This window comes from Micrasema longulum, unplaced genomic scaffold (assembly GCF_059751315.1).
Source record: "Micrasema longulum isolate JH-2025_06_02 unplaced genomic scaffold, ASM5975131v1 h1tg001589l, whole genome shotgun sequence".
Lineage (NCBI taxonomy): Eukaryota > Metazoa > Arthropoda > Insecta > Trichoptera > Brachycentridae > Micrasema > Micrasema longulum.
The window spans coordinates 38,399-106,192 of record NW_028278771.1 but is presented as its reverse complement, the minus strand read 5'-3'; the positions used below and the strand labels follow the sequence as shown (position 1 = coordinate 106,192).

Sequence of the window (67,794 nt, the reverse complement as noted above, 5' to 3'; positions counted from 1 at the left end):
TTGCGTTCAATGGGTGAAGGCTTAAAATATTATAATGCTGAAGAAATTAATGAAATATGTAAAATTAACATTAAATGTATTAAAACTAAACAAAGATAAGTCAGACATTTTGCAAATGTAACCAAACACTAGAATATCTATATTATAACTTTTTTATTCAACGAAGCCTGTTCACAAAAAAGGTGACACGTATTCAAAAGGTCATAAGCACAAATCAGCAATATCAGATTTTAGATGTGCATCTAAATGTTCCTTTTTTTTCATTGGGTGTCTCTTAATTGTTATTCAGAAATCTCTGTCTAATAAATCTGACGATCGATATTTAAGCTAAGATTGAGTTATTGACAGAAATAAGGATAATTTGCTACTTAAGATGCCATAATTTAGTACATGTGTTTTGATAAGGCTTCACGGCATTTTTAAAGCTCAAATTCCTAACATCGTACTGAAGCGTAAATGTATCAAATTACAAGCGGAACATTTAAAAATAATACATGATTAAATTTGACGTTTTTAAATTTTCCACAAAGAAAAAATCTCAAATTCTTTAACAAAAAAAAGTTGTATTTTCATCATCATTCCCTTTCCGCCCTTAATGGTGCATATGGCACTGCGTTGGTACACTAATCGCAGCGTATCTTGATCTTATTTTTGTTAGATGAATGTAAGATGATCAGTCTTACGCTTCAGGTACCAGTCCAGGGACTGAAATGTACTATTGTATAAACACATTTAAATAAACATTTTATGTCATCCATGTCTGGAATCGAACCCGAAACCACTTGCATGGCAGGCAAACGCACTGAACATTATACCACGGGCCGATACAGGTATAAGACACGATGGAAAAAATAAGACTAATAATTACAGATTTATATCAATTATTTTATTTTATTTTATTCGAAATCTTTACAGGTGTTGCATAAAAAATAAGTAGAAATGAATAAACAATATTATAGCCAATTAAAAAAATCCACTGTTATATATATACATAAATTATAAGAAAATAGCGGACCCGACAGACGTTGTCCTGCCCGAACGTTGGCTTGCCTGCTATCATCTTGGAGAAATACTTTTCATCTAGGTACTTGTTTGTGATTAAATTCCAAAACTAAAAATTGTTGATATTCAAAAAAATATTGAATTTAAGTAGGTTCTTGTTTGTGGTTGAATTCCAAAACATAAAATAAATATTTTTTTCAAATATGGCATTATTTTACAAACGTCAAACTCCGTTTCACCAACAAAGTGGTGTACTTATGTCGGAATACGATTTTAAAAAATGTTTTGAATTTAATATTATTTTAGTGTTACTAAAAATCCAATGAAAAGAAATAAAAAAAAAAATTATAAGGAATTTAAGGAAAGAATTTGATTGAGATCCACAAAAAACAAATGCTGTTTGTAAACATTCAAAAAAAACTTTTTTTATACACAAAAAAACAACATCTTTCCATTTTTTTGCAAATGCATTCTCCTCGAATGCAACCCTGGTAGATCGATGAATAAAACATTTATGCTCCTAACTTTTTTTTACATATTCGATTGAAGACTTTAATATCTACGAACACGCACAGCGCAAAAATCTATATTTCTTTGAAAACCGCACGTAAATCGGTTAAGCCGTTTAGGAGGAGTATGGTGACATCACACGTACAGAGAAATAATATATAAAAAGATGAGTTTACACAATTGTATGTGGGCGATGTGTGTATTCATGTGTGTATATGAATGTGAATTATGAAAGAAGAAGAGTAAAAAATCATCAGAAAAAATCCAGTGCTCGTAATATGCTCATACACATAAGTATTATTATGTTTTTTTTAAATAAAATAATGAAACACTACTAGCAACACTCACATTTCCCGTCGAATGGCAGATCTTAATTCAAAGCTAAAAACATAATGCCTTGTAAAAGGGTTTGACCTAAAATACATTTTTTAAACATGATTAAGACATAATTTTACTTCAGCTAAAACTTTTTGAAATACGGCATATTTAAAATGCTTGCTTGCTTGTTAAAAAAAAAAAAAAAATGCGTTTTTATTTAATGACATTCTTGTTCAATTCAAGTAATTAGAGCAAATTATTGTTGGAGAACCACTGAATGTGCCGTACCTATGTTCAGTCTAAATATCAAGAGGCATTATCGAAAAGTTCGGTTTTATATTTTACTTTTATTTTTTTATTTTCATTTTCATTTTTTTTGCACCATAACAGGCCAGGAGGCCCAATCACAGTGGTGAATTACATCACAGAATATCCAGACTTGAAATAAATAACATTTTTTTTGGTGTTCTCACCGGGGATTGAACCCGGAACCTTCTGTGTGTGAGTCAAGCGTCTTGACCTCTACGCCACGGAAGCCGCCAATATAAGACTATAAGACTATGAGAGTATATTTATAAAATTGCGCTATAAAAAATATCGTAAATAAACACTTTCGAAAAAGGTTCTTTAAGGCTATTCCTTAATAAATACCTTTGAGAAAATAATTGTTTTTATCTAATGTTTATTTACGGGGCGATTAAAAAAAAAGTTTAAAAAATGCGCACATATTATGTAGGTATGCATTGGTGTCAATTATTGTCGCAATCTCTACATCCGATGTACCTACAGTACAGCATTGCCTACCCTACCTCAGTATTCCTTCGCAACCCGCAACAACCAGACCACCAGTGTCCATCCGCAACATTATTTGTCAATCGCCGCGCCGCTTTGCATGTTTATTCTCCATCCAATCGCGCCAGTGTAATGCCAGAAGCTCGTTGCAGCAGGCCTTCCGCGTTACGCGTTTTTGGTACCGCATCTTTAGTGTCAAGGTCTGGACCTAACCACCGTAGGAACAAGAAACGTCTGGAACAGGTAAGTGGCCTTCTTTCCAGTCCATCTTCCTAGTTAGAGGTTGTGATTGACGATTGACATTGCATACCGCATCGCTACTAGGATACTTAACTATTTTTATTAAATTTAATTATGGTTCACTTGGCTCAATAATATCGTAGAAGCCTTAGGGCTTCGCCCCCGCTATTTCGCACCCCGCACCCGCTGAGAAAGTTCGTTTTCCCCACCACATGTAATTTCGTTACTTTCTATCATTTCAACTCAATTCATTTCAATTTCACTTTATTTCAATTGATTTATTCAATACGTTTATGTAGGTTACAAAAATATATTCAAGGCATACATAACATGAGAAAAAAAATTCGCTGTACAATTTAAATGTGATAAAATAAAAATACCCAGTGATAGGGAAATATCACATACTACGAATACTGATAAAAATATTAGAAGTGGATTAAGAATAAATAATTGTATTTTCAAAATCAGTATTGATATTGTGGAGAAATGTTTTCATATATAACTTCAAAATATAAATTATAAAAAATGTGTCACTAGAAAAACGCGACATGTTTGGCATTGATAGTTGTGACGATGGTCTAAAAAAATATGAACGGTCAGGAACAATGTTGAAAATAAACATGAATCGTGACGTATTAGGGGCGTGGCCAATGCACTGACAGTTTTTGCGGGAATTCAAAAATACAAATTTAAAAATATTTTTTATGCTACCAACAAGAAGCAATAAAAATATTTTGACATTATTTCATAGACCCTTATTATTTTTAAAATGTAAAAATAAAGTGATATTTCCTTTTTAGAGTGAAAGGAAGCTATTCTTTCGTAGCTTAATCACAAATAACTATCGACGTGCTAATAAGCGACGTGATAACGATTTCTCACCATAGTTGTTCATCGTATTCGTGATCACAATGGAACATCCGTGAACACCTAATTTTTAATGTCAAAATATTTACGTTTCGCGACGTATAATCCTGCTACGTAATCACATATTTGAATTTCACCGGTGTAAATATGGAAAATATTCCAAAACTGCTATTTTTATTACTTTATTTATTATTTATCATGTTATTCATTGCATTTAGCCGGCGATTGGCAAGCCAAATGTCAAGAAAACCAATCGTCATAGTACTTTAATTTTCACTTTTTTGTATTAGATACTCCGTACTTTTTTGCAAATGCAATATATTGTATTATTTTTTATACTAAACGCCGATTTTTCGCCTATGAACTTATTCATTTACGAGGAAAACAAAAAACAAACCGACTTATGACTGCTATAACTTAAGCATGTTCATTATTGTTCATTGTGATTGCTCAAATGCTTATCATGTTTTTAAGCACGTCGATAATTATTTGTGATTTAGCTACTGAACTTATTTTCAGTAACACGAAAGATGTCGATATCCGAAGAGATATGGTTGAGTAAAGACTGGCATTACCATCGGCAGGCTGGTTCTGCAAGCAGGAAGATAAAATAGCTTAAGCTGCCTGTGTCTAAGGTAGTTTTTTTTTGTTTGCGAGTGATTTATTAGACACATAAAAAAATACTCTCCATTACTCCTGAGCTGATTGTAATACCACGGATCAATCGAAAAAAATACATAAACAAATATGCATTTCTTCTTTTCTTCAAACTATGGTAGCCAGCATATATAGTCTGACGGGTACAACCACGGATAATATTCGTACTCCCTTAAGTAAAGATACCGAATAAAAAATATTTTTATACAAACGACAGCATTTACCAGTGATAAGTTTCATCGTTTTTGCAACATCGTCGAAACTGGCATCTTTATTTAAAAAAATAATTATGAAATAGGTCACCGGTTAATCCAGATTTCTTGATTTGTGTACCTATTCATTGTTTTTTCTATAACTGAATCACCAAGTATTTCACTAACCAAATTCAATGTTTTAAACGTGTTAAATAAATTTTAAGATGTTTTACTAAACTCTGACTATGTAGGACATGGCAACGTAATTTATAGGTGTGGTACAGAGTCGACTTTACCTCGGCGAAAAGCATAGGTCGTGTGAGCTAAACAATTGTATTATTAAGTATTATGTAACCAGTGTATCTTAATCGCAATCTTCCTAGTAGATGATCCACCGCTTACAGACTGTAATTGGGGTCCATAACTCCATACTCTTGGGGTCAAGGTTTGAGCTATTTGATACAGTAGGATGGTAAATAAATCCAGGGTCATTCACAATGTTAGTTAATAACAGTATTTCGGCATGTCCAAAAGATTGTCACTCTTTTTAAAACCAAAGAAGTCTAAAACCAGTAGCACCAATAAATGTTAATAATGTAATAAGTTATTCTACTGAAAGTTCTTGGTGGAACTACGTTTGAATATAAATATAATTACTATCAGGCCGGATACCGGATAACAAGCTACAAAAAGTGGCTTGGTGGGATTTTAGTTTTAGTAAAAATATAACAAATGAAATTAAAAAAAAAAAAAAAAAATAGCTTAATATCCAGCCGGATACCGGATAGTAGCTTAATATCTAGAGAATACCTAATATTCATTGAATTGCAACAATTTCATGAAATCATCATTTTCATTATTCCCTTTCCGTACCTAATGGTGCATAGAGCACTGCATTGGTGCACAAATTGCAGCGTATCTTGATCACTTTTGTAACATGAAGGTAAGATTATCAGCCTTACGCTTCAGGTGCCAGTCCAGGGACTATGAAATATTCTAGTGTGAAAACACCCTTTTAAATTAATATTTTACATCAAACATGTCGGCAATCGAACCCGAGACCACTTGTATGGTAGGCGAGCACACTGACCATTACACCACGAGGCTGACTCATGAAATCAACGCCACTCAATTAATTTATTAATATCGACAGTGCTTGGGAAAATGGAAGTTACCCTAATTATTTCAAAAATTGCCTTTTTTGCATAAAAACGTTCGTTAGTAATCAGTATACACCCAAGAAAAATAAGTTATCCCGAATGAAAAATATTTATGAGAAACCCTAAGCCAGATAGCCGGGTATCCAGCTTAGGGGCTCGCCGAATATTTGGTATCCGGTATCAGGCCAAACCACTATCCGTTTTATCACTAATGATTACGATTATGATTTTTATGCCTAAATGTATGTTTACATTTATGTGTGTGCATTATTTACATAATATATTGTTTAAATACTAACTATTGTTATTAGGAGCATACATAATATCAATATTGTGCACGAATGCCTCGACACGGGTTTTGCCTAGTGAGGTGTTCACATAGAAAGAAAAAAAGGTGTAATGTAGAATAAATAAATAATAAATATACGTACCGACATCCAGTCTGACGCCGCCAATTACGACGAAACCCGGTCGCTGGTAAAAAAATTATAACAAAAGTCAAATGAAACTAAATGCGTATTTTCAATAAATAAATATTATAAAAGTTTAAAGTTCAATAGTTAAAGCGTTTTTGTCGAAATGGTTAAAATTTGTTGCCCAAATATGTTCTATAAAACAAAACAAAAAATTTCGAAAATGCAGCAATTATTTTAATTTGAATTATAAGATTATTCAAAGGTTGAATTTTATTGAAACAGAGAGGGAAAACATTTATAAGAGAGCATTTTCAGGGCTAGTGGTGTGTTGTATTCACCATTTTGCTTATGTTTAAACTGAATTGTATGTAAATATACAAATATAAATATATTAATAACATCTCATAAATCTGTCTTTCCTCTTCAAAATTTTAAACAATTTTATCGATAGTCCGTATCTCTTGGAGCGTATTTCAATCAATTGTCCCGTAAAGTCAACACGACAAGTTCATTTTTTAAATAATTTATTGCCCAAAAAAAATATGTTCAAAACTCGTTTATTTATCGTAGCTGCTCCAAATTTAATTTACTTTGTCCCCATTAAGATCTTTTTTATACAAAATTTTGTGACTTCAAAAAAAAACTTTTTGAAACACTGTAAATTAAAATATTTGTCAGTGTGTAATAAGTTTATGTTCCTTTAATTATGTTTATTTTATTATAATATTAATATTTTAATTGGTCAACTATATTATGAAAATCCCACTCCTCCACTTCTTCACTCTATTTCCTCATCCCTTAACCTTCTTAAGAGCTTTTTTTTTCTCATGTCTTATTTAATATATTATTTTTCTCTTTACTGTGTAACATGTTCTCTCATTATATTTGTGAAAAACTTTAACTGGATGTATGTTCTATTTTTTATATTTTGTATTCTTATATACCAACTGTTGTTTTTCCTTAATAAATAAAAATAAAAACTAAATTAAAAAAAACCCCCAATTTCTGCGTACCGTGTATGTCAATATTTTGACGTGTCTTGGTTCTTTAATGTATAATTCCATTTATGTGAGAAACGAATCGTGATACAGTTCCTAATGTAGTTTTTACACGTCCGAATGTCTAACCATAATAATTTATTTTAATCCCACAAAATTGCAAAAAATATCCGATTCTCAGAACGTTGAATTGTCGTTTTTTATATTGCAAAATATTTCGAAATTCGAACACGTTATTAAATTAACACTTTCATTCCTAAATTTATTCCAGTGGCTATAAAAAATACATTCCTTCTCATTCCCTTTCCGCACCTAATGGTGTTTGGGTAGTGCATTGGTTTATCAATCGCAGAGTATCTTGATCATTTTTGTTACATGTAGGTAAGATGATCAGTCTTAGGTACCAGTCCAGGGAAATATTCTAGTGTAAAAACACCCTTTAAAATAAAAGTTTTATGTCAACCATGCTGGAAATCAAACGGTAGGTAAACGTGGTCCTAATATTTTTTGGAATCAAAATAACAAACTTTCTGCCGTGTGTTCCCACATAAGCGGTTTTTAAATTCATAAAAAATATGTGAAATAAAAAAGTACCAGAGATCTCTTGTGGTAAGAAAACGCGCTGACCATTACACCACGAGGCGGACATTTTTGCATTATGTATGCCCTAAAAGTTTTTTTTGAGGCGACTCAACATCGTATAAATTTTCTACAATGATTTTAAGTGTATATTTTGAATGACCTATGAGACAAACGGCACGTATTACGCGCCATAATTATACGCAATGTTTGTTAGAATCGCACCCGGTGGGCATGACGGGTGATGTTAAAGTAGCGTGACGCCAACTGCGAGCCGTTTCGCGAGACGTATGTGGTCGTTTTTAAACGAGAACTTGTTTTTTATACATTGATAGTTGTATCCATAATAGTCAAGAAATAGCGTACGCACAAGCCGACTAAACTACTCGTAAATGATAAGTTTTACGTTTTAGCCATTAGGTACTAAGTTGAAGTCGCTTAGTACGCAACTGCCGATTTGAATTCGACTATGCTGTGATGTGTCGTTCGTAAGTGTCAAAATATTGCTGGGATTAAAATGAAATACGGTTGGATCACATTTCATGTGTAAGAAGCGAATTTACAAATAATATTATTTAAAAAATTTATTATTTTACCGTCTGTCAGATTGTTAAATAAAATTAGGTAGACATTTTGTAAGTATTGCCAGGGAAATTTTTTACTCGTTTTTGCATTAATAAAACATAGTATTTTATTAGATTTTTTTTTCTCACAAAAACAATTGATTGATTAATTATATATATTTATAAAATTTGTCTCAATTACATTATGAGGATAACTTTTATAATAACATAATAATATTTATAATAAGTAATTGTTTTAGGGTATCAGTATTATTATTGTACATGTAAATGAGGGTGAGTATATATATATTACGTGAGTATGTGTGTTATATGTGTACGAGTGTGTGTATTGTATGTATGTATGTGAAAATGTGTAGTGAATATAAGTGAATACTTATTGAACAATGATTATCGAAAATCATCTGTTTTTTTTCTAATCTTGATGTATAATATTAAACGTTATTAAATTAATAAAATATTTATTATTTTACTTACTGAGTAAATTACTCAGTAAGTAAAATATTTTTCAATGATATTTTTACGGTTGTCTAATAAAAGTTCCTCTTTTTTTATAGTCCAGTGAGTAAAATATAGCGTACATAATACAAAATTATCTTATATTTGTGTATATTGTTCACGGTATGGCAACATTATGCGGCCGCTTCACGCATGCGCGCATGCGAGATGTCGAGTAGATAAGGGACTTTTGGACACAGTACGATGTATACAAACTTGGTTCTATATTAGAATCGTAAAAATTCGCTTTAAACATTTTATATATTTCGTACGTTATTTCAGATTAGTTTAAATACCCTATTTCGGTAGGTGTGGTACGTAAGTAATTAAATATTAGATTTCACGTTCAATATTTGTGTGAACACCCGCGCTAAATGGGTTAGCAAAGATTACATGGTTTGAATTTGACGTCACAATGTTACAATAGACCCATACAGGTCCCAGTGACTTTGATTAGGATTGTATTGTGGATTCTTCCTGCTTAACGTATTTTGAATACATTTTATGATGACGGATGAATTTATAAAATGTAAAATGATAAAAACGGCACTGTAATGTAGTATTTTTGTTTTTAATTTGAGAATTAATAAATCTTTTTAGCTTTGGTAAAAAAATCCTTTGCGGGCGGGATGTAACATCGCGTTACCACAAGCAAAACAAGGAATATTCTAAAGTTCAGACACGTGAAAATAATAATAAAAATATAAAAAATCATAAACATAAACATATGATTAAGCCCTGCTATAGCTAAATAAATTATAAATCATTAATATTATGTTAATAAAATTTGTATACAACCACTCACCGACTTATCTGTCTACCGGTTTCGAGACGTAACCCGTCTCTCCCTTTTTCCTCCTTTTCCGATTGTTAATCCTTTTGAAATATTAGCTTCATAAGTCATTAACCCTCGGTGGTGGCGTAGTGAAGCATGTGTCTAACCTGCATGTCGATTTTATATTTTTGCAAATCTACTATGGTGAAGGTGTGTAGTGATATTTGCATGTTGGTGTAGTGTTGTTGTCCTGACGAAGAGACGGGTTACGTCTCGAAACCGGTAGACAGATAAGTCGGTGGGTGGTTTTATACAAATTTTATTAACATAATATTAAAATGTTGGACCACAAAGTTAATGCTTTGAATATTAATAATATATAAATCATTAATTCACCGGTCATCTTATATGCGTGCGTCCCCCCCTACTGTCAATAACCGACTCAATCTGTTAACACCAACACCGGCCACAAAACAGCGTCTCTGTCGTCCTTGTTATGAGTTCTATCTTTGTGCGTCTTCTCAGGAGAGAACACTTTCCATTCCTCGACATAGCACATCATTTTTTAGCTATTCCTTTCCGTCCAAGCCGCTAGACTTTGAAATGAGCTACCTCTTCATATAAAAAATGCACCTCCTCTAGCCACCTTCAAAAAACGCCTGAAACATTGTACGATATCCCCAGAATCCTGAACTCCCCGAACTTTTAAAAATTTTTTTTTTGCATATATTTTTATCCCCTTTTCTTTCCTTGGTTCCTATTTCAGAAAAATGTGACTCACTGCGACCTTATTGACCGTTCGAATCCCAATATGTGTATTCATATATAAATACCGGATACTCCATTATTATTTTTAAGCATTTCTTAATAACATGAAAGGTGGCAGAAAAATGGCAGAAATGCCGTATATAAATAAATAAATAAATTCATCCTGTATTCCCCTCTCAAAATGATTTTCCTGTATGTTTGCCAATCAATTAAGTCCCAGACTGTGAACAGTGCACTTCCCCCTTTTCTTAATTCACTGAAGTATATAATATTATGAACTTCTGGATTACCCTACCCCTTTTCAGCACAAAGAGAGCTCCCTCAGGAAGTTTTTTTCGTTCGGCAACGATAAAATTTTTTAAAAATGTGGGAGTTGCTTTACTTTTTACCTAGCTTATAGTACAAGGTTTATATTTACTTCAAAGGGATAGTAATTTATTTGTTTACTTCAAAAAAACGTTTTTTTATTAAATTTACTTAAACGAAAGACTTTATTTAGTTGACGTGAATATAATATGTTAGGATTGGGTGGGATGTTTCGCCTGTAGCCTGTTTTAGAAGCTTATCCGCTTTTGCTCTAGTGACGAGGAAACCACAGAAGACTTGCCGGGAGAAGGCGGACCTTTGTCATTCGTCAATAGACCTTTCGATCCACTTGACGAGTGTTCGGCATTTAGCGTCCTGCTATCATTGATACCTTTTATTGCCTTTTCTATATCTATCATGTATAATGTTACCTCTCTTATGACTAATTACTACATAAAAAAAAGTGTAAATCCTCATTTAGACTTCAGTATCGCGCCTCCAGCTGCGTTCTCTCGTAAACTAAAAAGGGGGCAATACATCAACAGATAGGAGACATCTTGGAGACTAACATCATCGCACGGGCAGTTGTTGATCTCAGATATGTTGAATCTGTGCAAGTAGATCATGAATCCCCCATGTCCCGTCAGGATTTGGGTAAGTGCGTATCCTGCACGCTGCAGTTTCCTGAAATCAAAGGCATGGTAAATAGACGGGAAAAACATTTTTGTCGAGTTTCCTGTGGGTTCTGTTAAATAACGATCATTACCGAGAGCAAAGTTCCGCTACTTATTTTTCTTTAAGCAAAGCTTAGTAGAAAGTCAGCGAAATCAGGAACTGTCTTTTTAAGAGTTGTTTCCCGAGCCTTTTCGTCCGCCCTTTTTTACTACCAATAATTCGACAGTGTCCCCGTATCCAGCCAATGTACATATTTTGTGATCATTTTTAAAAATATCTGGTGGGGCAAGCTGTTTGTTTGCAATAGATGTCAATTTCGTTTTTTCCCCATAGATAATTGAGGAACATCATGTACTAAGTCAAAAGTCGAGCCCATTAAAAAAAATAGTTTCCCGTATCATTAGACACCTGGCAATATTATTATATTATTTATTATAGGTACAGCGAAGTCGTGTCGATGGTGTCAAGACGGGTAGAGTTGTTCATAATATGTAGGTTCTATGGTATCATTAACCGCTATATAGAAACTCCACCCACATTTCTCACTACACACTGCCGATGATTTATGCTCTTTATCTAATACAAAACGGGTTGTGGTTTCGTGGGTAGTTTCGCGGGCTCCGGATCGGGAGGTCCGAGGTTTGAACCCCGCCCCACAACTTTTCCCCATTTTCTAACACGGTTATTTACCCACACGCTGTCTAAAAGAAAATGATCCCAAAATTTAAATAAAAATAATATTTATAGTGAAAATACAAATAATAGAAGGAAGATTTTTAGATTGTTATAATATAACAAGCGGACTCGACAGACGTTGTCCTGCCCGAACGTTAGCTTGCCTGCTATTATCTGGTTGAACAAACATTTTTATCGTAATTAATTACTCACGTTATTTATTTTGGACTTTTTTAAGCTATTTATATATTCGTAATAAGGGTTTGTTTATTTGTTTTATCTCCACATGTGATTGGCTAAGAGGCCTCATCGTGCTCAAATAGAAATAGTGCAAAAATCACTTCTATAGTGCCACAATCTATGGAGAAAATACGTGAATGCGTGTTGATGAAGAAAAGTCAGACAGCGTTTTACCCTGAGCCTTCTAAAATGATGACACTCAACTCATGCCCAACACGAATTTAGTCATTCTTTAATCGCCAGCCGCGTTTTGATATGAACTTGATAATTAATTCGAAACCAAAAATAAATTACGAAAATGACAAAATACATCGTTTTAACTTTACATATTTCATAACATTACATTTTTTTTTGTACGAAATATTCCCAATCAGCAAACGTGCTGGTCTGAGGGTATATAATTTATTATGACACAATAGTTTTAATAAAAAGTCGATAATTTAACATTACATATCACTAACGCGGGCTGTAAGAACTGTTTTGTTCGGGTGTTTTTTAAATACGTATATGTTTTGTATATTTTTTAGGTCATTAGAAAGTGAATTGTAGAGCTTTATTTCTGTATATACAAAACTGTTTTTTTTTCTGTTAGTTCTAGGTTGTTCGCAAGCTAAATTATTTGGCGCTCTTGTATTTCTTGTTTGTACATTGCAGTTAAAATTTAATTAAATATTTTTCTGAAAATGAAAAGAAAAATGCTTGATTGTATCGTGAAAGCGTGCAAAAACTGTTCGAACTAAAGGAAAAAGACTTTTCATTGAAAATAAGGTACTTAGGTACTTGTTTATGATTGAATTCCAAAACTCAAAGCTATTGATATTCAAGTATTTAATTTAAGTAGGCACTTAGGTACTTGTTTATGGTTGAATTCCAAAACTAAAATATATTTATTCCCAAACGTTGGCTTGCCTGCTATAAGCTGGTTCAGCAAAAGTTATTTCGTAAATAAGGACACACGTTATTTATTATTCCTTTTTTGAGTCTCCTCATTCGATTGGCTAAGAAGCTTCGTCGCGCTCAAATCAAAATCGTGCAAAAGTCACTACCTAGTACCAATAATCCATGGAGAAAATTCAGGAATATGTGTTAATTAAGAAAATTCAGAGCGCGATTTACCCTGAGCTCTCTAAAATTATGGCACTCAACCCATGCCCAACACGAATTAAGTAATTATTTAATCGTCAGCCGTGTTTCGACGTGACCTTGACATTTAATTCGAACCCAAAAGAAAAGAAAGAACTAAGACAGACCAGATCTTTTCTTGAGGTAGTAATTTTTTAATTTTTTATGTCCTAGCTTTAATTTTATTTCGTTGCATTTTATTTCATTTGTACCTGTATTTATTTGTTTATTTATTTATTTATTTATTTATTAATTAATTAATTAATTAATTAATTAATTTATTTATTTATTTATTTATTTATTTATTTATTTATTTATTTATTTATTTATTTATTTATTTATTTATTTATTTATTAATTTATTTATTTATTTATTTATTTATTTATTTATTGATTTATTTATTTATTTATTTATTTATTTATTTATTTATTTATTTATTTATTTATTTATTTATTTATTTATTTATTTATTTATTTATTTATTTATTTATTTATTTATTTATTTATTTATTTATTCATTTATTTACACGCCCTACGGGCTTTTGCATATATTAGAAATTACATTCAATTGCAGCAGTGAAACATAAGTATGTAAATTTAGTTAAAATTAAAGATAACATAAGAAAAGATAAAATATACATTAATAAGTAAAAATCAGTAAAAGTACCAACATAGGTATAGGGTATATAGAAAAACATTTAATCAATTTACAAATGAAAACATACGCACATACATATATGTTTATACATTATTATAGAGATACATGAGAAAAAAAAATAGTAAATAAAGAACAATATTAAGAAATTTTATACAAATTAATTTATAACCCTTTGAATACTTAACCTATATTTATATAAAGACAGACAAAATATATCAACTTCACCATACTCATTACCTAGCCGGTGTAGTCTAGGTATTGGTGAATTGTAATAATAATTGTGACTGCCAGGAGATTAAAAAAATAACGTTAGCTGCCGAGTATTTCGAACTGGTACTTTTAAGCTGATAACACTAGTTAATTCCGGGACGTCCAATACGCCATTTGCTATTTTATATAAATTTAATAAATCATTTATAATTCTTCTTTTACAAAGAGTTGACATATTTAGTGTACATAATAAATTATCGTAATTAATATTTTCAGTGGGTATATTAAGTTTGTAATTGATGAATCTAAGGAATTTACGTTGTACTCTTTCTAACTTTAAAATATGAACATTGTAATAAGGTGACCAAATTGTTGAATTGAATTCTAAATTACTTCTAACCAAGGCAGTAAATAGCACTTTGAGGGTAGTGATGGAATTAAAATCCTTCACAGTTCGCTGCAAATATCCAAGACATTTCATTGCCTTATTAGTGATGGTATCAATGTGAGGAATAAATAAATTTAGTATGAGAAAATGTGTTTATCATTGTTGGAATGGACTGTATTAGTCCGTCAATGAATAAATAAATAATTAATAATAAAAGAAAAATGACTGTATCGTGAAAACGTGCAAAAACTTTCTGGATAAAAGGAAAAATGTTTTTGATTAATATGTAGGTACCAAAGTACTTGTTTATGATTGATTTTTAATATTCAAGTATTGGACTTAATTACATAGGTAGGTACCTTGTTTGTGGTTGAATTCCAAAACATGAAATAATAATTTTTCAAATTAAGAATTTTGTTTGCAAATGTCAAACTTTACGCCACTTACCGGCGGTGGTGCATTCTGTGTAAGAATCCGTTTTTCAAAAATGTCTCGAATGTCGGTTAAATTTTTTTAAACATTACTAAAAACCCTTTAAAAATATGCTAACATGTGGAAATAAAGAAATAGTCAGGAAATTAATCAATTCAGTATCCATTGAAAATAATTGATGTTTGAAAACGTTAAAATACAAACTTTTTTAATTTACAAAAAAATAACATTCTCCAATTTTTTTGGAATATGCATTTCAGTCGAATGCAACCCTGGAAAATCGATGAAAACACATATATGCTTCTTAATTTTTTTCTACTCAATATATTGAAGATGTTATTGTTTGTAAACCTTGAGTACGTGAATTTGAAAATTTTGAAAAAAACTGCATGTAAATCTGTCAAGCCATTTTCGAGTTTTTGCGAGACACAACATGGCGATTCATTTTTATATATTTAGATGAAGAAATAAATTTCTTGCAACAGAGAGGGAAAACATTATTGAACAGGGAATATGGAAGTCTAAGCAATTACAGGGCTTATGACCTGTCATTGGCTGGTTGAAGTGGCCACTTTACACACTTTACACATTCACCATTCTGCCTATGTTTTAGCATTCACATATCCTCAACTCTGTTGACTTTTGTGAAGTAAAAAAGCTGAAACTTTTATCATGTGGGTGAGATTCATCCGACTAACACAATTTACATTTACAAAACAACCAATTTCCTTCGAGTACCTATTAGAAAACTCCAAAATTGATGTAGTCAAGTCCATCAGAGATTTAGGAGTTGTTTTGGACTATAAACTGACATACAACGAGCATATAGATAATACAGTAAATAAATCACTGAAATTACTTGGCTTCATCAACAGAATATCCTCTGATTTTACTAATGTCCGTACAATCAAAACTCTTTATTGCTCAACTGTTCGCCCTCTTCTTGAATATGCCTCAGTGGTCTGGTCTCCATTCTATGTCAATCGCATAAATCACATTGAATCAGTCCAACATTGCTTGCTTCGAAAAATAGCGTGGATGCTTGGACTAGAGAGAGATAATTATTCTTATGCTGAAATAGAGTCAATGTTAAATATTTCTAGTCTACAAAAACGTAGAACTAATATTGACTCCATATATATGTTCGGCATACTAAATGGTATAATCGATGTTCCATCATTACTGGGACAAGTAAAATTCAATATTCCGACTCGTAGATTGAGAAACAATGAAGTACTGTTCATCGATCAGCATAGAACAAACTATGGCCTAAATTCTCCAATGACCCGCCTTTGTCGTATTGTTAACTCAAGACAGGATCTGGACTTTTTTGGTTTAAGTTTACAACAATTTAAATGAGCATTAAATAAATAGTCCAGATCTTATCTCGATGTCCCTTATGTTTGTCAATGCTTCTTTCTTTTTTCTTTAAATGTTTTAAACTACTCTTTTATTGTAATATTTAAACCTTATAAATTGTATACATGGACAATGTCCGTTAATAAATAAATAAATAAATAAATAACTCCAGGAGGAGGAAATCCAGCCAGTCTGCAAACATTTGTACATACTCAAAACATTGTTTAATTAAGAAATGTTTATAATATAGTTGTGTGGGTTAAAGTCCAGTGATCTATGACACACACACGTGATTTTACCTGCAATGACGGGCGTATTTAAAGCTTCCACATGGGGAGTGTTTTAGAAAAAAAAAGTATAAAAGTCTCGATAAGAACCTCTCTATGTCCAGGCGGATGATGAAATAAAATCGGAACCTTAGACGAGTGTTTTTTATTTGATAGCTACTCTCTGGTAAAATGTCATGAATAAGATAATCGAGTGGACATAAGACGCCTAAGTCTACTATTCTTAAGGTCCTGTGTTCGATTCCTAGTAGGGTGGACATAAAATATTAATTTTAAAGGTTTTTCAAACTGCAATATTTTATTGTTCATGGACTGGCACCTGAAGCTTAAGACTGATCACATTACCTTCTCGTAACGGATAATCGAAAAACGCTATATTTGGTTAGCAAATACCTTGCTCTGTGCACCACTGGAACCTGAAAGGAGAATGATGACGATAAGAATCGAGGTATCACATTATTAAGGCAAAAGTTAAAAATTCATAAAATCTACTTATGGGGTTTTCAAAATTAATTATATCTAATGTAAACTACTTTTCGATGCGAGAATTTGAGTCTTCTAAACCCCCTCTTATATATGTCTTTGCCTGAAATATAGAGCAACGACCCAAGAAGAAACTCAGTATTTTATATTGAATATACAATATATTCTGTAAGACCAACAGTATTGTAACTCAATAACGTAATCAGGTGGCATATCCAGAGTACATTAATTTCATTCCTGCCTTGACGAAATGAAAAACAAAGAAATACGGCCTATAACAGTATCACAGGGCGTAGTAATATCAGTCAGTTCAACTCGTCAGCGCGTATACAGGGGGACTGGAACTGAACACGCCATAGCGAATTTGCACACAGAGGAGGTCATTTGCTAATTATTGGATCTAACTTTCCCCTACTAAAGTTTTATAGTTTAGGAGATATGTCAATTTTTGTACTTTATTGAGATTTTTCAAAAATTTGTGCTTTAAGCTTTCAGAATCTTAAGTTTTTAAATTATATTAGTATTTTTTTATTATTCCTTGGTAGTTATAAACACTTGTGATTAAAATACGTTGGAACTTCCCTCAAACTACGGTAGAAAAATAAGATATTACGATTTGAAAAAAAACTTTACGATCAAATTGAAACTGAAATAAAAAAAAAACTGCGGTGTTTCAATAATTTATTCTACTCTAAGTTAGTTCTTACGTTTTTCGCCTTTTTTTTAAAAGCGTAATATCTTATTTTTTAACCCTAGTTTGAGGAAAATTCCGACGTATTTTAATCACAAATGTTTATGACTACCAACAAATGATAAAAAAATACTCAAATAATGAATGCTTGATGGACAAATTTTGGAAAAATCTCAATAAAGTATAAAAATTGACATGTCTCCCAAACTATAAAACTTTAGCTAAGGAAAGTAAGGTCCAATACTTAGCAAATTACCCCCCCCCCATATGCGAATTTGCTACGCCGGGTTCAGTTCCAGTCACCCTGTATATATTGCAATGTAAAAGAAAATTAAATATTCTTATGACTGCCAGAAGTCGAACCCCGGACTTGATAATAAATAAATAAATAACAGAACACCTTTTATAAATACAATATTGGACAAGGTAAAGTAATCACCTGATAAGCCCACGTAGAATAAGATGCTAATACATGTAATCAAAAGCAACTTTGTAACAACACAGCGTAGGTAGTTATTGGGTCTCCCGTATGGTGCATAATATGGCCTACAGGCTACAGGGTATGCCTATCTGCCTTGACACCCCCTGCAGTGGGCCTTAATTGCAATTCAGTGTATTGACAGGTCCGGAAGTCAAAGATGGCGGCGCAGATAGGCCAAGCAGAAGCGGAGTGCTAAATGTTTTCCTAGCTTATTAATTTATATTTTTTTCAAAGCAATTTCATAAAATTTAAGTGATGTCTACGGGTTTGCATTCGTCTGCATTTTTTCTACGAGTATTAAATAATTAAATCATTGTGTGGCTATAATTTTAAATGAGAGCTAGGTAATACAGACCATCTATTCTTCCTGAATGCATGACAAACTTACCGTTGATGATGCCTGTGGGGAGGTTGATTGGTCCGTTGAATAGTCTAACGAGAGAGGTGGATCTTTTCCATGCTAGGATTACAAGTTTTTGACTCTTCTTCTCTATGTATAATAATGTGTATTACTGACTTATTCGTCTTTGTTTGCTATTGTTTTTATGGACTATTATGTTGGACCTTAAAAATCTGTTGTGTTTTTTTTTAATGAGTTTTTGTAATTACATAATCATATATGTACAGTGCCGCAGTGGCGAGCTGTGATTTATTACTTAGGTAATCTACAAAAAACGTTCATTAATTTGTACCTACATAAAAGTACATAATATCTAAGTAGTATAGTGAAAATAAATTACTATTTTTACTGTGGTTTTGTAAGAATCAACTCTAACAATAATTTTTTTTAACCACGCGATAAACGTAGTTTTATTATACACTATTTTTAATAAAATACGTGTACATACACACTTTGAATGTTGGCAAAACATGGATGGTAAAAGCGGGTGATAGGAAGGAATGGAGACGTTTGAAAGAGGCCTTTATCTAGTAGCGGAGAAAATAAGGCAAAAGAAGAAAGAAAGAAGAAAAGATGTTTTGTTTTTTCTTTTTAAGTTCTTGTATTTCAAAATATGTCGTTTTTTGCTTAATGTAACATGACGCCACAGCACCGTTTGCAAAGGGATTTTTCGGCACAGTCTTTTAAGAGTTAAACGCCAAACTTCTGAGTTTTGAAAGTAAGCGCGTTCGCGTATAAAAATAAATAACATAAACAATTATATTATTATGAAATTAAACACATTTATTGAAAAATATAACTATTGGATGTTAACATAAATTTTGTCCGTTTTTTCCAAATGAAGAGAAAGAGATGTCACAAGAAAAAAATACAACAAATAATGTATTCTCCTTAATTTGTTTTCTCCTTTATTTCCTCGATTGAACGCGAACTGAAAGAGGTATCGAAAATGCTCATTTTCGTCTACTTGATACTCCGCTTTGAAGGCTTTTAATCAAATAAAATAATACATGCAACGTAAAAGCAAACAAAGTAGAAAATATTTTTTGGAATGAAGTTTAACAAGTATCATTTTGTTTGACTTTTGGTGCTCATTTTTAAATTTGGAAAGAAACGAACACATCTAATACAGCTTGGTCCATATACAACTTTTGAAACGATTAATCGTAGTTTTTATCGATTAGTTGTAAATTATCTGGATAATCCGCCCCTGTCTATGGAAATATCTTTTAAAGATAAACAATTTAACGCATAGATAGATTTTGCAGCCGTTAAAATATAATTGTTTATTTATTTGAACGTGTCTTTAGGTTGGTGGTAGGTACTTGTGCCTAATATATACATACACATAATAACCTATAAATGTAGATAATTAGCCATCATGTTTTGAGCACGTAGTATAAAAGCCAAATGTAGACTGATACTATATAATATTCTTCTTTTTCGATGGGGCTACAGCCCAAATCGAGCCATGGCCTATTTAAACTTTTCAATTTTTTTCAACAACGTAAGGCACACAAATATGATAACTATTTTGGAAAAACGCAAAAGGTACCGACGTTGAAAATTATATTTTGAGTCTATTTCTAAATAAAAACAACAGAATTGCCTCAGTTTTGATGTGTGGAAAACGGGACAACGTAACGTCGATTTTGTCGATTTTGATTAGGAATAATCAGTTCGCTGAATCAAGGTATCTCACAGTTGTTATTTTGTGTCTCACAGTGCCATCTGTTGGATTAAATAGAAAGATCATTGGTTTGAGTCTTCACTAAAGTTATACAGAAAATGACGATCAATCGAAAATGATATTACACGGTGACGTTGAATATTTTATGTTACACATGAATAAATAATAAATTATTAAATTGGATTACTCTGCAAACGTTTTGAAACGCTTTACGTTACGATACTTTTATTTATACTTGCGTTTTTAGGTTAGGTATGAAGACGACTTAGGTCGATTTTACAAAGGTTGAACAAATCTTCATGATTATATAATAGAAAAATTTGGATGGATGGATGAATTAATTTGATCATGTTATTTTTTACTGGCTACTGGCTACTCTCTGGTAAAATCTCCTCAAAATGAAATCGAGTTGAGATTAAGCGGCCTTATTGTGTTCTGGTTAGTTCATTTGCTTACCATGAAATAAAATAAATAAATAATTATATTACTATTAATATCAGTATACATTACCCTACATTTATAATTTTACCAAGTCGTGCCGTGCGGATGTGTGCTATCGTATGATATGGGCTACGCATGGTGTTTTATTAATATTTTTTTGTAACGATATTAAATAAAAATAATGTGATCTCACTGGGGTTACCCGTGCCGAGGACACTAAACAAGATCCTTTTTTGCATTTGAGAATATACCTACAAATAAGTCTCAATATACAGAGAGACATAACAAAAAGACAGCTTTAAACGCTACGTATTTATTTATATTATAAAACGTACAATAAAAGAACAAAAACATAACATAAACTATAGGTACGTTTATGGAGCAGGTGATTCAATATTGGGTTGGGCGAATAAGACAATCCATTTTGATTCTACCCAGCTCCACTATGCATTTTTATAGCCCTTTTGAACATATTCTCGTTACTAATTGGTTTAGTGGACAGTGGAAGTAGATTATAGATTTTAGTTGCATAATTATTCTCATACGTATCGATAGTTTATAAAAAATATTATGTATTTTTAGTTTAGATTTTTACCAATTTATGACGTCATGAAATATACATTTTTATAATCTTCCGAAAAACGTTTTAAATTTTTGTTAAGTAAAATACATTGGCTGTTAACTATCGATAAGATAGCTACATATTGCAACAGATATGGAGAAGAGAAAGGAATATTAAAGTCCAGGCGTTTACAGTAATTATGCGCTGTTATTGGCAGGATATTGTGACCACTTTTATTTTATTTTTATTTTTATTTTATTAGGGAAATCAACAGTTCTACATACATATTTTTAGTAAACAAACAGATATAGTGTATAAACTCAGAACCAATAACAGATTTCCACATAGTATACAAAGTTAGTAAAGAATATATATATTACATATCAAATAAATACATACAATTTATACATATAAAAATGTTATTTTCAAGTACTCAATAAACAAAGATTTTTTAAATATTAATTTTAAGAACATTAAGTTACTGTAAATTGGGCGGGATAAGGACAAAAATGCTTGAAGATAGGATAAGGAGGGGGGGGGGGGGATGTACATATTTATTATTATAATGTCTACTAAGTTACATAATACATTTTTAGTTTAAATTTTAAATCTGACAGAGTGATGTTTGTATAATCTATATTTTTAAATTTTGTATTGTACATTGAAAAAGTCCTACGAAAAAAAGCATTTTTAACATACGATGTTTTACTTGTTGGTACATGAAACAGGTGGTACCGTCTACAAATCCTGGCTGGCACATGTATTTTTATTAAACCAAGCAGCTCTGTACAGTCAACCATTCCTGTCACAATTTTGTAAAGCAGTAGTTGGTCCGCACACACTCTGCGGTATTGTAGAGAAATGATTCCATGGAAGGTGGAGACAGTGAGAGTAGATACATAAAAAATACCGGTTTTGTATTTAAGGTACTTTATAAATTTGTTTTGAATATTTTCTATTCTACTTATATATATGGCATACTGGGGATTCCATATCTGAGAGGCGTATTCCAAATGGCTTCTGACAAATGTATAATATAATGAAATAAGGGCCTTTGGATTATTAAAGTGTTTACTCATTCGAATTATGAAACCTAACATGCTCAATGCTTTGGAGGTAATTTTATTGATATGCGATTCAAAAAGTAGTTTTGAGTCTAAAACAATCCCAAGATCTTTAATTTCGTGCTTTCTCATTAGTACATTATTGTTTAGTTTGTAATCAAAATTAAGAATTTTTCTTTTCCTTGTGAATGTAATACAGACACATTTATTTATATTCAAAAACAGTTTATTTTCAATACAATAGTCAGTTAGACGATTAAGATCGTCTTGAATCATTAGGCAATCTTCTTGAGATTTAACTTTAGCGTATATTTTCATATCATCGGCATAAAGAAGAAATTTTGAATAACGAAAGCAAACATCAATGTCATTTATATATATAAGAAATAATAGGGGACCGAGTAGACTTCCCTGGGGAACACCAGAGGAGACTTTACACACTGTAATTAATTATTTTGACGTTATTTGAATTTAAAAAAATGTTTTTATTATTTTTTATACCACGACAGGCCAGGAAGTCCAATTACAGTACAGAACTCAGTTTTCATCATGTATCGAACCTGAAACCTTTCGCGCTTAAGTCAAGCGTCTTAATTTCTTAAATTCTCTGTTGATTTTTTGAAGTTCAAGAGCTAAATGATACCTTTATTGATTGAAGTTCATCTGACTCAATTTTCCCCTCCGAGGCAACGTCTAAAAATATTTGGAATATTCATACTTCTTGAGGATGCGACAGTGGACCTGACTTGGACACGTTCTGCATATGCCTCAGGAGAACCTAAACTCAAGTTGCCTCTTCTTTACACTTGCGGGCTCCCGCCGCGCCGTTCTGGAAGGCCGTCAATGAGGATCATTCGGATTTATTCGGTGGAACTAAGGAACTTGGGTTTGACGTGGAAGAAGGTGAGTGTTAGTTAGCGATAGGGTCTCCTGGACGAGTTTGATGATGTGAACATGCTCCATCTAGGAGCGGATGTGGATAAGATACATCTTAAACCAGTCGGTTTGATCATAAGCATTTTGAGTTTCTCCACATGTCAAAATACAGCCTTGGAAGGTTTATTTTTTAAATGGGAGTTATTGCGAAGATATATTATTTCTGATGTGTAAGGATCTGGCGGGGTAGCCGGCTGCGGCTATGGCCTTAGGGGATGGGAGATAAATCCTAGGGGTAAGGCATTAAGTCTTAGGGGTTAATCCAGTTTTTCCATAAACATTTCATATTATATTTAGAAGTTTGGGAAAGAAAAAACTGTTACATGTCATTTATTTTTATTCTAATATAATCACACTACTTTATTTTGGTTAATTACTTATTTATGTAAAATCTAAAACAACAATAAACGAATTTAAATAGAAATAATGAAAAGTCATCATTCATCATACACTTTCCGCACCTAATGATGCATAGGGCACTGCATTGGTACACTAATCGCAGCGCATCTTGATCGTTTTGGTTACATGAAGGTAAGATGATCAGTCTTACGCTTCAGGTACCAGTCCAGGGACTACGACATATTCCAGGGTGAAAACACTATTTTAAATAAATATTTCATATCAACCATGTCACGAATCAACCCGAGATCTGTTATGTGGCAGACAAACGCGCTGACCATTACACCACGAGGCTGACATAATGCAACGTAAGATGGATTGAATGTAAAAAAATCATTGTTGGTGTCAAAGCTCCATATTAAGTAGGTATATAAAGCAAAATTTTCTAAAACTGGTGTATACAAAAACTCAAGCCAACGTTCCTTTTTTTTTTAAAGGGACTACAGTGATCAGAAATATTAAATAAAAAGTTTATATACATAATAATTATGATAAAAATGTGGTTGTGCTCTCGTGATACTGTCACGGGCGAATCAGAGGTCCATGGTTCGAACTAACTCAGATTCCATTTCCTGGCACAGTTATTTACAGCCATTAAAAAAAATTGCTTCAAAATCAAATGTTTGGGTTAAGAGTGGAGTATGTTTCTTTAAACAGGAAGAAATTATCGCTGGAATGTTTTTTTTAAATTTATTTCTACTTAAATAAAGTATTATGCGCCTCGAGGTCAAATAATGAGCGCGTTTGCCTGCCACACAAGAGGTCATGAGTTAGATTAAAATATTATTTTAGCAATGGGCCTTTTTTACAAACCTGGTATAAAGTTACACCCAGGCATATGCTATTGCCCAATGTGCTTTTATACCGGAATATTACATTTAAGTGGCTAATTAATGGACAAGATTCGCTGTGATTACTGTACCAAGGCAGTGCCCTATCCACCATTATGTGTAAAAAGGGGAATGATGATGATGATCAAATAAAATTAATATTTTATGACTTAATGTAAAAGTTTAATTGAAATATGATTTAATCAATTTATGGAGTTTACGGAATGTGTACGTGATTAGGACAGCCGGAGAGTGTTTGAAAAATCTTTTATTTTTGCTGCTAACCTATGTTTCCTGTATCATATGCACAATCGCAGAGTCCCTGTAAAAAAACTGCCCTATATAAAGCAATGATTAATATAAAAAAGATTCTTTAAAGACATTTTTTTTAAAGTAAATATTTGCGTTCTTCTGATTTACCCAGATATTTTAGTTTTTGGGGCCATTTTCAACGAGTAATAGCTCACAGGTAGAGTGGAGTTTGATCTTCGGACCTCAGATCCGTGAATCCGTAACACTTACCACGGAACCACAACCCGTTTCAATTTTAATCTAAAACTTTTTCCTAATGATGTTAATTTTCGTATCGTCTACGTGGTTTTAATCCCCCGGATTGGTTTGCACCAGTATTTTCTGTTACATTCATCTATGTTTTTATCTGCCCATGGGCTGTATAGTTCATATTGTCTCATTGGACTTGTTTAAAGTACTTTCGACAGGGTTGTTCTTTTTGCGACCTCTATCATTACTTCCAAAATAGGGGATTTGAGTAGTGCTTTTTGTAAAAATTTGTTTTAATCTGTGCAAAAATAAATCCGTACAACTGCTGGGAATTGTAATCAAAATTATACTAATAAAAAACTAATAACATTTAAATGTAAAAGTGTCTATCCTTTGTTATTTACAATGAGCTGAATCATATTAGGCTCCAATCGAATTGCTGATAATTTATGGTTATTCAGAATTATTTTTCCCGCAGTTCATACTGAGATCGTTCGGTACCATTTCGTTCAACATTGGGTTCTGTTGGCCATAGTCCTTAACATTTCCGTAAAGAAGCGAACTATTAGCCCTCAACAGTTCTTCTTTACCGCTGTGAGAAGTAAGATCTATTTCTGTATCGCTGTCTTTATCAGAATTGTCACTGTTTGGCGTGGTCTTTTCATTGTTGTATCCTCCATTTTGATATTGGTTTTCGTGAAACTGGTACAGTTTCGGAGCTAAGCTTAGATCAGTCGGGGTTGGACTGGATATATCAGGCCTAGATAGAATTCCATTAAGTGAGAAATTAGTCATTATGTTCTTGTTTTGGTGGTCGTTCCTCATAGGATGATTCTCCATCCTATTTTGCTGATCGTTTCTCATGGGCTGGTTCTCCATCCTGTTTTGATGGTTGTTTCTTAGGTTATCGTGGTCATTGTTCTGGGGTTTTTCGTCGTATTTTGACTTTGGTGAAGGAATTGGCGGGATCGGAAGGTGGTGGAATATGTCTCTCGGTGGTGACGAAGGGCCTCCAGACGCTGATGATGGACGCTCATCAGATTTCTCAGGGGGGGAGGACAGCCCGTCTGGAGGACTCATATGACCTGGACGTCCTGAAAATAAATAATATGAATGATTCTTACGAATTCAAAAAGTACATGAAAACCATCACAGGTCGGACAAAATATTGCACAATAGACTAAAAAAAAAACTATCAAAAGGGATAAGTTTGGTTAGAGGATATTGGGGTTCGAACTGTCAGTAGAGTCGCAGTGAGTCACATCTTGCTGGAGGGTGTAAAATGCTAAAAACACCCAGTTGCATTCCACCGGCAACACTACTGACTAGTCCTACTCGCTAGCGTTCACGTCGTGAACCATGGACAGTGGGATCACACACATAACGGTGTGATCACAGCAGATAACGAAAGGATGATAGGCGAGTTTCTGCACCTCCAAACCCTAGCTAAGGGAAGGTAACCCAGACAGAAAAATCCACCAGAGAAGGCAACGGGAAACCACTCTGATCATATTATCACAGGAATCACAAGGAATCGTAAGAGACAGTACTACACATAGTAAATAATCATTACAATTAGGAAAATAAATGCATAAAATTATCGATTTTAATTAATTGAAAAATTTATAAAATTTACACATTTTCTTTGTAATAGATATAGAGAGTAGTGTTTTCATTTATAAAATAATCATATATCTACACATATATTACTGTTCTTCCATTCTTTTTTTTGTAATAGAGGGGAAATTAAACATATATCAATTCTTTAAAGTTAGGCGAGTAGGATTATATTCAAAAGAAATATGTATTCTAATATAGAAAGAATGCACAAAGAAATTGGCTTGCTCACAGTAAAGCAAAAAAAATATATAATGAAGCAATTTTCAAACATAAAATGATTAAGAAGATTAAAAAAATAAAAAACAAAATTAAAATTAAACCAACAATGTTATAACTAGGGATAAAAAAAATGAGGTCATCAATGAGGAGAAAAACAGAATCTCAAAATTTGGTACATGGGGTTGAAGCTGTACAATGAGTTACCTGAAGAAATAAAATAAATAGAAAGGAATAAAATATTTACCATTAATTTGAAAAATATTTTTATTATAAGTTTATATTAGCTCTTAAGATGTTATGAACGAACATAATAAAGCATAAATAAATCAATATGGAGCCGTGAATATTCTAGATATTTACATACAAATGTTTATGTAACATTCGAAATATCTCACTTGTGGCACTTAATGGGTTAAATAGGACAAATCTATGACACAAAAAAACAAGGTAACTGCATATTTAAGTACATTTAAAATTAATTGTAGAATAAATTCTTACCCATCATCATCGGCGGTGAGGTGAGGCCTAAACATCGCATTCTCCATGCGTCTTGAAGCAGCTGTAGTCTGGCTTGCTTTCTCCACTTTGCTCGTCTGTTTTGGAACCAGACCTATAAACAATTATCAGGATAACATAATTAACATTTGTAATATTATTTTATTTTATTAACATAAACGGCAAATCTGCCTTTTACAAACATTTATAATACGAACATATTTGGCTATATATATACATTTTTTTTAAACATAAATTTCGTTATACCCAAGATTTAAAAAAAATTAACCTAAAAATTATACGGCATATTTAGAAGGTTTAAATAATTAAACATTCTACAGTAATACAACAAGAAAATCATAAGTACTGTTTCACACAGCTGGGCAAAGTGAACAAAAACTGTATATATTATGAAATGCATGAATAAATTAATATAATTACCATTCACCATCTTTGAAAAAGTTCAAAAGGTTTGTTCTATAGGAACAATACCCTACACTAAATATATCAGATACGTGGGAATAACTATTGCCGAGTTCATGAAGTCTATTTAATACGGCATTACAAGTATACACTGTCCGTAAATTGTTGCTACAGAACGGTGACATCTGAGTCATTATTTTTGTATACAGAATATTATTACTGTATACAGGTTGATCGCGACCCTAACGCGATATTTTTCCCAATGCAGTGACGTTTTAATTCTTCTAATTCTAAGGTGGGGGGGGGGTATGTGCTATGCAAACTCCCGACGTCACTGCGTCCTGTGAAGATCTTTTGTGATGAAAAGAAACTAAGAAAAAAAGCTAAAAAGTAGTGGCAAAATTGCAGTTAGGGATTTTAAATTGCCCGAGTGCGATCAATTGAAAAAAAATAATAAAGCAATGAGTAATTATTTTTTAAACAAGCAATGGTTGGTTTGATTGGTTTAAATAACGACCCAACTTGCATTGCCTTAAAATAAAATTAAATCATCTGAAAAAGATCCGTTAAAAAATAAGATTTCCGCGAAAAATCCCCCGTTGATCGCGAATTTTTGCTTATCGCGGCCATGTCCAAAACGCACCCCCCGCAATCAACGGGGGGTAGGGAAATATCACTTTTAAAAAAATATTTTTAAAGAAATAAAGGTCTACGAAATACTGCCCAGCAAAAAATGATCTAATTGAAGACCGTTTCCACAAAGTGAAATTTCTAAATAAAAAACAAATGCGTTTTTTTATTGAAATGGGTTCTTCCATGTGAGCTTTATCGATTGGTGAAATAAAACGTTAACAAAACGATATATATATGCGAAGTTGTAGCGGTTCATATATCGTAAATTTTTACAAAACGAAATAACTACACTACATAGAGTTTTCACAAAGCGAAATATCAATATATTTTTTGGGGTGTTAAGTTTTTTAAAATCGAAAAAAAATCACAAACAAAACATGATTTCAACCAAGAAAAAAGAAGTAAAATAATAATTATAATATAATATTATTTGAAATATATTTTGTTATCACTTTATTTGTGGTATTATGTATACAAAAAATATTGAGGAGGTAAATTCCCAAATGTGTATATTTACATATATACTTTAATATGTCAGTAGACATATAATTTGACAAAAAATCAGTTTGAAATGATTTCATGGAAAAGTAAACTTATTTAATTCCCAACATAAATCAATTTTCCATACATTCTATCACAAAACTATGTAGATATTTCTTTTTTGTAAAAATTCGTGAATTTAGAACATTTTTATAAATAATTTTACTAATTCTACATTGTTGATTTTTAGTATATATCTAAGTTAACAAAATATAATTTTTATTTTATTTAAAATCGCAATAGTTTTTTTTTAACATGAAAAAACCTTCTCCTAAAATATTTACATTTTGTAGATTTTTCGCTTTGTTTAGACGGTCCTCAATTATAAGTAGCATAAAAAATACTTCTAAATTTGTAATTTTGAATTCCCGCAAAAACGGTGATTCTATTGGCTTCGCCCCTAGTACGTCACGATTCGTGTTTATTTGTTCCTGTCATTGAAATTTGTGTAAAACAGTATCACGAATCTTGACGTCACAACAACCAAGGCTTAACACGTGGCGTTTTTTTACGAACGTATTTTTATTAAATTTATTTTTTACATTTATGTATGAAAACGTTTCTCCACAATATCCATATTGGTTTTGAAAATACAATGAATTATTCTAAATCCATTTCATATATTGTTATCGGTGTTCGTAGTATGTGATATTTCCCTATTTGAGTCGGTTAAGCATAATTTTAAATCAGATTGTAATTTTTTAAATATATTTTTACGACCATACAGGTGGTATTTTTCTGGATTACTGTGCCGTGTGTTGCTCACTCTTCCTGTCAGTATTTTACAGACAATATTTTGGCTTCCACCAGATAATGGAAGTAGAAAAGCAGCTTGATAATCGATAATAAATTCGAGCGTTTCTGTACATAACGAATAATATTTATTATTCCACAGTTACAAACATTTTCAGATTTATAAATAATTTGTATTCTCGATCAAATGAATAAAAAAAAAACAACATTTCACTTAAATGTCATCGAATTATGCTCGAAAGCTCAATAATGTATATTATATTCGTAACAAATGTCATAAAAAGCAATGTTAGGACGCGTGTGTTTTCAAGAATACTTAAAAAGTCACTATCATCATTTTCATTTCTCTATCCGCAGCCAGTGGTGTATACGGCACGGTGTTGTAGTGTATCTGGATATTTTTGCATGGAAGATAATGTGATTAGGCTAAAGCTAGGGTTTCCTAGGACAGCGGCGCCCGTATCATAACGGCCGTAGGGAACGGTGATACGGTGGACAGCCGTCGTAACGGTGACAAGAGAGTGGTTTCCTATGAAAACGGTGTTAAATGGTGTTGATAACACCGTTTTCCTAGGAAACCACTCTTTAGTCACCGTTATGACGGCTGTCCACCGCATCACCGTTCACTACGGTCGTTAAAATACGGGCACCGCTGTCCTAGGAAACCCTAGCTTTACGCTCCAGGTACCAGCACAATATTCTGCCGTTGTAAGAAAGAAAGACGTTTTTACATAAAACAAAAAACCAAGAAAATAAATATTTTGTAACTCGGAGATTGAAAAATTCGCTGTGTGAAAAATACGACAAAAATGAGGTGTATTATTGTGCGACAGTATGTATAATGGTTGGCCCTAACGAAATATTTACCGTTTTTAGTAAATTTTACGTTATATATTTAAAAATTAACATTTTCGTCTTCTTTTTAGTAAAAAAATTACAAGAAAATATGTTATACTTCAATGAAAAGACGTTTCTAGCTAAAACGCCCTTTTTATTTAGTAATTCAGTAAACGTCTTTATTTTTTAGTGTTAATATGCCAATTGATTTTACTCAACTAAATAAAATAGATGTTACTGAGTAACGCCGACTTAATAATCAATTAACTTCGAAATTACCAGCAGATCTTAAATTTAATTAAAAACGAGTAGGTAGGGGAAGGGTGTACAAAATCACATAGATTTTTTTGTAAAATGAAAAAAAAAATAATTGGTAACATATTTAGTAGAAAATCTCTTTGGTTCAAAATGTACACTATTTTTCAACATTTTAGCACTGTTGTTGTAGGAAAAAATACAAATCTATCAAATAAAAATACAAAAATAAAAACATACTACAAAAAACCGCCTTGCCCCACCGGGTGTACAAAATGTCATACGATATATACTTAGATGGGATGATTATTCAACACTTTTTAAAAACAGAATTGAAACGTTTTTTATAAATATTAAAGAATTAAAATATTAAATGCACACTTCACAAACAAAAATCTTGTTTTTTTTATTTAAACCAGCACATTCTACATGAACCCAGTTTCCACACTTTATGCATTTTAACCATGTTTCACCTGGCTTTGATCTCGTATATAACTCATTACAATAAATGCATGAGCAGTCATCTTCATCGTCTGTAAGTAGAAGGTCTTCAGTGTCTGAATTAATAATCAATTTTTTACATATACCTTGTTTACACTTTTCCAGGATATGTTTTTTGAAACCTTTAGCTTTAGCTTCTGATATATTTGGAGTTGTATTCAAATGTCATGTTTTACGCACATATTGCGAAGCATTATTATTCTTCTAAAGAAATAAAAGTATTAAGCGGGGAAAAATGGCATGGTATGTCATTTTACCCTACCGGTACATTTGTCGTTTTACCCCACTACGTGAGTTTTTAAAAACATTAAAAAATATCACTTGGCATCTAGTAAATTTTAGCAAAATTATAGTTTTATATGAAGATTAACAATGACACAATATATCCTTTCAGTTTGTGTTATAGAATAATACAAATAACATAATAATAATACCTTCGGTGTCCGCGCAACAAAAATATTGTTTTATTTCACAAAGTAACCCGCAACACGTCCTCCTCGGGCGGTCGTCATAAGCGTCCTAAATATTAGTGAGTATTTATGTGTCGTACCAGTGCTCATTCTTGTGCAGTTTCAAACGTGACCAAGAGTTTGGTTTCAGAGAAATGATAACTATGTCATTTTACCCGCCGATGTCATTTTGTACACCCTTACCCTACATTCATTTCAGATGTTTTTAAAAACGGAATAGAAGAAAAATAAGTATTTTAATCAGTCTTTAATAATTATTATATAAGTCAGAACAGCCTTTTATATTAAGTAATCTTCAAGACTTTTTGCAGTTTAGTCTCTTTATTAGTGAAAATAATAGGGTTGTGGTTATTTTAGGAAGATAGATGTATTTTTAGTAGATGCGTATTTTTTTCCTGATTCCGAATGTGTATTTAACTCATTTTCGAAAAAAATGTTAGATGCGTCGTTCTTTCTTATGACGGCAGTATTGCAGTGTTAAACAGCCTTAAATAAACAATATTTCATGCCCACCATGTCAGGAATTGAACCTGGGTACGTATTCAGGGTACCTGTACTGAGACGGTATAAACTAATATCGATATTTATGTACGAAAGTGAATGAAAATTCAAACTATCTTCGTCGGTTACCGCTAATTGAACATGTTTTGAACAAAAAAAATTGTGAACATATTATATTTTTCATACAGAAAACTTAATTTTACTTTGTAGATAAAATTGAAGATAAATTTTAACTTCCCATCAGAATACGTACCTTGGGGTGCTATTCAGAATCTTCCCTACTCCAGAGAGAGTGATTAATTTGGGGATTTTAATATTTTCCATGCGTTTACAATTTGCTTTATGTATATTTTATTCATTTATTTGACAATTGCAGTCTGTATTACTTTACTGGTTGTTAAACCCATCACGTTATGAAGACTGTAAATATAAGTTAGAAGTTACTGAATAGAAAGCAGATAGCTCCTAAACTACCGATATGTACTGAAAAATAGATCGAATACTATAAGCAGAAGCCGTATTTAGCAAGCGAATTGCCCTATTAATAGATGAATTCTGACTTGCATTTGTATGGTTTCTGTGTGCGTAAAACAGTGCATGAAATCTCGCTCTAGTTTAATTATTGGGAACATACAAACTGATCACTTTCAGCATATTTGGATTACATATTTTTGTTATTTTCATTGTGCGTTTTAAAATATAAATAATATAGATGTCCATATAAACCTAGTTTTTAAAAACAGTCTGAATATTTTGTTATTTATCTCTGTTTATTAAGTTAGTCTTCTTTGTTTATTCTCAAATGTAAAAACATTTCAAAAAAGTAGATTGTTAAGTGTCCTCGGCACGGGTTACCCTAGTGAGGTCACATTATTTTTATTATTGTTTATAGTTTGTAAGAGTAAAATATGAATAAATAAATAAATAAATCTACTTTCAGAAATCAGCTTAAAGAAATGTTTCCCAAGAAAAAAATTGCGATTAGATTCAAGGGTGTTGTAATCCAGCATCCATGCTAGAAATAATGATGCATACAAGAATAGATATTTATTATTTTCTTTACGATATAAGTATCGCAAAAATCGCTTTTGGCTTAGTTTAAAATGTGCAATATTGTTGGACTTGCAGAATATGTTTTATTTGATCCAACTTAAAATAATGATTTGCTTTATCAGTCGTCGCTCTATATTTCAGGTGAAATGATTTAGCACGTGTGTGTGCCATCGATCATGGAAAATAGTAAAAATAAACGGGATTTCGTGAGCAATGGTCAAGGGGATTTTAGAGCTTTCGATTAATGGAATTACGGGCGTAATCTCTCCATAATCTATTTACTATGCAATAGGTTTCGCAAATCCGTCTAACTTCTTGACTCTAGATTTTGCCTCTTTTGGGTTTCCCCGCGAGTGCCTTTAGTACTTTTATTTCTGACGTTCTGAGCAGTTATTTGGTTTTTCTATTTAGTTTTTCTATTTGGTTTTTCTACTTGGTTTTTTGTATTTTTTATTTTCTCTCTATCTATCCTCGCCTCTGTTGTATACACCATGATTTGGTGTGACACACGTTTTGTATATCCGAATTATGTTTCCAATAATCATGTGTTCATTGTACTATACGACATTTCTTAGGCATCGATGTTTACTAACAGAAAAGGATATGTTCTCATCATCACTATGACAGCATCATCTGCATGGCATGTGATGTTAATGACTTTATCTCCCTCAGTGGATTCACTCCTTTTTTTTATTCTTAAAAGCGTTTTTTTATATATATTTATTCTGCTTGTGTAAGTAAAGGTTTTAGGCGTATATATTGTTGTTGTATATTTAGTTATAAAGGTGCTAAACTTGCTTTGTTTCTTAGTTCTCAATATGTGTTATTTTTTAAATGTTAATATTATTTATGTACCGAATTGAGTTATTGTAACTCCTGGGAATGTAATTCAATGTAATATACTTTGTGTTATATGATTTATAAATAAAAAAAAATATAAAAAAACCACTGAACTTCCTCATTGACATCGAATCTCTACAAAATAGTGGTAAAACAAAAAAAAAATCTGACATTGGCTCTTTTATCTCTACAATCTCTACAAAATAGTGGTAAAACAAAAAGAAATCTGACATTGGCCCTTTTAGGTTCAAGCCTCAGAAATAATAAACATTTCCATACTGATCACCATCAGATCTTCAAATAAAGAAAATTATTGAATTTACTTCTGAAGAATGTTATTAGATTTACTAGTAAGGAATACAATAAGCTTTTAAAAGTTCTTGATAGGCTATTAAATTAAACCAAAAATGTAAAAAAAATAAATTTGTATTGCGTATTATCAGCGTTATGATTGTTTAAAGATTTGTATTTTTGAAATTACTTCGCGTGTGACGTCTCAAGTTCTCTTTCCCTTCTTCTTGATTAGTTCTGCTGATTGGTCAGTTGACATACTGTAAACCGTAAACCCATCGCAACTCTCTTAACATTGGTTGATTCGGAAGAACTAGTAACGTCATTTAATCCCGCTGGCTCAAAAAAATACGTGCGTGGCGGTGTTGGGTCAAATAAGACCCTGTTTTAAATGTCGCCTTTTAGGCATTTTTGTAAGTTATTTAATATGTGGGGTTTAAAGTCTATGCTCGATGACACACACGTGCTAAATAGTTTTGTATCGGATTGTGGTCCTGTGGCTAGTGTCTCGGACTCACGGACCAAAGGTCTGTGGTTCGAATCCTACTCTACCCCAACTCGATTCCCATTTTCTAAAAGTGAGTTATTTACAACTCGTTGAAAATGGCCCTCAAAATGAAATATTTGGGTAAATCATAAAAACGCAAATATTTATTTTATTTAAAAAAAAGTTTCATTTGAAATGTACAGTCATAACTCCAAGAAGAAACTCAGCGTTTTCTATTGAATTGAATTCATTACATTCTGCAAAACAAGCGATCAACGTCCTGCAGTAAATTTACATCGTCCCTGCCATGACATATGTAGAACAAAGGAACGTGGCCTATAAAGAGACCACAGGGCGCAGTCAACGCTCAGTCCTGTAAAATTCAGTTAGTCTGTCACTCAGTTCCAGCACGTATTTCAAGTGCAGTCTCCTCAACCCATCATCGCAGCTACGCTCGCGCTACGCAACCAAGATTTGTATCTTATTCGCCATGTAATAAATACGCATTAAACAACAATTATGTGTCTTCTGTTAACCTCTAACTGTAGGAGCTCCACCAACCCTCATCAACCAAAATCCTAACAATATTATTATTTCATCACAATATGCTGTGAATCATAAAAAGAGGAGTAGTAAAATTTTGCATACATTTGACAATATGACGTATAAAAATGAATTTTTACATAACTGAAAATTTTATAAGCTAAAGTAGTTCGTTTTTATTAAAATCATTTTTATTATTTTTTCATACGTTTGCTTTGAATTTTACCGCGGGTAAGAAAACATTTTTTTTATCGAATTTCCCGTAGAAATGAACTTCCTAATTATTATAATATTGAAAGGTGTTCTTACCTGAACTCTAGCTTCCGATAAGCTGATTCTTAGGGCAACTTCTTCTCTAAGGAACACATCAGGGTAGTGGGTTTTGTGGAAGAGAGCTTCCAGCTCATGGAGTTGTTGGGGACTGAATGTAGTCCTGTTCCTTCTTTGTCTTCTTCTTCCGAACATATACTCCGTCAGCAACTCACCAGGTAGAGGTGATAAAAATGGACCAGCCATCGAGAAAGTGGGCAAGAAATCTCTCTCAATAACCTAAAAAATTATTCGTGTTCAGTAACATTCAAAAAACGTAATTATAAAAAAAAAATCGAACCAGATATTATCACAACACCGAATTACTATATATTAAGTACTAGCAGACCCGACAGACGTTGTCCTGCCCGAACGTTAGCTTGCCTGCTATTAGCTGGTTGAACCAACATTTTTTTTCGTAATTAATTACACATGATATTTATTTTGGACTTTTTTGAACTATTTATATATTCGTAATAAAGGTTTGTTTCTTGTTTTATCTCTTCATGTGATTGGCTAAGAGGCCTCGTCGTGCTCAAATCAAAATCGTGCTAAATTCACTACTGAAAAGAAAAATGCCTAATTAAAAGCGTGCAAAAACTGTCCGAATAAAAGGAAAAATACTTTTCATTGATAAGTAGGTACTTATATACTTGAGTATGATTGAATTCCAAAACCAAAAATAATTAATATTCAAACAATTAATTAAAGTAGGTACCTAAGGTAGGTACTTGTTTATGGTAGAATTCTAAAACATCAATTAATTGTTTTGAAATATAAAATTCTTTTCGCAACTGTCAAACTCTGGTCTACGTACAAACAGTGGTGCATTTCGTGTAAGAATCCGTTTTTCAAAAATGTATTAAAAGTAAGATAAAATTATTAAGGCATTACTAAAAATCCATTCAAAATTACTTAATATGTAGAAATTAAGAAATTGTAAGGAAATTATTCAATTTAGTATCCATTAAAAATAATTGTTGATTGGAAACGTTAAAATACATTTTTTTTTTCATATACAAAAAAACAACAACATCCTCCCAATTTTTCAATATATGCATTTTAGACGAATGCAACCCTGGAAAATCGATGAAAACACATATATGCTTCTAACTTTTTTTTCTACTCAACATATTGAAGATGTTATTATTTTTAAACCTTGAGGACGTAAATTAGTTTTTTTTTCTTAAAACCGCACGTGAATCTGTTAAGCGATTTTTGAGACACCCACCATTTTTTTCTTTTTAAAAGAAATAAAACCATAATCAATGCATATGTTTATTTTCACTGTTTTTTCCCTCTCTTGTTTAATAATGTATAATACTTTTAATTATTTTGAATTGTTTTATCGTGTTTTGGTTTAGGTATCATTTTTCTTCAAACCAATCAGGGTGTTGGAGTGTATTTTTCAATATCTCTTTCCATATCCCCTCTATCTCACCTGCCGTCAAGACTAAATGGAAGATTAGCGGATCATTCCATTAAAAAATATAAAATAAACTCTCTATTCAATTCAATTCAGCTCCTGTCTACAAAAGGCGGCCTCCGTGGTGTAGTGGTCAAGACGCTTGACTCACGCACGGAAGGTTCCGGGTTCGATTCCCGGTGAGAACACAAAAATTAAAATGTGATTTTTCTCAATCCTGGGCTCTGTGATGTAATTCACCACTGTAATTAGGCCTCCTGGCCTGTTGTGGTGCAAAAAAAATGTAAAAAAAAAAAAAAATTGTGACAAACTTAAAACAGTGTTAATCATAAGTTTTTTAATGACGAAATACTCGCAGATACAATATAATAAGTATGTACAGCCTGTATTTAAAGAGAAGAGAACGATAAAGAGAGAAGAACTTCTACATGAAGCCTTCGAACACACCCCACACTGAATTTAAAACAGAGAGATCCGCGGTTCGAACCTCACCCTATGATAACTTAATTCCCATTTTCTAATAGTGAGTTATTAACAAATCGTTAAATTGAAATATTTTGGCAAATCATAATAAGGCAAATATTTATTTTAAAATATGAATATTCGTTAGCAGAACAAAGATACTTAATTTATTATATAAATAAAAGACGAGTGATACTTTAAACCACAAATTTGGAATATCCAGTGACCGATTTCATCACTTTCGCGACATCTTCGAGACTGGTATTTTTATTAAGGAGTTCAAAGTTCAACAAAATAGAGATAAGGATAGATAATTGAAAATTATATGAAATTAAATTAAATAAAAGTAATTTTTATATTAAGGATCATTATCAAAATTTCTTCGGGTTAACTAATGAATTGATATAATGCTATTTTAATGAGTTTAAGTGTTTTATTCTAAGATGTCGCAAAAGCGATGAAACCGGTCACTGGATATTCTAAATTTGTGAATTAAAGTATCTCTCATATTTTATGTATATAATAAATTACAATGAACTTCCATCAAGAATTTTCACTCACACTCTTAAATGTTTTAAATATACTTAACATATAAAAACAGAGACAGAGAAAATTTTACGAAAGGACATATGGAATTATAGGTATTTACATAATATTTAATAACTCTCTAAAGCAGTGTTTCCCAGCCTTCTTTATGCCATACCCCATCGTAGTCTTTTCAAAAGTCAGATGCCCCACGGGCATCTTTTTTTAATTAAACAGCAGGTAAATTTTCAAATCATATTATAATATGTTTGAAAACATATGAACCCCTAATGGAATTTAAAAAAAACCTATTTTAATACATATATTATAACTGAAATGATTACAAAACACAAATTGAAAATTTTATTAATTAGAATTAAATAAATATGAAAACAATAATAAAACTCAAGTAACAATTGAAATTGAGTACAAACACACATATCTTGACGCCTTATTCATGATTAAAGCTACGCTTGCTACAAAGAAATTTGATGTCCGGATCTAACTTAGTTAATTTCAGCCTTAAGTCTCCTCTATACCTCTATTAGTTATATCCAATCGATTTCGTTTTTAATGAGTAAATTGCTTATGGCGCTTAAACCACATTCCACCAAATAAGATGAGGGAAAGGGTGATAATAATTTTTTAGCATGCAAAGTAATATTAGGATATTTTGTGTTAGTTTCTTCGCAAATCCATGCCATTATTCCTACATCCTGCACAGTTTCTGTGTTTTTAGATAATTATTGAAATTGTAACGAGTTTCATTCTATTTTAAATACAATTTGGCGTAAATATTTTAATTTTGCACATCTCAGGCATTTTTTGTATGACCGATGAGTATTCCCTTTTATATGTGGAATGCCGACGTGTCTCATCTCTGAAGCGTGATGCCCCACCTCTGAGGCGTTATGCCCCACTGGTGGGGCGTACGTCCCACCTTAGGAAACACTGCTCTAAAGGGTTTGATACAGTCTTTGTCTAAGAAAATTTGGACTTACTCAAAATATTGTTTGAACAAATCGTCGTCGTTAAGGCAAAAGTCATTTACCCGAAAAACCTTATTTATTAAAATTGCAATATGAAAGTTTGGAGTGAAGAGATTTTAAGTATACAACAATATATATTTGTGTCTCTTAAATAAATTCTATAGATAAGTTTTTCATTCTGATACATTAAAAAATATCAATAAAGTTTTTAATGAGGCAAGGTGGCTAAACTTTGGTTAAGTAACTTTTGCTTGTTTATAATCAGGACGATGCAAGCTATAAGAGTTAGTGAAAGAAATATATTAGGAATAATAATTATAAATTTGTGGTTAAATATTATTTTGTGGGAAGAAATATTTTTTACATATTTAAAAAAAATGTTTAAATAAAATAACAAATAATTCGGAATTACGCTTTCTTTTCTAAGTTACCTCGGTGACGTTTGTCTCTCAAGGAACATAATTTTACGCTTCGAATGACGTATTTAACTCAAAACTTCTTTTTTTCCTGAACGGCGACAAAATAGGCGTTTTGTAATGATAACATATGAACCTTAAATAAAGGTACGGATTTTATATTTACAGAACATGCTCTACATCTAATAGTAAAGCAATGCCAGTCTTCCTACATTCCACACCAATTTTAGGCCGAAGAGATCTACGAAAAGCAGGAAGATTTATCCTGAAGAACTCTTTTATATTCTTAAACTACTTTTAATTACTTTTAGAACTGCTTTTAAAAAAAACATTGCTTTTCTTACCATAACGTCGCTTCAGTTCATTTTTGTCCAACAGACCAAAACACAAATCAGCAGAAATAAATCTTTAATTTTTTTATGAAATAGGGATAAATAATGACGACAACCCAAGACAAATTTCGTTGAAAAACCCCTTAACTATTTTAATTTTTTTGAATTTTATAAATAATGGCCTTTTCAGAACTCGTGTACACTTACTTAATTTCATTAAAAGTGGTCTGCTGGTCAAAAACGAACTAAAGCGACGATAATATGTTTTTATTTTTGAGGATGTTTTTTAAACAAACTTAAATTTATTGTCTTTTATTTCTTTTATAATTGCTTCTCATCTGTTCTTTTTTGAATTCCATTAAATATGTGTGATATTTATATTTTTCCTTTTCTAAATTTGTTTTTTTTGTTGCAGTTGAGCATGATATATACTTCTTATTTATTTATTTATTTATTTATTAATGAAATCATACAGTCTTTATATAAAAAACAAGGTACAAAAGAACAATTTTAAAAAGTAAGACCAATTACAGATTTCACACTAATGAATGCAGGAGGAGAGGGGAAAAATAATTTAATTCTAAAAAAGTAAAAATAAAAATATTACATAAAAAGTTCATATAAAGGAGAAGACATTGTAAAGCTACTCTACTTTCCTCCCTCTCTCTCTGCTTCCATGAACATTTCAATTTAATTGTAAAAAAAATCACAACTAACAATAAATTATTCGATGCGGGTAGTAGATGTAGGTAAGTATAAATTAAGAGTTGAAATCAAATTATTAAAATTAAAAGTAAAAGTTAAAATGAAAAGTTTAAATTAAAATTAAGTTAAAAGTTTAAATTAAAAGTTAAAATGAAGAATTAAAATTAAAAAGTTAAAATTGAAAGACAAAATTAAGAATCAAATTAAAAGTTAAAAGTCAAGCAGGAGATAAATTTAAAATGTCTAACTGATCTGATAAAAATATGGTATTTACAATGTAGTATGTCGATGTCACTAAAACTGTCATTATAGGTAATCTGTATTCTTCGTAGAGTGCTATTTTTTTAAATAATTAGTCATTGACTTAGGAATGTCGAAGAGTACAGATTGACGAGTTCTACGGACAGGGACTCGATATGAAATGCCTCTAACAATTTCTGGGCTATCAACTACGTTATTAACAATTTTGTATAGAAAGCTCATATCCAACATGGTACGCCGAGTTGCTTAGTTTATTTTAAGTCTTACTTTTTAATTCATTTTGTCAATTAAATACTATTTTAATTTATGTAAATAATAACAAAATACTTTTAACATAACACTTTTACTTTGATTTTAATTTTTAAACAACTTTAGTCATGTTTTTTCCCTTATTATTGTACTTAAAAAATGAAAAATAGTTGATAAGCTTAGCATGTAATGTAATATGGAAACTTCACTGGTCCATTAGAGTTAAGTCTAATTTTGTATACTATAAACTATGTAATTGTACTGTATGTTTCCAAAGTAAAAGAAAATAAAAAAATATGAAAAGAAAAATAAAAAAAATCTCGTGCGTAACGTTGACTTATGTACAATATACATTCTGATCAGTATATAAATAAGAACTAAAATTGTACCCAATTAAGAATAAGATAAAGAGAAAACATTAAAGATAAAAATAATTTTTATAAAGGGTATTTTGACAGTTCTACCAAAAAAATATTAAAGTAAATAATTTATTTCGCCAACAGTGATATCGTCAAAATGGACAAAATGAATGCATGTATGTAAAAAACAGGTAAAGCAACACAACTTACCCATTTTAACGAATCCGCAACATTTATTTAGCTTCCTTTTACGGTGGAACTGTCCTTAAGAAAATATTGTTGGCGTAAAATATTTGTGAAACGCGTGATAAATAAAAGATAAATAATATCATATGGTGTGTCTAATACCATGTGAGTAGATTACTATTATTATTTTATTGAAATTTTTTATATTTTTTTTTACTATAAAAAATTATTACTAAATTCAATTATGAAATCATAAAAAAAAATCTATTCAAATTTTAGAAACATGATTTTAACTTGCTACACCACGTATAATTAAATAACTTATCCGGATTATATTATGTATAAATTCTTATTATGTATTTTGTAAATTGATGTGTCATAATATTTCAAATGTATCGATTGAACTCTTAAAAGACTGTGGTAAATAATTTCTTTGCGCGCGGTGATGTAACATAGTGTTACCACAAGCAAAAGACGGAATATTGTAAAGCTCAGACATTAAAAAAAAAACATGGAAACAAACTGTAAAATAATTATTTTTCCACAATTTTTTATTTTCTTTTTTTTTTTTCTTTAAAAAAAGAAATATTTGCGTTCTTATAATTTACGCAAATATTTAATTTTGAGGGCCATTTTCAACGAGTTGTAAATAACTCTCTATTAGAAAATGGAAATCAAGTTGGGGTAGAGTGGGATTCGAACCACGGACCTTTGATCCGTGAGTCCGAGACACTAGCCACGGGACCACAACCCGATTCTATAAAAATAAACATATAATTTACCTCAGTTATAGGAAAATAAATTAAAAATCATAAATACGCCGGTCATCATACGTGCGTTCCTGCATCCCTCATCACTGTCAATAACCGATTGAATCTCTTCTCACAAACACCGCCCACAGAACAGCGTCTCTGTCTTTTTTATTATGAGTTATATCTTCCCGTTCTCTCTTATACACATTAATTGCTGTATTGGCGTCACATTCATTCTTCGCATAGCAAGGATAAATATTATTTTGTATTAAAATCCAGCATAGTTATCGAAATTTTAGTTTCCAAATCCGGTGTGTAAATTTCCATTTGAAGATTACAAAAAATACACCTTTATCATAAAAAAAAATAAAAATAAGAGAGACATCAACAAGTATTGTATCGTATGTAGACTAGTGTAATATCAAAGGAGTCCCGACTTCTCCCGGAATTTACTAACAAGTCAGAACAAGAGACATGAAAATTAATAAATGTGCCATAATGACATTGTGTATTGGGTGTACTAAATAAATAAATTAATAAAACTTAGCAAATGATATGACACTGAAAAACAAAAAAGTTTAAATAAAAAATATAATAAACACACCAAGATACTTTTGTTATGGACAAAAACATATTAAATTGTTGATACGGCGGTAAATATATTTATTCAAAAGACTTATAACCTGTCATGAAATGTTTTAAGTGATCGCTTTACACGCTGAGTAACATTTAACCAGATGCAAATCTACAAAATCGTTTTATTTCTCTTACTTTTTTGAAGAGGTTCTTTTGCATTTCGTGTGTCATTTAGAATCTAGACAAACAAGACAAAATAAATGATTTTACAAGTCCCTTTACTCATTGTCTAAAATTCACTATTTTTAATAATGGAGGTTATTACAGTACGTTTCATATACATTAAATTAAAAAATATAACTAACTTAGTAATTTTATTGTGCAAGATAATCTGAATCTTAATAAATTCTTAATCTATTTCTAGAACTGGGTCTTGTTATAACCTCAGTTGGTGTTTTATTATTTCTTAATTTACTTTACACCTTTTTAATTATTTTATAAATCATTAGGTACTTTTTGGGTGAGTTACTGCTAGCTTCAAGAAAAAATATGATTTAAAAAATCAACAATTTATAAGTAAGGCCATTAGACCAATAAATACGGTTTTCAATTGTAATAATAAAAATACTTAAATAATAAATTACATTTTTATAACATAATAATTATTTAAGTCTCCCATTTGTCTGACGTGTCGGTCACGACAATACCCAGTCACTAGTGAAAAATTAAAAATGAAGTTTAAAAAATAAAAATAGTCGATTTAATATAATAATTAAAATGCACTTCCATCATCAAATTAAATATCAGTAGAGAAACTTAATTTATAAAATATATTTCCACACTCCCCTTTTTTAAAAATGTTTTCGTCTCTGTTTAGATATTATCTTGATAAAATTTCCTGACTATTCAGTAATAAATATTAACGTAAAAAAGGACATACTTGTTAATGATGTTGTTTATAAAACTGAATTTAATATTTTCACTTTTAGAAGCAGTTTATTACGACGGTGTTATTGTAATTGAGATTTTTTAATTTCGTGAAAAATCTTTTCGTATTTTCACGGCGCCATTTTGAATTATCTGACGTTTTCCCGCCAACCCTCGGAGAAGACTACCCTTCCTGACGCGCGCTTTCCAATTTAATCCCCCGAGCCCCTCCCCTCGAGATATTTCGCCTACCCGATTGGTCGGAACCCACGGGGGACGCACCAATCAAATCATAAGAGATTATATAATTTGGTTATATTTTTGATACACGGGGGGGTTAGGTATATTGAGGTGCGTAAATGAGAGACGAGCTTATATAAAATAAATATGACGTAATATTTATTGTTACATAATTTTTTCATAAACTATTAGGAAAACGTATATAAACTGTAATTATAATAACCAAATTTATAACAATAAAACCAAATAATGAATGCATTTGTAAATCGTTGGACAGAGTAGATTCAATCAAATATTTGGGAATTTATATAGATGGGAACTTAAGATAGACTAATCAAATTGATCTTATTAAAAACAAATTGAAAAAGAAAATTAACTTTTTTTTAAATATAAGAAATTTAATAAGCTTAAAAGAAAATATATAAAATATGCAAAAACTCAATCTGTTTTGGAATATGGGATAATTAGATGGGGGTGTGCAAATAAAACACTAATCAAGCAAATAATAATTGCACAAAAAGTTTTAATAAAAATTATCTTAAGAGTCCCAATCAGAACTAGCTCCCTCTGTATGTTTGAAAATCTTAATGTAAAATCTATAAAACAACTTTATGTAAAAGCTTTGTTACTATACACACGTAAACATTATTCTCTACCTTCCGTTACAAATACAAGAGTTACTAGATACTCCACCCTGATGCTGCAAAAAAATAAAATAATAAATACAACCTTCGGTCAAAGAGGATTGGCCTACTACTCGGTTAAAGTGTACAATATACTTCCATTATCCATAAGGACAATAAGTAAGTTCTCCCAATATAAAATTGCTATTAAGAAATGGATAGTGGAGTTGGGTTGCGCACGGATCGATGAGTGGATCAAGCCAAATAAGTAAAATGTGCGTACTGTTTATGAAATTTGTTTTATTGGTATATAAATTGGGTATGTTTTTTATGATTATTTTAGTTTTTTATTGTTTATTATGTTAATGATAATTAGGTTTATTAGATTAATTACGTTTTTTTATTGTTATTATTATGTTAACTTTGTTAAATAGCTAATCTTAGGCATGTTTTACATTTTGTAAAATGTTTCCCTCGGCACGGGACAGGGAACATTATTCTGTTTGAAAAAAATAATACCAACAATGTAAAAGTATAAATAAATAAATAAACAAAATGGTTCAATAAACCGTTTGATTTTATGAAACATTATTTAATTTGTTTATTTAAATTTAGTCATAGGTAATCTTACACCTCTTTTTTATTACAAGCAAATAAGTTATGTTACAGCTTTAACAGAATTGAATCTAAAAAGGCATTTTGACTCTAAAAATTCACAATGTGCATTTAAACAGTTAAATCTTTTTTTATCCCTTCTCCCTGCAATTGATATTCAGTACAATCTTTATTATCTATTATGTTATATTTACAACCACACCTTTACACACACACACCCTTAAACATACGTAATTAACTTCTTTTTTTTTGGATAATGATATTTACCATGGAATCGGCTTTATAATATTATTGTGAAACATATTTATAACTTTTTACACTATCTGTTATAACTGTTAGATTCATCTCTTTGAATAAATAAATAAAAGTTTTATTTTGGTTCCCAGTATATTTATTTATGAGAAATTTTGTGTATTAAATAAACACAAAATAAAGTCATCAGCGTGGCTTTATTGATTGATTAAATTAATCAATCTATGTAATTAATTACTTTTATTTATTATTTTATTTAACATTTTACTATTCTTCCTAAGATAAATGGACGTTTAAACTGCAAAGGACGGTTGTCCATTGTCCGGTATCTTAATGAGGGATTTTCGTGTCAAAAATGCTTTTAATTTAAAAAAAATCAGTTTGAAATTAAGTTATGACATATGCCGGCTTTACCAATATTATAACAATACATAGAATGTAACAAATCTACCTAATTATAGAATTTTTGAACATACGTAGTCAACATTTAATTGAAACATTGCCAGTTTCCTACATAATGTTTTTATTTTTTATTTTTACTTTTATTAATTTTTCACGCCTACTAGGCTTAAACATACATAAAAGTTATATAAAACATGAGTATATAAACAAAATAAAATTTAAAAATACAGTAAGAAGCAATAAAATGTAGAATGGTGTTTAGAAGTAGCAATAAAAAACTTGTAGTAAAAAATAGAACGTACATATATCTTCATAAAACAGGCATGGGCAACCTTTTCTTGGTTTTGGGCTCTCCTATCTACCTGCATTGAATTATTTATTGTTTGTTGCAAATGTGAACTAAGAAATATAAATGTTCATGGAAGCAGAAAGAGAGGGGAAGAAATTAGAGTTGGAACTATACAATGTCTTCTCCGTTTTATGTAGGTACTTTTCATTGAATTTTTATAAAATTTCTTTATTTTTTTTGTATTTAATTTTTTTCCCCTCTTCTTCTGTATTCATAATAAATTAATGTGAAATCAGCAAATGGTTTTACTTTTTAAAATTGTTCTCTTGTAATATTTATTTATTTTATTTATTTATTTATTCACACTCTTTATCAAAATACAATTCCATGTTCACTTTGCCCAGCTAACAAGGGTACATACCCCGTTCCAAGCTAGGCAATTACATTTTAATATATTATAATAGTTAACAAATTAATATAAAGCACAGACAAACAAAATATAAACTAATTCGGATACACAGTTTGATTCATATACATACAGACATACACATATATACACACACACACATATATATCTATATATATATATATATACATATATATACACATGTACATACACACACGTACATACACCCATGCGCATACACATACATACATTCATAAAAACAGACAATTTATTTATGTGAAACTTCATAGTTGTCATCTATAAATATATTTTTTTTAAATTATTCCTAATTTTTTATATTTTTCTTTTGACATCCAGTAAGATTCTCCAATCCGTGGCATGCATCAACTTTAAATAAATGAATTTACTTTAGTGAAACATTTTCGTAAAAAAAACAGTTTTCGGTATTCAGTATCACCGACGAAATACTGCATTAAGTTTACAAATGCAGTGCCCTATGCACAACTGGGTGTAGAAATGGAAATGATAATTATGACGATAGGACCTTAGTGTTCCCATCAATTTTAGTGTTTTAAGTATTTCATATTATTTTTTATTTATTCATTCAAATACATACATATTACAAAAAAATACAAAAATTACGTATCCCAACTATATGAATCTATGGAATATCTCGCAGCAGTCTCTTGCAATGGTCTCTTCCCTTAGACGAAATCCAGACTTGTACACTCCTGAAAATGGCATTCGTTTTGGAGAACTCAATATGTTCATATAGGATATTGAACACTCTTAAGGGCCACAAAAGAGAAATTCCTCTGAGCAAATGTCGTACGTGTATTTGTGATTCAATAATTCAAATTACAGGAAAACCTCGTACGAGCATTCTGCTGGGATCAACTCTTGTAGCCGCATGACCAGAAATGTGTCAATGACTCTTTTGAAAAAATTGTCTAAAGTCCAGTACCTTCATGAATTGGAACAATGTCTCAAATGGGAAAGTGGAGGGACAACGCAGCATCACTTTTAGTATTAATTATTGGGGGGTTCATGATAGACGCAGTGCAACCTCCCCAGCCCACTATACCATAGGTTGCCACTGACTGAAAAATAGCAAAATACACAGTTCTGAGAGTGCTAATGTCTAAGATTAACTTAAAGGTAAAAAAAATAGTAAATACCTATGGGGTTTCAAAATTTATTATATATATCAATGTTTTTCAAAATACAAAATTCTGGCTTTTTGCTGATGACAACAAGGTACTTAAACTGATTGAATCTCCCAATGATTGTCTTCTTTTTCAACATGATATTAATTGATTCAATGAATGGTGCGACATCAATTGTCTTCAACTTAGCATTGACAAATGTAAAATAATATCTTTCTCGCGACAAAAAAAATCCTATACAATTCAACTACAAACTAAAAAATACTTCCCTTTCAATGGTTTCGCCAATAAAGGATCTTGGCATTATTTTAGATAGTAAACTCTCCTATCGTGAACACATTGATAATATTGTAAACAAATCTCTCAAACTTCTTGGTTTTATCAATAAAGTGACGGCGGACTTCAAAAATATTAATACCATCAAAACTCTTTATTGCTCACTAGTTCAACCCCATCTAGAATACGCTTCGCCTATTTGGTCTCCATTCTACAGGACTCATATTAACCATATCGAGTCTGTCCAACACCGTTTTCTAAGAAAAGTGGCATGGTTGCTCGGATTACAAAGGGGTAATTATTCCTATTTTGAAATAGAGCAATCTCTTAATCTGTCTTCATTGGAGAGACGTAGAACTGAGATGGACCTTATATGAATTTTCAAAATACTTAATGCTTTAAGTGATGTCCCATCTCTGTTGCAATCAATTTCTTTTCATGTTCCCAACCATGTCACAAGAAGTCAAAATCTGCTATTTATAAAATCTTCTAAGAGCAACTTTGGTTTTTATGCCCCAATGTCCAGAATGTGTAGATTAGTCAATTTATCGCACGACTTGGAATTTTTTGGGATAGATCTTCCGGCTTTCGTAGATCTCTTCGCGACTAAACAGTGTGGGATGAAGTTGGATTGGCATGGTTTAGCTCACTAGGCAACGCCTGAAAACAATTTTTCAATTTTCAACTACTTCTTGGACCTTTTGTCTACAAACATTTGGACAAACTCAAATACTGTAATGAAACCAACTGGTCCAAGAAGAATTTTAAAAATTGGAAAGTTGTTTTCAGGCGTTGCCTAGTATGTGAAATAATTCAGTCAGATGAATCTCTTCACAAAAATAAAGGTTTCGGCTCTTTAACTTCACTAAAATCAATAAATGGAAGAAATATGGATGTTCAAACATAGGCAAAACGGTGAATGTTACATAGTGTGTAAAATGGCCACTTAAACCAGCCATTGACAAGTCATAATCCCTGTAAATGCCTAGACTTCCATATTCCCTTATTTAAGTTATTCTACATCCCTGTTGTAATTTGTTGATTTCAACTAAATTATTCCATATTTAAATTTCGTAAATACGGTCTAGAACTACAACTCTCTGTAGCTGCAGGGCGTGTTATAATCTGTGGACAAGGTCTTCGTTCACCGAGCACGGAAGGAATGTGACAGTGTGATGATGCTGTCCACAGATATTGGTGATATTCACAAATGTAAATGCCCCGTAAATGCCTAGACTTCCATATTCCCTTATTTAAGTTATTCTACATCCCTGTTGTAATTTGTTAACAGATGTAATAGATTTCCAGTTTACGGTAAGTCAACTGACAAATCAGCAGAACTAATCGAATAGAACACGCAAAGTAATTTAAAAATACGAGACTTAAAATCGATAGCTTTAATAGTGCTGAAAAAACGAAACATAAAATGTTTTCAAAAGGATAAGATTAATGGTCTATTAACAAATAAAATGAAATAAATAAAAACACTAAACTCCCTAATTTCGTTGATTCAGTTTTGTTTTTATTTAACAGACCAAAAGACAAATCTGCAGAAATACAGCTTTAAAGTTTTTTTTACGAAATAGGCATAAATAATGATCACAACTTTAGACGAAATTCGTTAATAAAACCCTGAAATAATTTTTTTCATTTCGATTTTATAAAGAAAGGCTTTCTCAGAACTCCTGTTTGCTTAACTAAATATCGTTAAAAATGGTCTGTTAGACAAAATAAACTTAAGCGACGATTTTTAAAGCTTTTGGCAGATATTATAGACACCTTCGTTGAATCGTAATCTCCAAACTCCGTTTTCTTGTACATCTCCGAATATCTTTCTTAGATAAGCCGATGACAAGATATAAATATTAAAAAAACAGCGGGATTTAAAAAAAAGCAAATAAGGATTCTCAATAATAACGATAATTAAAAATTCTCATTTCGTGTGTTTTTTTTAATTTCGCCGAAAAAGGTGAGATTACAAATTTCGCGACATCTCTTTTTGACAATGCGAAACAAACAATGCTCTTTGCGGATTAATTAAAAACTCGTTGCAGAGGCCGGGGGAGGAGTGAGGGACAGGGTGGTAGGAGGGGGCAGAGGGAGGGAGTGTAAGGGTAGGAAATGATTAAATCCACACCCGGCGTTTATACGAGTTATGTGGGAATGTTCGAGAACTCGATAGAACGAGCCTGATGTAGTTTTGAATAAATTTAATTAAAACTGCGACATTATCACTATTAATATTACGTTTGCTGTAACAGATGTTTTGATCAGACATAACGGCGTGATCGTAGAACAACGTTGGATGTGCGAAAAATGCAAACTTTATTTTCTTTTAAATTGGAAATTTTATAATATTATATTAGAGTTTCTTGACACAGTCCACATAGATACCCTTCTAGATAAACTATAACATACAGGAGTTAAGGGATAAGCTTTCAAAACTATTTTAAAACTATCTACATGGAAGAAAACAGTTTACGAAAATTGAAGAACACAAAAGTGAAATAACAACAATGCAATTCGGAGTACCTCAGGGATCAATATTAGGACCATTGTTTTATATAATATACATTAACGATATAATACACAGTGACATAGTGGGAGAAAAAACAATCTATGCGGACGACTTAGGAATTTTATACGAAAACAAAAATGACATTGAAACGACTAAAACCATCAACAATGACGTGCAAAAACTATTAGAATGGACAAACAAAAACTTCTTAACACTTAATGCCAAGAAATGCAATATAATACATTTCGAAACACAAAAGAAGAACCATAACATGAACATAAAAATAAACAACGAAACTCTTAAAGAACTAGAACATGTGACTTACCTAGGACTCACAATGGAAAGACAATTAAAATGGACAAAACACATAGACGGACTCACTAAAGTAATGACATCACTACATAGCCTCTTCTACAAAATTAAAGATTTTATACCAAGAAAGGAAAAAATTAAGATGTACGAAGCCTATGTCAAAAGTAAATTGAGTTACATGATCGCCTTCTGGGGAACTGGTAACAAGACAGACATAACAAGAATATAAAGACAACAAAATAAAATTCTTAAAAGAACATACAACCTACCCTACCTGACGTATACGACTGAACTGTACAAAAAAACACACCAGTTTGACATAAAATACTTGACTAAAATTGAGACCTTAAAAATTGTGCACAAAATAACTCTGGGAAACATACAAGACGACGACATAATATTAGCCAAAAATGCTGACATACATAAATATAACACCAGACAACAACAACACTATCATATTGAAAAAGCAAAGACAAACACAGGACAGTCAAAAATACTACATAATGGACTTAAACACTACAACGACTTACCTTACTACTTGAAAACTTTTACTGGAGACGAATTTAAAATCAATCTGAAAAAGCACATGATGACTGAACTAACTAGACTAGACGAGACATAAAATGACTAGACAATATAAAATTTCTAATGTAACCCTAACGGGTTTTTTAAAATTGTAAATAAATAATAAAATAAAAAAGATGCAATGTTTATATTTCAAAAGGAAGATTTTTCAGCGGTTAAATTACTTTAAATTTCAGCTTTTTTTTGGGATCAGGAAGGATATTCTAAAGTGGGCTTATCAGGAACTTCTCAGCATTTGCTCATGTGGAGAGGAAACCACTTAAAACTCTTTGGGAGAAGTCGGCCTGATGGCAGTAGTCAACTGGCCTTCCGTTCCACTAGAGGAGTGTTTGGTATTTTGTTCCTGATTTTGGTTTATTTTACCAATTGCCTGCACTATATTTACCATTATTTTTGATGCTGACTTGATTGTTGATTTGATGTTGACAAGGTTTCATAAAGGCTTTATATTCCAGGTTTGAAAAAATATACGTAAATATCTTTGAACTGAGTTCAGGATCCGTGGTAGTATTGTGGACTCGCGGGCCAAAGGTCTGAGGTTCAAATCGCAAAAGATTTCGCTTTAGTTGCCTAAAATTATATTTTTGAGTGTAGATACTGCCTTTTTTTATCTAAAATAATAAATTATATAATATTAATACTTTATTTATTACAATATCTGAGTTTGTACAAATGTTGGTAGACAAAATATTGGATTTCACCCCCTCGGGAGTCTCATAAGTAACAAATTCAAGGTGAATGTTACACGGTGTGTAAAGTGGCCACTTAAACCAGCCAATGACAGGTCATACACCCTGTAAATGCCCAGACTTCCACATTCTCTTTTCTAGGGTGTTCTCCATCTATGTTGTAATTTATTTATAATAAAATAATAAAGTGTATTTCGGTAGGTTGGAAAAAATTGCCTTAAGTCAATATGCCCGCCCCTATATGTATATTTATTGTATATGTATATGAATCTCAAAATAAAGAAACAATACTTTCACATTATCGTAAGTATTTTTAGTTCATTTTTTTTTGTATGAAAATGGTGTTCCTTAACAAGCGTGTCGGAGATGCCTATTTTAATAATTATTATTTTATAATCCTAGCATTTAACTTTACTTACGATAATGGGATAAATCTCATGTTTTTTGGGTGAGCAAATACAAATAAAAAGTAATAATTTATTCTCGAAAACGTAATTTTATGTAGCTCAAGCGAAATCAGGGTAAAATAACGGTAAAAATAGAATATTTCGAAAATGGTTAACATTTACCAAACACCTTTATTTAACAGGTCTAAGGGGTTATAGCCACATTTTTTTACCTCTAGTGTTTGGCCACGCTGTATCTATAAATAAAAAAAATATTAAGAAATTGAAATCATGTCACAAAATTTTAAACAAAAATGCTGCATTATTTCTGAGAATTTCAGTTTTCGTGATTATTTCGTTTTTAATTATTTTCATCCGGGGACTGATTAAAATAGCAATTAATTTGTGAGTCCTTACAATGAAACCTACCTCCAATTAACAAGAAAAAAGAAAAATCCTGGAAAGCGAACCTTATTTCGGTTTTCCCTCCAAAATCTGTTATTGTTTTTGCAATGTCTCCACACAAAACAAAGTTTTTTAATCACCGCCATTGGGCTCACATCACTACAGGAGTTTTAGGTGATTAAATTGTTTTGTTACCACATCATTAAGAAATGACTTAAGGTTATAAATTTCCCAACTAAGGTATTAAAGAAAATTAATAGCCTTATTAAGGAAAAAACGTATTGCACTTTTTTATAGGTACGTATCCAATAAACATAACAATTATTTATGAAAATTCAACGAATATTTTCAAATCAAATATTTAAAATGCAAATTTTTCTTTGTATTCAATGTATGTTTTCAATTCGGTTTTAATATTTTTTATACGTTATTCAGACTAGATGCAATTTATTCTGAAAACATGTGATGTGATGTTATATGTACCTAGTATATTTAAGATGAAACTAATATCTGTACCTCAGAGGCAGACGGATCCAAATCCAGAATTTGATGAAATGACATTTCGATTTTCGTATCCAGTTTATGATGTACATTGATTTTGAAGCAAAGTAAGTCTTATTATGAAAGAACCAATGTATTAGGATACTGAAAATACAGACAAATCTTATAAGTTATTAGAAATCACTTGGAAAAAGAATATTCTTTAGGCTCTTGTTGAACATTTGACGTTTGGATTTGCACCCGTCTGCCTCTGAGGTACATTAATTATTTTAATATTGCTGTAATTAGGAAAATATGTTTTTTTTCTTTTTCTCAGAAATCAAGACTTCAAAGCTTAAAAATATAGTGTTCGGTTTCGATTTTTTGTCATCTAGTTTTAATGACAGTTTGTATATTTTGTTTGAATTTAAATAATTGAAGATTTAATAGCGTGCTTTTTATGTTTATTCATATGTTGTTGTTACCAACAACCTTTACTTCTTACAAAAACAATTTTCATTTGAATATTATTTATATAAAAATGTAACCAGAATAACTAAGAATAACCGACACCATCCAGGATTCTGGTTCTATTTCACAAACAGGAATATTTTCCTTATCTGCCTGGACAGTATGTATATCCACTTCATAATCGGCATGCAGGTATTTTATTACCAAACGAAATCTTTCAACAATTTTGCAAACCTGGTGGGCAATTACATATTTAAGTACAAAAATGTGTATATTTGCGTGAAAATTTAAAGTATTTTCGTCGGTAACATGTACTTTAACATGTTTAAAACAAAAAATCTATTTTTCGTACAGAAAACTTAATTTTACTGTGTAGATAAAATTGAAGATAAATTTTAACTTTTTATTAGAATTCGGGGTCAGGTTCAATTCCTGACACGGTGGACATGAAATGTTGTTTATTTAAGGCGGTTCTACGCTGCAATATTTCATTGTTCCAGGACTGGTACCTGAAGCGTACGCTAATCAGAAAAATGTCCAGATACGCTACGACACCGTGCCCTATGCACCACTGGGTGTGGATAGAGAAATGATAATGATGTTAATTTAAAGTGTTTTTGAAAAGACACGCGTCCTAACGTTGTGTTTTATGATATTTGTTAAAAAAACTGTGCGCACATTATATTTTTCATGCATAAATCTTAATTTTACTTTGTATTTAGATAAAACCGAAGATAATTGTTACTTCCCATTGTAATACGGGCCCTGAGCTTATATTGTGAAGTCGCCCTTGGGAGTACGGAAAGGGGCACAATAATTATGACGTTTCTCACCAGTAACGGCGGGAATTTTTTGATTACGTAGAAAAATTAATTCCTCCTGCCATATAGCCTCCTTTGTACCCGGCCAGGGGGGCGGGAGGTGGCGACAGGAGGAGGAGGGGGGTGCTCCGCTGTGGCGGCGCAGTTAGGGTGGAGGAGATGGGGCGAAGCGGGGGCAGAGGGAAACGAAATAAATACTAAAATCACCATTGATAACATCGCGATTTGTCCATTTGTTTTTTATTTTCCGTCCAGCGGATGGAGGATACAGTTCTGTGCGTGAAATATAACTGCACCCTGGACGAGTGCTTGCGACTCGATGGTAACTCTTACTCTCAGATAAAACTCTTGAAAAGGGTAATTAACTCTTATAGCCCGCTGGGTCTGAAAAAATACGTGCGTGGCGATGGTGGATCAGATTAGTCAAAATTATTTAATTATCAAAATGTTCTAAGATGTAATAAAAAGACATGTCGTAAAAATTTGACAAATTTTACGTGATTTTGTCAAATTATATTCCAAAATATCCGAACGCACCGAAATTACTATTTATAATAAGAATTTGTGATTAATTATATTCGAGGACAAATTTTTTTTTGTTAAATTTTTTTTCAGTCAGTTTCTAGTGGAAGATTATATAATATAAACGGCACTTAGTGTTTTTAACATATTAGTTTCATATACAATAAAATACATTCATGTAAGTGAAATTATAAGTAAAATATAGTATTAAAAACAAATTAACACTTAACAGTTATTTACAAATTAAAAAGTCCAAAAAAAGATACAGTTTAAAACTTATATAACCAGTTATTAAAATATTGAAGGAAAAGAAAATATTTAGTTATAGAAATATTTTAAACCTGTAAAAATATTTAAAAAACGATGAAAGCAAAACAAGGAAATTAAAACAATTACAACACACGATAAAAAAATAATTATATTTGTTATTATTTGAAACTATTACTTAGGTAAGAGAAATATATTGTCCAACAATGTTTGAGTATGTCCAAATGCTTGCAGACAGGCTGGATTACCTCCCTAGGGAGTTATTCAAATTTAAATTTATTTCAACAGAGAGGGAAAACATTTTTGAGAAGGGAATATGGACGTCTAAGCATTTATAGGGCTTATGACCTGTCATTGGCTGGTTTAAGTGGCCATTTTACATACTGTGTAACATTCACCATTCTGCCCATGTTTAAACATTCACATTTTCTCAACTCCTCCATCTGTTGACTTTTGTGAAGAAAGGAGGTGAAACTTTTATTATGTGAGTGAGATTCATCCGGCCGAACCAAATCACCTACTAGGCAACGCCTGAAAACAATTTTTCAATTTTCATACTTCTTCTTTTACCAGATAGTTAATTCAACGATGTTTTAGTATGTCCAAATGCTTGCAGACAGGCTGGTTTTCCTTCCTAGGGAGTTATTCATATTTAAATTTATTTTAACAGAGATAGAATACATTTTTGAGAAGGGAATATGGACGTCTAGACATTTACAGGGCTTATGACCTGTTTTCCCCCTCTGTTTAAATAAATATAAATATTTTGTTTTTATAAAGATGAATAATACACTAATAAAGAAATTTAAACAATTTCGAACAATGCTAAATGATAGAAATAAAAGAATGTCATCTAGAACTATTAGGTACTAGCTTCTCCTTCCCATGAAATACAGGAGAAGAGCCGTCTTGTATGTACTAATAACCTAACATGCAATGATTTACCAACGTCTTGGTACTTATTACTATAATATTGACTTTTTTATCTATGGTTAGTGAGGTTCGCTTTTCGCTTTGGATTTCTGAACAGAATAACGACGCGACGTCGCCACAGATTAACGAACAGTCGTATTTTTTTATAGTTATAGTCGGGGGACTGGCAATCGATACAAGCTACTTTCTGTCCCAAAAAAATAAATCATTCAATCTGGAATTTTTTTATTGCCAAACGACAAAACTGATTAATTACCAAACATATTTCTCCCCTATGCCACGTGGGCGAAGCCGCGGGTAAAGGCTAGTCAAATATAATCGAAATCGCATAGTTGAATAAGTTATTCGCTGGTTGTAGATTTGTTTCGAACAGTCCCACAATCAGTTTTGTGTTTTGTCTAAAGGTGTATGTCAATAGATGGCGCCATGTGCTCACAAAACATCTCCAAGGGGGAATCCTATAATATGCGAAACACTCACTAAACTTTTGACTATCCCCCATAGATTAAAAGCTCATGTTCTCGACAAAGGGGTAGCAAACAATCAGGAATACATATCAACAATATTTTGAGTATATTCAAATTCTTGTAGACAGACTGAATTTCCTTTCTGGGGAGTCATTTAGATCTAAATTTGTTGCAACTGAGAAAGAAACCATTTTGAGAAGGGAATATGGAATTCTAGGTATATACAGGGCTTTTGACTTGTCTATTGGCTAGTTTAAGGACCCACTTTACATGTTGTGTAACATTCACTATTCTGCCTGTGTTTAAACATCCACATTTCTTCAATTCTTCCAACTGTTGAATTTTGTGAAGTAAAAGATCTGAAACCTTAATCGTGTGGGTGAGATTTATCCGGCTGAACCAATTCTTTTACCAGCCAACGCCTGAAAACAGTTTTCCAATTTTTATACTTATACCAGTAAGTATGATTAACAATGCTTTGAGTTTAGCCAAATGCTTGTAGACAGGCTGGATTTCCTTCCTAGGAAGTTATTTAGATTTTAATTCAGAAGGACAGCTGTAAATTCACATCACAAGAGGAACAACCCTCTGGAGAAGAGACCACATAGATAGATTTATTGCAAAAAAAAGAAAAAAAAATAGTCTCCTTATAGATGACTTATCATACATTTTTTTTACAAAGAAACAAGGTATAAATATTAGATTTAAAAATAAGGCCAATAATTACAAATTAAGGAATAAAAAAAAAACGATTCTGTTTTTCAAATAGAACCTGAATCCTAGAAAAGTGTTTTGACTAAGTGGCTTGGTATTCTCAGTAATTCAACTAATATACAACTTACTTTACTTGATCCCTACGACTGACGGTAAAAATTGTACAAAAAATTGCACCGGGAAACAAACATAACGATGGCATATCAGTAATTATGAATTTGAATCGGGTTGTGGTCCTGTGGCTAGTGTCTCGGACTCACGGACCAAAGGTCTGTGGTTCGAATCCCACTTTACCCCAACTTGATTCCCATTTTCTAATAGTGAGTTATTTACAACTCGTTGAAAATGGCCCTCAAAATGAAATATTTGGGTAAATCATAAGAACGCAAATATTTCTTTTTTATTAAAAAAAAAAAAAAAAAAAATTAAAAATACTGTATAGAAATTGAAAAAATAAAATTTTCAGGTGTTGCCTAGTATGTAGGTGAAATAATTCAATTAAATGAATCTCGCCCGCATAAATAAAGGTTTCAGCTCTTTAACTTCACAAACATCAACAGATGAAAGAATTGAAGGAATATAGATGTTCAAATATTGGCAGAATGGTGAATGTTACACAGTGTGTAAAGTGGCCACTTAAACCAGCCATTGACAGTTAATAAGCCCTGTAGATGCCTAGACTTCTATATTACCTTCTCTTAAATGTACTTCATCTCTGTTGTAATATGTTAATAAAAATACTGACATACACAAATACAATACTAGACGACAACAACACTACCACATTAGAAAAGCAAGGGCAAATGCAGGACAGACAAAAATACTGTACAACGAACTAAAATAAGTTTAAATTATTACTTAATATTTTTGTACTTATCTGTATTATTTATATTAAAAAATACTACAATTACTTACCTGGCTAACTGAAAAATTATACTAGAATCAATTTAGAATTAACATTAAAAATCACACGCTGACAAAACTGACCAGACGAGACATAACGTAGTATAACAAGCGTAATGCTTTTAAATGTTTTAATTTGTTCTTAAAATGTTACGAATTAATACAGAATAAATATAACATGACTTGAGATATAATATAATAAGTTAATCCGTAAAGGATTTTTTTCAATCTTTATATGATAGAATTAAGAATAGTCCAGAAACCGCATACGCACATCAAACAGAAGGTGACTCAACTACTCATAAATGAGAAGGTTTACGTTTTGCCCCATTAGTTTCTTTGTAGACGTCGCTCAGTACGCAACTCCTGATTTTAATTCAACTATGCCGTGTTGTGTCCTTTTAAAGTGTAAAATTACTGCTAGGATCTTAAAGAAACATGATGGCATCACATTTCATGTGTAATTAACAAACGAATGTTTAAGTAGCAAATGAATTACTTAAAAATTGAATTTTTTCCATTTGTCAGATTGACGAAGAAACAAAATGGATATTTCGTTAGAGTTACCAGGGTAGATTTTTTATTACCCTACTTTGCTCATCTAATAAAAGAACTAATGAAAATTAGACCTCGGATTAAACAACGCGTTGGGGGACATTTGAACGACATTATTTTTAAAACATCAAATATTATTTAACATGATATAAAAATATCCGTTTTGTGTAAAATTAAATTTGTTTTATATTTTAAGTTCAAAGTTCATAAATTCAATTAATATGATTAAATGGCCCTTTTTTTATCTAATCTGTCGTGTCAATCAATGTTTCCGCGTGCACAATAAAATTTTAGAGAAATTAACAGATTGCTTTTTTTTAAACTTACATTTGTGTTATGATTATTTTTTTCCCATCAAGCAACATTACCCGGTGACTTAACGTATGCGCGTGGCGAAAGTGTCTAAGTGGGGGAATTATTGGACACAGTCCGATTTATTCAAATATAATTCTATGCTCCTTATGGACTATTCTTAATTCTATGCTTTATATATACATAATTTCTCTGTACGTGTGATGTCACCAAACTTCTCCTAAACGGCTCAACCGATTTACATGCGGTTTTCAGAGAAATATAGATCTTCGCGCTGTGCGTGTTCGTAGATATAAAAATCTTCAATCCAATATGTAAAAAAGAAGTAAGGAGCACAAATGTTTCATTCATCGTTATACCAGGGTTGCATTCGAGGAGAATGCATTTACAAAAAAATGGAATGATGTTGTTTTTCTTTCTCTTTCTTTCAAAATATATCTTGAATAAAAGGAGATCAGATTGGCATTTCGACTGAGTATAGACTCGAGTTCCAGACAGCATACATCGTGTTTAAAGTTGCTCCAGCAATCCCAAAGCGGGTTGCAAGCTCTTTTTGCAAGCTACCATCCTCAGTTATGTGAATGCCCAAATATTTAAAGCTGTCAACTATCTCAATCTATGGAGGGTGATCAAGGTCAGGACAAGATTTGTTGTACATAATTCGGGTCTTTTTGGTAGTAATATTAAGACCCAGACAAGCGGAGTTTTCCTGCAGTCTGTCAAAAATTTCCTGAAGATCACCAATAAACTTTGGCGGAATTCACTTCTACACCTTGGTTAGGTAGCAATAATTTACATAATATAAAATCATTGAAAAATGTAATCCTACAGGATTACAGTTTGAATTATTTAATTCCAAAAACACATACAACATTTGCTCAGAAGAATTTCTCATCTGCGGCCCCAAGAGTGTTCAATGTCCTGGATGAACATATTAAGTTCTCCAAAACGAAAGCCATTTTCAGGAGGAGTGAACAAGTCAGGATTTTATCTAAGAGAAGAGACCATTGCAGGAGAAAAAAAAATTGTTTGTGAATATTTACAAACAGCATTTGTTTTTTGTGGATCTCAACCAGATGCTTTCCTTAAATTCCTTATAATTTCTACCCATTTATTTATTTTTACTGGATTTTTGGTAAAACTTAAATAATATTAAATTTAATACATTTTTAAAATTAGTATTCCAACATAAGTACACCCCACCCCTCTGTTGGTGAGAAGATTATGTTTAAATTAATTCTTTACTTTTTTACAATAAATTTATCTCTCATTTTTAGGTTTATGTAAAATATTTTGTCATTATTACTTCCGACGTTTTATTTTTAATTTTAATTTTAATAGTTATAATTTATCATTAATATAAGATTAAGTTTGTTAATATTTTGATTCTTTTGTTGTAATTTTTCTAGTTATTAAGTTCTATCTTCCTTCTAATTTTACTGTAAGTTTCTATTTTCTGTTAAATAGGCACTATCAGGTTTTGGTGGGTTTTTCCGTTAGTGCCTATTTCAATTTATGTTGAAATTTTTATGGTTTTGGATATGTGTTTATTATTACAATTGATTTTTATTTATTTTTATTTTTATTTTTATTTTCTTTTATTCAGGAAACATACAGTACAGTTACAAAGTTTAATATTTTACACAATTGGACTTAATTCTAATGGACCAGTGAAGTTTCCATATTAAAAAGCAATTAAATGTAATGTTAATTATGAAAGTATAAAAAAGAGAAAGAAAAAGAAAACATAAATGAAAGTTGTTTAAAAATTTAAATTTAAGTGAAAAAAATATATTTTAAGGTTACATTACAAATGGAAATAATATTAAAAATGAAGAAAACTTGTAAGAGTAATTAAGAATTAAGAATGGAAATAAAGAATGAAAAACATGCTCAGATGTAAAAATAAAATAAAATAGTAATAACATTTTTTTTTTAAAAAGGAAAAACATAAACACATATTTATTTTAAGGGATTCAAAGAAACGATGAGAAGAATCTTTAAGTGAAATATAAGACAGTAAATTTAAATTTAGGTCAATTTAAAAAACATCTTCAAAATTAATGACACATTATAGTAAGAGCAGCAATATATTGATTTTATTAACATATATAATATAAGTAATTAAAAGTAGTTTAAAAGTATAACAAGTATAAAAACATGCCAATGGCAGCAGAGAAAAAAGAAAAAATAAAGAAGAATAACAAGTATGGTAAATAATCATTTAAAATTTGAAAAAGCAATATAAGGAGAAGATTTTAAACCAAGAGAAGTCGATAAAATTTCATTAAAGCGATTTTAGTAGTAATACAAAATTTCAAAAGAGAAATTTAATTTATAATAATAATATGAATGTATGTAATTTGAGTGATATAAGAGAAAAAGGGACCAACTGGAGTTTTATTCAAAAGTTTTCAATACACTATTTTTAAATAATTGTAATCCTGTATGGTATATATCTATATGGTTAAAAAAGCTGTTAAAAGTGGAACACGATCTGTGTAAAAACGAATTCTGGCAATAGTTCGTATTGACACTAGGTATTCTAAAGGTTGGGTGATTTCGTAGGGCACGTGATGGACAGTTAATTTGAATTTTATTTAGGAGCTGGGACGAATCAGCTAGACTGTTAATAATTTTATAGAGGAATGTGAGGTCCATTAATGTTCTCCTTTTTTCGAGGTTAATCAGTTTGTGAAAACGTCCAGATAAGTCATGATTTGGAAATATAAGAGAGCATCGGAAATTCAAATGTTTTAAAAATTTGTTTTGTACTTTCTCCAGCCTGTCAATATAAGTAATGTATTGATATTTTGTTGTTATTCTTGTACTTATATATTTTCTTGTCTTTTGTTTGTATGTATATTGTTATTCCTGTCTGTTTATATTTTTCTTATGTTTATAAATGTAACTTGTTTTTGGCCGATGTTATCAAGTTTTGGTAGTAGGCCCTAATAAAGAAAAAAAAAAAAAAGACCGGAGTTTGACGTTTGCAAAAAGAGTGCTATATTTGAAAATAAAATATTTTATGTTTTGGGATTCAACCATAATCAAGTACCTAGGTACCTACTTAAATTAAATATTAACAATGTTTAGTTTATGAATTAAATACGAAAAAGTAACTATATACTTACTTATCAATGAAAAGTATTTTTCCAAGCTAATGGCAGGCAAACCGACGTTCGAGCAGGACATCGTCTGTCAGGCCCGCTAGTAAAAAATAAATCAATTTAAAAAAACTGTCTTCAGAATCCCCCCCAGACACTGGTAAAATATGTACACCTTATGGAAATGACCTAATATAGAAACTTCACTGGTCCATTAGAATTAAGTCTAAAGCTAGGGTTTCCTAGGACAGCGGTGCCCGTATTTTAACGGCCGTAGTGAACGGTGATGCAGTGGACAGCCGTCGTAACGGTGACTAGAGTATGGTTTCCTAGGAAAACGGTGTTATCAACACCATTTAACACCGTTTCCCCAGGAAACCACTCTCTAGTCGACGTTACGACGGCTGTCCACTGCATCACCGTTCACTACGGCCGTTAAAATACGGGCACCGCTGTCCTAGGAAACCCTAGCTTAACTGTGTATACTATAAAACTGTGTAATTGTACCGTATGTTTCCTCAATAAAAGAAAAAAAAAATATCTTAACACACTACCGATGATCCAGTATTTGTATGCAAAGATTTCGACATGGTAAATTTATTTTCCTTAATTTAAAGATGTTTTTTTTATTAGTTTCGAACCCCTGGCTCGCTGTAAAATAACAGGGCCGCTTGCATTGTTCGGCCGCCCATTGTTCGGAATCTCTAATCTCCCTAAATGATTATTATATTCTATTTTCATTCCCATTCACTTTCATCGCATCGCGAGGCAAAACGTCAAATTTGAAAATGGAACAGAGCGCGAGCATTTTTTTTCAATTTCCCGCCTCCGCCTCCTCCGATTGTATTTTGTTTCGGATTAATTAATTGCTTTAAAAGATTGGATTTTTATTGAATGCCGATAATTTTTTATTTCTTGGAGCCATTTATTTGTTTTTATATTCTTTTAATTCAAATTAAACTTTATAAACTCTCTAGGGGAAAATTCAGAAACAAAAATTTGGCTATACTGAATAGTTTTATTAACGAATTTGAACACTATTTTAATTTTCTTTTTAACAAATACGTACATGAAGGTTAAAAAAACATTTGATTAGAATGGATTTTTTACTTGCTTTGTTTTAAAATTGTATTTCTGGGAAATTATTGTAGTGTCTAGAGATGATTCATTCGAATGAAAAGAATCGAATGCATTCGATTACCAAATTCATTCGAATGAAATTCCGAATGCAGCAATTCATTCGAATGTATTATTATCATGTATCAAATGAATGAAGAAGTAATTGTTTTAAATCAATAAATTAGTAATTGTACTAAATCAATGACAGACGCCGTGGCGCAGTTGGTTAGACGGGCAACTGAGAAACTGGTTCGATTTCCGCTAGTTGCAAGAAAACAATTAGATAGATAGATAAAACAATAAGATAGATTTTTTCCTCAATTGGTCTGGATGTTGTGATGCATTTTTCGTAACCTCTTTCAATACACCTCTTTCCCACTTGCCGACAAGCCTTTATATAATCTCAAATAATTGCACTAAGCTAATTAATTCGTAATCATAATCTTTCCGTCATTCTGGGAGTGGAGTAATGCCCAGCATTTCTTGAAAATAAATATGTGACCAACGTGGCAACTCCCCTGTGAATTCATTAATTACGAATATAATAACTTTTATCCGAATTCCGTGGCCACCCTCTCTCCCCAAAACAATTGTTTTTACTTGACCAGAGGTCACAGTAACCGAAACACCCATCTCTATTATCTATAGAATATCAGAAATCAATGATTTATACAATTGATTGATTCGATTGGTTTATTGATTTAATTATTAACTTTTCAATTATTTTCATCTCTAGTAGTGTCTATACAGTTAATGTGCATACTCGTATAGGCACGAAAATTATAATATATAGTGCATACGGCGTAACCGGCTCTGCTTTCTTTTATATTTTTCCTTCCTAGTTAGTCACGCGTCACACGTTCTTGAAGTTTTTTTTTTTTTTTAATTTATTCATCATTTTCATAAAAAGTACATGTTTTTGTAAAATTCTAAACATATCTACTTTTACACATCTAATAAATGTTATCACTGTAACTCTAAAAAAAAGAGACTAACTCTTGTGCTTGGAAAGAGACTTACACTGTTTTAGTTGTTTATTTATAAGAGTTTATATCATTTTAAATACGAGTACATGAAATTTGAAACGGACAAAATTTTGATTTAAGATAATTTATAAACAAATACGTTTATTTCTATTTTTATATATTTTTAACTTTTTAATCTTTTTTTTTTCTTCTATTGAATATGTTCTGTAACTTGAATTATGAAAATAAAACTTTTATTTTATTTGTTTGTTGGAAGAAATTGCCATTTGGCAATAAGCCCGCCAATGTACAAATAACATTATGTACAAAAAGTTAAATAATAAAAAAAAAATAAAAAAAATGAATAAAAAAAACATAGGATATATAAAGAAAAAACATAAAACAATAATATATTCATACGAATTTAAATTTAATGTTGTTTTTACACGAGTTCGAAAAATTTCTGAAGATTAACTTTAAATTTATTTATTGATATATAATTTTTAATAGTTTTTAGTTCATTAGGAAGATTATTATAATTTTTTACACCTTTGCAGACAAAGTTGTTTTGACCATGACGTGTATGGAATTTAGGAATTTTAATATTATGTTGGTATCTGAGTGACTTATTCATTTCAAATTCTTTTATTTTTTATTTTTTATATATTTGCATAATAGAATTATAATTAATTTAGAATCAGTAATATAATTGTAATGAAATCTGAAAATATATTGCCACACGTAGAATCAGAGTTGTCATTAATTATCTTAGGCATACTATCGAACCTCGAATAATTATGATCACTTGTGCCTGGAGTAAAATAAAGACCCAGGCCAAGGCTTTTATAATTATAACAATTTATTAGACTGAGAGCCAGTTGCATGATAAAATAAGTTTAAAAAAGGTAAATATATAATTGTGTCATTTTTGTCAAAACGGACAAAATAGTTGCATATAAGAGTAAGATAAAACAGCATTTTGACATAAACGATTAAAACTTTTTAACAAAACTTTTTGTTCTGCAACTGACCCGAATTCAAATTCCAGGCATTTACAAATAATTAAACCTTCTTACGAAATTTAAAAAAAAGTATTATTAATAAACAATGTGTTGACTATGTCAAAATGTTTATAGACGGGCTGGATTTCCTTCCTAGGAAGTCATTTAGATATATTTTTTTGCAACAGAGAGAGAAAACATTGATAGATTTCTTAACATGGGCAAAATGGTGAATGTTATTATATGTATAATTGAATAATCTTTGAATAACGAAGCTAAGGTATTTTTTTAATGCAGGGAACAAACAGGAAACCCTTTTTTTTCTTGTGTTAGTGTAGTAAACTTTAATTTGATTTTCTGAAGTAATAAAGTAATCAATCTTAAATCACACAGTTGTTTTACCGGCAGGATAGAAAAAAAAAAAATATATATATACACTCGCCCATATGTTTCGCCTCACGGATTATGCTATTCGGTACAATCCCCCTGAATCCGGCCTCCGTGGTGTAGTGGTCAAGACGCTTGACTCACACATGGAAGGTTCCGGGTTCGATTCCCGGTGAGAACACAAAAAATAAAATGTGATTTTTCTCAAGCCTGGGTGTTCCATGATGTTAATCACCACTGTAATTAGGCCTTCTGGCCTGTTGTGGTGCAAAAAAATCAAAATATAATTATATAAATAGTTTTACCTATTATATATATTTTTTTAATTAATGAAAAAAAAAATTTGTAAAATTACAATTGTTTTGTAGATACTTAATTAATATTAACATTTCTAAATCTCTCATATAGTGAAAACTCGGGTTTAGAGAGAGAATTACATTATATTTTATTAACACTTCATTTTTATTACCCAAAACAGATTTCTTAAAATTAGAGATTATATCCTAAAAGATACACCATTTTTGCTTTATGGAGTTTCAGATAAGGTGGTTCTTGGGTGTTTTTTTATTATTTAGATTTAACTGTTTCATTATTAAATATTGATTTCAGGAAGATTATTAAAGTTTTTTTTCCCAACATATGAATAATGATTTAAAGCTGTACTGCATCTATGTATGTAAAGTAAAATTATTTGGAAATCTAGGGTTTGGAGACTTATGTAAATAAGTGATTTTTTTTCTTTGAAAGCTTTCTTAAAGATGTCATCAATTTAAGGGTATATCAAGTTCTTTAAAAAAATATTTGAAGGGTAGAATCAAGGCTTTTTTAAATATAATTTTAGCGATGGTTTTTTGGGCAATCAAAAGTGGACGTAAATTTGTCTTGAAAGGTCCTCCCCAGCCTATGATTCCATGCTGCAGCATAAACTAAATGATTGCAAAGTAAACCGTTTTTGTATTTTTTGGGACAGAATATTTCTCAATCTAACAAATATGTAAATAAGTTTTTTAATTCTTTTTACCATACCATTTATTTGTTTTTTCATATCATATTACTATCTAGGATAATTCTAAGGTATTTTATATTAACAAATTACAACAGGGATGGAGAATACCTTAAATAAGGGAATATGGAAGTCTAGGCATGTACAGGGCTTGTGACCTGTCATTGGCTGGTTTAAATGGCCACTTTACACACTGTGTAACATTCACCATTTTGCCTATGTTTGAACATCCATATTTCTTCCATTCTTCCATTTGTTGATTTAAGTGAAGTTAAAGAGCTAGACCTTTATTGCTGTGAAGAGATTCATCTGCAATAATAATTATACATACTAGGCAACGCCTGAAAACAATTTTTCAATTTTTAAACTTTGTCTTGGACCAGTTGGTTTCATTACAATATTTGAGTTTGTCCAAATGTTCGTAGACAAAAGACTGGATTTCACCCCCTCGGGAGTCATTAAGATAAACAAATAACAACAGGGA

The 67,794-nt window shown here is 31.2% G+C and overlaps 1 protein-coding gene across 1 annotated transcript; it reads right to left on the bottom strand.

Annotated features, from left to right (window-relative positions):
• Window positions 1-25,412: 25,412 nt before the first annotated feature.
• Window positions 25,413-36,161, bottom strand: LOC148274766 (uncharacterized). Its single transcript, XM_088236631.1, has 3 exons — window positions 35,955-36,161; window positions 27,522-27,633; window positions 25,413-26,278 (listed from the first exon to the last, which is right to left on the bottom strand). The coding sequence occupies exons 1-3, from the start codon at window positions 36,159-36,161 to the stop codon at window positions 25,638-25,640; spliced, it is 960 nt and encodes a 319-aa protein (XP_088092757.1). The 3' UTR covers window positions 25,413-25,637.
• Between the last annotated feature and the right edge of the window lie 31,633 nt (window positions 36,162-67,794).

Excerpts from the sequence above, each read along its gene's own strand:
- LOC148274766 (XM_088236631.1), bottom strand. The coding sequence starts at position 36,161 with ATGGCTGGTCCATTTTTATCACCTCTACCTGGTGAGTTGCTGACGGAG. Across the intron at positions 27,634-35,954 it reads TATCGGAAGCTAGAGTTCAG|GTCTGGTTCCAAAACAGACG; the intron begins GTAAGAACACCT and ends AATTGTTTATAG. Across the intron at positions 26,279-27,521 it reads CTCACCGCCGATGATGATGG|GACGTCCAGGTCATATGAGT; the intron begins GTAAGAATTTAT and ends ATTTATTTTCAG.